The sequence below is a fragment of the Dermacentor andersoni genome, chromosome 1 (assembly GCF_023375885.2).
Source record: "Dermacentor andersoni chromosome 1, qqDerAnde1_hic_scaffold, whole genome shotgun sequence".
Taxonomy (NCBI): domain Eukaryota; kingdom Metazoa; phylum Arthropoda; class Arachnida; order Ixodida; family Ixodidae; genus Dermacentor; species Dermacentor andersoni.
Genome location: NC_092814.1, coordinates 49,929,816 through 50,001,904, shown reverse-complemented (window position 1 = coordinate 50,001,904; position 72,089 = coordinate 49,929,816). Strand labels below are relative to the sequence as shown.

The 72,089-nt window shown below is 44.7% G+C and overlaps 1 protein-coding gene across 1 annotated transcript; it reads right to left on the bottom strand.

Annotated features, from left to right (window-relative positions):
* Positions 1–17,993: 17,993 nt before the first annotated feature.
* LOC126545546 (uncharacterized) lies at positions 17,994–68,241 on the bottom strand. Its single transcript, XM_050193464.3, has 9 exons — positions 68,133–68,241; positions 67,925–68,015; positions 61,631–61,778; positions 58,105–58,188; positions 57,412–57,466; positions 43,114–43,178; positions 29,615–29,674; positions 26,110–26,164; positions 17,994–18,932 (listed from the first exon to the last, which is right to left on the bottom strand). Exons 1-9 carry the CDS (start codon positions 68,173–68,175, stop codon positions 18,865–18,867), a joined length of 669 nt encoding a protein of 222 aa, XP_050049421.1. The 5' UTR covers positions 68,176–68,241; the 3' UTR covers positions 17,994–18,864.
* Between the last annotated feature and the right edge of the window lie 3,848 nt (positions 68,242–72,089).

Here is a 72,089-nt window from a genome sequence, read left to right as displayed (position 1 = left end):
TGGATCGGTGAATCGGAGTATATGATTGACAGATTGCTCCTCGAGGTCCCACCGGATTCTTTCTGTTGGTGACGCGCCGGCAGCCATTCAGCACCGCTGGCGGGGAAATGTGACAGCGTACTATTCCTCGGGTGCCTCTGAGACAGCTTTGCCGCAACAAAACGAAGAAATGCACGTTAAAAAGTTGACAGAAGCAAAACACAAACTAGAACCAGCTTCGACATTGCGTTTCAAATCGAGTAACCCTGTTTCCACGAAGGAATTTGTATCCGCGCGTATAGCGTCAACTGCACTGTATATACAACATGCTGTACGGCCGCAGTGCAAATCACAGACGGTTCAAAAAGCGAGAATGGGCAAGGATAGTGCAGGTTTCGCCGCATTTGCCTAAATCTGAAAACAGCTTCACCTTCAAATGCGGATACCATAAATACCGCAGTCCAAGCTGCACACGCTACATTCTCCACAATTCTAGTCTTAATCGAGAAACCGTGACGTTAACTATAAATAAGGGCGCTTTATATCTCAAGATCCACACTGGATAAGGAGGAACGCCGTAGTGGATGACTCCGGATTAATTTTGACGACCTAGGATTCTTTAAAATGTGAATATGCCATCCTTTCGGTATGCTTTCGCGCGCATTAAATTACGCGCCGCCGCCGCCGTGAATCGAACCCTCAACCACGTGCTCAGCAGCCTGCCACACGCACACACACGCGTGTGTTCGTGCGTGCGTGCGTGTACGTATGTGTGTGTTCGTGCATGTATGTGTGTGTCTGTATGTGTGCGTGTGTTGTTGTTTACACGTCTTTATTCACATTTTTTGCCCTTAAAGGGCTGCAGTGAATTGGCTTGGGAAGTGGCGGGAGTGAGAAGGTAAGGGAAACAGTGGGGGACTTAATTATCTACATCATGGGGTCTGATGCTTTCGCTGGTACGTTCGAGATGAAGAAGCCTGGTCCCAGTGGCTGGAGCCTCAGGATCATCCAGGAATTCGTACAGTGACCGCCAGAGCTCGTTGGCGGTCGCAGCACTGCATGCAGAGTCGCGGTAGCGCCCAGGTCTGTAGGGAGGTTGGTCACCATTCCGTTGGGAGCGAAGCAAGGACCCTTTGCCTGGGGCCAGAATACAGCGGGCAGTCCCAGATTAAGTGTTCGAGGTCCGCCCGAGTGTTGCAAGGGGGGCTGCAGGTACCCGCGCGCGAACGTTCTAGGCGTGCGTGTGTGTGCAGGGGGTACGAACAGCCCCCATGAGTAAGCTTTCAGCCTGTATAATCTCCTCGTTCGCGAACTGCCAACTTTCCCGCAATATTTAAGAACCCTTTTATCTCGACCGAAACTTGGCTTCAATTATTTATCTGCGCGATAAGAACATTGCTTCCTAAGCGTGTTGCGGTGTTCGGCGTCTTAGGCACCGGCGTGGCGTTATGCCCTTTAACACTGCAGTCACATGCGTAGCACATTATGCCAGCACATAAACGAACTGATCCAATGAGAGAGCCTTTTAAAGAAAGCTACGCAATTGTGATCGTTCGTACTGTGGACAGCTGCCGCTGTTCTTCCATCGGTGCCGGTTCCCGCTAAACGTGAAACGTGGCACGATCGCCACACAGATGACTGCACAGTGATTAACAGTGTTTGAATAAAGAGCCAGCTTTTCGATAAAGGGAGTTCTCGAAATATTGGCTACAGCGACATTCCTTTATCAGCCGCTGTAATCCCTTCAAGCCGTCATCCTCCTGTGAACATCTCCCTAGTTTAGAGGACTGTACAGTTTTCTCGATTTTTTTTTTTCACACGATTAACTTTCGAACACTTCAAAAATCTGTCGTAATAGGTGTGCGCTCGAAAACGACCATCATCGAAACGCCCGTGATGGCAACGCAGGACGCTTCTCCGAAATTATCTATACGCCTGTTGACCTTTATTATCGCTGTCTCCTCCATAGTACGCTGCTGAACTGCGGCAAACGTTGTGGCGCTCTGCTGTAAGAAAGCTGCACTGTTCTACAACTCATCGAACACTAAGATGAATATTCGTTGAGCCCTGTTTGATGCATGTTGCTTTGGACTTTCTTCCAGTACGGGACATGCGTCACAAGGACGTAGGTTTCCCGCATTAGCCGTAAATACCTCAACCCCATTGCGAATAGATGCGAAATGTCAACCGCAACGATATAATCGTGGAGTGGAAGTGCCGCATTTTCCTTTCTTTCTTTCCTTTATTTCTGTTTTCTTTTCTTTTCCTTGTCGCGGCATTGAGTTGACGAGCAGGACTGCTTCTGTAAGATCACGGCTTCCTGCCTCAGGGTTACGCGTACACCTCTGCGCCGAGGCAACACGCTCTCGCAGACATTCGCCGTTGTGAACGAAGAACCGGACAAGCAACTTGAAACAAAGTTTAACAAATGCGAAGCGGGTCGATCGATCGCCCGTTTATGCGTTGAACGACCCCCGTTCCGGTACAGGGGCTCGTGTCTTTGCCTCTTCGGCGAATAACGGCACCGCGGAGTCGACCGGTGACTTCACAGGCGGCAAGCTATGCTACGCAGTGAAGGTCGCGAGAGCTTCAGAGCAACGCACTCGAGAGCGCGCTTTCGGCAGCCAGCATCGCCTGCACGTTGCGTAATGCGTCGTATTTAGCACACGCACAATCGGCCGCTCGAAGGACCCGCGGTTTGCCGAGGCCGACGTGCGAACAGGCGCGAGTGTTTAACCGAGCGCTGCGGTATACCGACGCGGGCCAGCGCTCGTGCGGGGTCGATCCAAGTGCGCGCGGAAAACATCTTGTCGCACAGTTGTCTGCGATCTGGCGTGTGTCCCGTTATTCATCTCATCTTTCTTACCTATTTTTTTTTCTCAACGCTTGTTTGCGTCTGCGCGCGTATACGCCTATTTCCTGCTTTTCTCTGCGTGTTCTCGCCAGGAATGCGTTCCGCGTCGCTGAATTGCTCTGACAGATTCGCGGCTTTGCAGAGTGCGCCCTTGACAAACGATTTTGGGCTAACGAGGCGTCCCTTCGCTCTATCAGTGACACAAGTACGTGTCACGCTTGCCTCACAAGAGCGGACAAAGAACAAAGAAGGAAGTCCCGCTCAACATCTTTCAAAAAATGAAAACGCGCCAGAAAAATATTATAACCATCTTAACCACCGCTTCGGCAAAAAGGCATGACTCCGTTCAGTTAACACATCGTACCTTCTCTGAGCTTTAGACGGTTGAAGTCAGATGTATAGTTTTAATGGAAATCGCTAAATAATTTAATCCGCAGACCTTCCTGTTCCCACGCGTTTTTTTTTTTCTTTTCGTTTTTATGTGCCACAGAAGGTTATAACAAAGCACTCCGACTTTGGTTGTCATAAACTTTTCTCAAGAACATGTTCATTCTCACCAACTCGGCGTCTTCCATACAAACAATATTTGTCAAAGTGATGATCGACGAACTTGTGCAATAACTGATTATTTGTCTAAAAATCGTGTACATTTTTGTTTCCATCCTTCGGTTGAGCAGCATTTCCCCCCTTTCCTCGGTGTGTGTGGGCTGTGTTTGTGTTAACGAGATATTGTTGTTGCTTGTTGGACGTGTTACGAGTATAAACGGCGTGAGAAAAGAAGGGTTTTCTTTCACTCGGTATAGCACTCCAACCAACATTAATTGCCTCTGACCTGCACACAGCAAGCACTAATTGCTTTCAGACAAATGGCGCCACAAACGAAACGACAGCTTTCGATTTGCCAAAGCGTATTTACCTTATGCTGAGTATACATGTGCAGTCACGCCTAATCATCGGCACGACGCAAACGTTTGTGAGCGTGCTAACAGAAAGGAGGGCATCGCAACGTTCTATCTTGCTGTTAGCGCGCCCATCGTGGGAACAAATATGACAGCGCAGTACGGTTCGCAGATTCCCTATACATGTGAACGCTACAAAGCCTAAATGCTACAATGATCGAACGTTCCGCTGTATAGTAACGCGGAGACACTGACCGCTAGGCCATTCGACTGTGCAAACAACCAAACAAAAACAATCTTGCAAGTGCGTTGGCGAGCCACATGCAGTCGTCGAAGGTGATGCATAACGTGAGCGAAATACTCCAACCGTTTATTGTTTTTCGTGCGCGCTTAGGTGGCGATATGGCGGGTTTATTTTTGGAAGGGCACCGATCGCTCTTATCTATGGTTTCGAGAACACTTTCAGCCGATAACAGCAGTGCGTCGAAGCTGCAGCAATGACCACTTGCTGTCGCTGCCGCGCGTACGGGTATCTTTGGCGATACAGCTCAAGGCAAAACTAGAAGTCTCTCACGTGTTTGTGACGCTTCCCAGGCGGTCAGTCAGGGAAGCAGAGGGACTCGAGATAGACAAAAAATTTATTGGTATGAATTGTGCACGCTAAACAAAAGTACACATTTCGGGAACGCCGATGCCGACAACTGTTCATCGAATCGAACGACGCGGCTTTACATTCAGTGCACCGTTTATACCCTCCTCAGAGCACATTTTAAATTGCCTGAAGGTTGTCGCGACAGTTCTTTGCCATGCGTCGAAACAGTCTGCTAGTGCAGAATGGCCTAACTAGAAGCACTGATACACTCGCGACGTATGATTCGCTACCGCAAGCGCGTGTAGCGCGAAAACAGAAAAGCAACAGCACCGATAAGATGTATGTATGTATGTATGTATGTATGTATGTATGTATGTATGTATGTATGTATGTATGTATGTATGTATGTATGTATGTATGTATGTATGTATGTATGTATGTATGTATGTACGTACGTACGTACGACTCCCAACAATTTCTCAAAACTGTTGAGAGTCAGCCACGTGCGTCTTCTTAGGTGCGTCCTGTTCACTTTGCGCTGTGCCTACAATCATAACCAGATTGCGGCTTTGGCACAAGTAAAATCATGTAATTTAACATCGGGCTGCGCGTAATTAGCTCACTCGAACCTGAATATCTGATGCCGGTGTGGTGCGGGCCCTCACCAGCCGGCAAGCTTTCACGTACAGCCATTCATATTCTTCGGCAGTTGGATCCGGAGCGCGCCGAGCGTCGCAATGTACAAGGATTCACGCATGCCGCTCCAACGCTTGGGAGAGCGAGAGGCACCGTTCCTCGTCGTCCTCTCGAAAATTGGTGCAGCGAAAGTTCTCCGAGGGCCACGTTCGAAGCCCAACAATAGGTCCAGTGACTTACGGCGGCTTAGAAACTTTTGATAAAGATTGCACGTGTGTATGTGCATATGTATCTCTCTTTACAATTGCCTGCTCTTGTCATCTATTCTGCAATAGTATTTTTTTTCTCCTTTTATGTGTGTTTGAGGGGTGGTGATGGGGGTGAGTTGTACTGATTTCATTCGATCTGAGCCAAACTCGAAAAATTAATTCGGCATGCTTTTGTCGCTGCTTCCACTTACAAGATAGGCTCGCTGATAATTCTATAATGCAGGCTAGTGTAATGATACAGTCAGTGTCCGCTGCTTCTAGCTACCGAAGTCGTGTTAACGAAACTGTAATAATCAGAAAGCTCTTGTTTAAAGAATACCGAAAAACGTACCGACGTTGGCTGAAAACATCGCCGAGAACAGAATGCATCAGTATGACGCACGCCTCATTCGCCCTCCACTTGGGGCAGCAACAGCGACTATCCCGCCGCTGCCCTGGCAACGCTCGTCTCCATTGCGGCTGCGGTTAGAAACTGCAGAGTTTGAAACATGAGGCGCAGTGACATATAAAAGAGATTGGAGCGCCGCGTCTACTTTCTCCCTCTTTGTTGTTCTTGTGGGCTTTGTAAGCAGATTGACGCAGCTAACGGTGTACAACGCAAGGGAGCCGCCGTGGAGCAACCATTCCCTAGCGACATTTAATGTGTGCTTTCTTTCTCAACGATCGCCACTTAGCGAACCGGGTTTGCGCAATAAAAACAAGAAGACAGTAAATCATGCGCGTATACACAGCGCCGCAGGCAAAACCACCAGTATTGAAAAACACAACATTTAACAAGAAAGCTAATAAATCTTAAGGTTTTATCAGCGCTGGTGATTGTAAACTGATGTGCCGTTATGTTACTTATACAGGGAATCCCAGCTAACTTTACACAAAAGTTTAAACATATTCGAATGCCTCGTATCTTGAGAAAAAGTTGTTTGCCGTCGCTTGGAGATACTCAAATAGCTTTTTCATTCTGCTTAATTAGATAATTAGTCTTAATTAATCGCCTTCTCAAACATTATAATTAGATGAAAAGTGTCAATGAGAAAATTGTAGAGCGACATGAAAAACTGCCGACACAGCTTTCTGTTGCTCAATACGCGCTACATAAAAGTGTTTTTCCAAGCGTGAAAGAACCTCGCGAATACACGCACAGTGCCTCGCGCGGCTAGTCGTGCGGCAATTTTGCGTGCATTTGCGGGCTTCTTTCACGCTCGGAAAAACACTTTTACGTAGCATATATTGAGCAACAGAAAGCTGTGTCGGGATTTTTTCATGTCGCTCTACAATTTTCTCATTGACACTTTTCATCTAATTATAATGTTTGAGAAGGTGATTAATTAAGACTAATTATCTAATTAAGCAGAATGAAAAAATAACTTAAGTATCTCTAGGCGACGGCAAACAACATTACCTTGGTTCTATCCAGCTACGTGGCATTCGCATATTATTAAACTCTGGCTAAAGTTAGCTGAAACACCCTGTATAGTAACATTTGGTGACTAACGTATATGTGTACTTTTCTCTTGGACATTGTTCCTAGAAGTTAGGTTAGGTTAGTTAGGTCAGGTTGGGTTAGATAAGGTTAGGATAGCTCGAAAGTGGGCAAGCAGAGTTTCTTCATTTCGGAAACATACACAAAGCACGTGGGCCACCGGAATTTAAATCGCAGCGTTTCTCTTGCTTTAAAATCGAAACTACCCGCCGCCGTAGCTTAGTGGCTATGGCGCTGAGTCGCTGAGTTCGAGGTCGCGGGTTCAATGTCCGCCACCGTCGAGATTGAAAAAAAGAAATAGAAGGAAAGAAAAACACTTGTGTACTTATATTTAGGGTCACGTTAAAGAGCTCCACGTGCTCAAAATTAATCTGGAGTCCCTCACTTTGGCGTGCCTCATAATCAAATCGTGGTTTTGGCATGTAAAACCCCAGAATTTAATTTAACGTAAAACCTCAGGGTCCTTTTTTTAATCGAAACTGATCCGCACGCGGCCCTCAGTGGACTCCGTTTTCCCGCAGTCATCGGCAGCGACGCGCGCTTCTCTTCGAGGGGAAAGCTGCGGCTCAGAGGCCCTCCAAGAAGCAAGGGGCCAAATGATACGGAACGCCTCCCGTGGTGTCACGTGAATGCTGGCACGGTGCCCCGAACAGTGCGAGCGTACATCGCAACCAACGCGCTGAATGTCAGTAGCGACTCGCGACCGAACGACCCCTTCTTCGAAGGAGGACGTACGACTGTTGTTAATTTCGGTCATGTATCATTACTCACCTCAATATGTGGTAGCGAAAAACAGTTTCCCTGCTTGTTTCCTTCTTTTTTTTCCCCGTTGAAGGTGGCTTAGTAGCAGAGCACGTGTGCAAACGGTGAAACTACCTCGCCGTTGCCAGTACGGGCCAAGCTCGCGAGTCTGATAAACGATTTCAACAGCCAGTGCGAAAACACCCTAGTTTGAATGATAAAGAGGATATAGCACACTACTGTTTTTTAATACATAGTGTTACCAATCACCTTTGGTTGCAGGTTTAGCCATAACCCCCACCGGTCATATTTGACTTGCTTGTGCGATAAAGTTACGACTCTCATAAGTTTTATTTTTATTATTCTTTAACACACGTGTGGCTGCTGATGTTTAATATATGTGAACTTTGGAATTGATCTCGTTGTATTTGTTTCTTGTTTGTGACATTTGCGGCTTCTTTAGGCATGGTTGACAGGGCGTCCCAGCTAAAGGTAACCAATGTTTTAAAAACGACGGAGTGTGCTAAGGGTCTGAGACTAACTCAGTGGTGTTGAGAATCACGCGGCCTAATCTGTGGTATATATTCTTTCGCTTTGCAAAGTCAGTCAATTAGTATAACTAATTACCTATACCTTTCCTAACCTTTTAAATATTGGCTTCACCAAGAAAGTGCCAATACGAAAGTTGTAGATCACATTTAAAAATGGCCGTCTGAAGTGTTGCCAACAAATTACCGTTGATGGAGCTTCTTGTACACGCCTTTAAAGAAAGCCCTCGAAATACAGAAACGAGTGCGTGATAGCGCCACTATTTCAGCGCTCCCAAACGACCTATCGTGGAACGAGATCCGCTTGTCTCTGCAGCGCTGTCCGGGACGGGCTTGGCGTTTCCAGTGGCCACAAGGAATGCTACTGCATTCTACGCTTCAGCTACTGCTGACGCATCATGAAAAGCAAGCGGGCGCCGCTTCTGTAGGAAGCAAAGCCTGGCCCACATGGAGCCTTTTTGCGCGCCAAAACGCACCTCGCGTGGCCTGTGCCGCTCCATTGCAGCGTCGTGGGCGCCTATGGTAGATAGCACCACTTGGGCGGCAGTGCCGTGCGCGTTTCTCGCGCAAGAAAAGCTCCACGCGGGCCAGGCTTACATAGTGAGTGCAAAGAATAGAACAACATGATTTTATTTCTCGATTACAAAGGTAGTAGCTAAGACATTGGGCTGCAAAACGTAAGATGAAATAAAACATAAAAATCGACCGACGCGTTGTGGTAATTAGCCGAAAACAATATACGAAGGAGCAACGGCATCTGGTTCTTCAGGTTCGCTGCTGTCTTGGGACAACAAGCTCACCACAGAAGCGGTAGCACGCGTCACGAAGGACATACGCTGTGCGCGTACGCGCTCCTCGAAATGAGTCTTCACGGGCGCCTCACGCGCTTCTTTGCTTTCAGCTTTTCCGCTCCCATCTGAAAAGGTCAGGCGTCGCTCTCGCCACACGTCGTTAAAGAAACAAATACAGGCTTTTGTAAACAAAACAAAACCTTTGTACATGAGCTCGCATAAATGTACAAGTAACACTTTTAAAGCGAAGCTTTCTTTGCCTCTTCCTTCGACTTTCCCACTGCTGCTGCTGCTGTCTGGCACACGCTTGGAAGCGGTCGACCGTCAAATGAATACTGTGCCCGCCGCGGTATATAGCTTTGCGGCTATGGCATTGCTATACTCCGTTCCATACATAACAGCCAACGCTGTGGAGGCTAGAGAGACTCATTGCAGTGGCTTCGCTCGCACTTGTATATAGTTCGATGTCTTTTTTTCTTTTTACCGCACTTGTGCCCAACTATTTATATAGACTCAATATTGAATGAAACAAATTTTAATCCTGAGAAATAAACGCACTGTGGTATACGGCTGCTAATGCCTCGTTTTAGATCATTTTTATTTTTGTTGCTCTGTTCGGTTTTTTTTTCTTTTTTATTATTATTTGCAACACGTCGCGAGAAGCCTCACGTGCATGCTCGCGCGAGCGAAGGCTCTTGGCGCGCAACGAAGCATAGAGGGAACGCGCAGACTGACAGCGTTTCTTCACCGAACTTCTTGCGTAGCTTCCACAGCGTTGACTGCTATGTATGGAACGGAGTATAGAGGTCACGGTTTGATCCCGACCACGGCAGCCGCATTTCGACGGGGGCGAAATAGAAAACGCACGTGCACTTAGATTTTGGGACACGTTAAACAACATCACGGAGTCAAAATTAATCCGGAGTCCGCCACAACGGCGTGCCTCATAATCCGATTGTGGTTTTGGAACGTACAGAACCATAATCGAATTCAAGTTTAATACTAATGCCACGATGCGATGTGCATTGTGAGGCAATGACAATGCTCAAGCAAACACCTCTTCCTGTATGTTCTGTGTAATACGCAAACAGCAGTGGTACGCAAGGTAACGTTCAACATCAACTCGCCACTCTCGTGTTAGAAATTAAGCTTTCACCGTCAACATCACCGCTCATTATCGTCAATCAAAGCAACCAACACAGAAAGCTTCGCTTAAATCGATTCCCACAGTGCGTGAGATTTGCATTTATTTTTCTTCTTTTTTGACAGTAAAGCATGGCAGTATTAACAAACCGTGACTTCGTATTTAGACTGTCCGCGCTGCGCACAGCCCCAGCTCTCACTTACATGCGCCAACATCCGTACTGAATGACACCTGAAGGAGACTGTTTCCCCCTTTTTTGCGTAATGGCCAAGCGCCAAGATGATACGCCAAGACGGCCGATTGTGCGGTGAGATGTGTTTACAGCGCGGAACGCAGGGGTAACGAGACCCGCACTTGGCTATAGAAGCGACTGTTGTAAACACGCCTGATATAACGTGCAATATCTACGCACCAGCACGAATGACGGCCCCGTCGTGGCGGGGCGGACGATTGATGCTCCGGCCCTAAGGCACTTATCATGAAGAGGCAAAAGCGTGCAGTTTGTTGTCAGGACTTCGGATAACTGCCGACATGGGAGTAGAGGGGTAGACGCGTGGGGGGTACACACTCACAGCACAATGACAAGAGATTATCACCTTGCATATCGGATGATCCCTGAAATCTGGCCCAGAGCCCTCGGTGTGGAAAGAGTGAAATGGCGTTTTTGTCTGAGCGGGGCAGGGAGTGAAAGTGCCGACATGACGTTGTCAGATGCTCTGGAATTTTCCGCTGCCACCATCGCAAGGCGAGTGCGCCAAGAGCGATGTTTTGGCGCGGAGCGATAGCATGCAAGAGATAAGAGAGGAAAAAGAAAACATGCCACCGCCAACTTTGATTTCTCGTGCGGTAGGAAAATGACCTACGCTGATCCATCGAACAAATGCCTTTCACGACAATCCTAAAAGCGGACTACCATGGGGTAAACTGTGAGCACGTCAGAGACAGGTCGAATTCACGCAGCTTCTCGTTCGTATAGGAGCCGTTAGCCATCGACCTTCGCTAATAATACGACCAACCAGCATCACGATTGGCTGGCGTACTAACGTGCTTGAAGAACACCAAACAAAAACATAACTGTCGTCAAAAGCAGTATTAACTCATCGCGGATTGTATATCGAATTACTTTTGCAATGTGTTACGTAACGTTCTTCCTCTAATTAATGGCTTGGCGGTTCCTGAAGCTTTGTCACTCAATTTCGACTCGCCTTTCATAATCAAAAAGAAAAAAGAAAGATACGATTGAATAAACAGCCCATGCATAAAACCCGACTCAAGTTGGTAAAACTTGTTCAGAAGGGCACATATTCTCGGTCGATCGCTTTCAAGGATAGTTTCACCTTCGCGAGGTGAAATGCGACAATGCCAATTTATCGAAATGTCGGTGCACCTTAAACAGGAACGCTAAAGAGAAACGTAATTTGAGCTGTATTAGTAAATGATGTCCTTCCATTGCCAATTAAAAGCCCACTGCGAGAGAAGCCTGAAAACACGAGAGAACGAAAGGCGCCGGTGGCGACGCCGCCTTGCAGTTCCCGCACTAGCTCGCCGCGTCGCCCTGGATTTTGACGGTGCCTGCTCGAGCCTAGTTAAATTTTTATCGGTAAATATGGACCACACAGTATGCCAAAAAGCCAATGACTAGGCAAGTTGCAAGCACATTTACTGAGCCGCAACTGTCCGAATACGAAAAAAAAAAAAGATACTCTTAAATAACTTACGTGGCGGACCTGCTCTGGGGTGTCGGCGCGAAATTCTAGAAAGGCAACTTGGACCTTTCTCTTCGAAAAATCAAACCATTAACGTGAAATTAACGAAAATAGTTTTTAAAGAATAAGAGAAACATGAAATCAGTTATTAATCTTAACTGATTTTACGTTTCTCTTTAGCAGCAGTAGTAACAACTTTATTTATCCTTTTTAAAGGAAAGATGTTTCCCTTTAGAGTCGCTTTCAAAGAAGATTTCGCAGTTGAATGTGCGGAGCACTTTAGTGCGGCGTGCTTTATATTCCAGGCGTGGTCCCGACGCCCGGTTAACTGACGGACAACGCGATTCCACAAACCAGTTCCATAGCAAAAATCTCGGTAACATTAAGCAGGAAACCACCACTGGCTCCTTGGTACCTTCTATAGTAGCGCAGAACATTGTTATGTTCAAATACGCGCTGCTTACCGTCCACCGTATCCCCTAGCAACACGAGCAAATCCAGCAAGCAGCGAACCTCGCTCGGCGTTTCTTCTCCCTTGCCGAGCCACGGCATGGGGTTGCCGCCTCTATCGAGAAGGAAGAATGGAAGGAAAGAGGAAACCAAGAAGGAAAGAAAAATGAAGGACAGAAAATAAGAAAGAAATATAAAGAAGAAATAAAAGAATAAGGAAAGACAAAAGGAAAAAACATTTAAAAAGAAAGAACTCCAAGACAGAAATAACGAACAGGCACCGACGTGGGAAGGAGGCGCGCTTTTTGCGACAAGTACTGTATGCAAAAATAGAAGAAAAAAAACACGAAAAATAGATAAATGCGTTGCATAAAATTTCGCACACGTTAATGTGTTCTTAATAGACCAGCGGGAAAAGCTGGCGGCCATAGACTTTACCCGTCGGTCTCTATCGAGCTTGCTGAGCGCCGTTTCCGTAGTATGCGGGGTTCTGTGGCGGCCAGGAGAACGAACAATATGCTTCCGTTTTGCGCACGTGTCTAACGAGACAAGCGCCAACCGCGGGTGGCCGCCGCAAACACACATCGGAGACGAGTGTCTGCTTGGACTAGAAAGAAGCTCCGGAGGAGGAAGCAACTCAATTGGAATAACTATACATAAAAACGAAAAATTTACGGAAATTCTGAAGGCTTAAAAAAAGAGAGTGAACAAAATACTTTTTTCCCGGAAATTTTGGAAAGACTGCAAAAATATCCTAAGCATATTGCATTCTTAGCATACGGAAGTAAAAATACGAGCAGACGAGGGTACACGCAAAGACTTGTTTTGAAAAGTTATGGCCAAGGTGTTGACATTATATAACAAATAACCCAGTTCTTTATTCGCTCGGGGATTATTGGTGTTTCCCGAATTCTCGTCAAGCGACCATGAAAGCTGTGCTCCCTTGCTCTATGAGGGGGGCAGAGGCTGACGTACTGTCTGCCACTTCTAGAAGTTGTTTTTCGGACTGCGGATGCAACGCGGTCAATTACGTGTTGGGAGTTTACCATGAAAAAATGTTTTGTCAAACATGTGGGCGCCTTTAGACGCATATCATATTGACCGCAAATAAAGACAGTGTTTATGTGTTCTCTCCCGCTGTCCCCATCTTTATTTGCGGTCAATATGATATGCAGTAAACACCAACTAAGCCAAACCGAAGTTCTTCTGAAGCCTTTAGACGTACGGAAGGGTGGTAAAGGAGCAGCCATAAGCATATGCTCTTCTGCGACCCGCTTGAAACGTGTCAACAATTGTAAAAGTATTCAACCACTTCTTTTTTAAACCTCGGAACCGTCCCGTAAACAAGCCGTCACGAATTTCAAGTTTTCTGATCGTATTTGGACCGTTTTTGACGGCAGGCGAGTTCTCAAAACTCGTTAGGTTGAGCCTTATTCAATATGCACAGTAAATTATAGTCCTTCCTTAATGAAAAACTTAACTATAGGTGCATGTAAACGCTGTATAAAAATCCGTGACGTCTTGATGAGCTAGCATGAGGAACTTCAAAGAAGCGCCGCAACTCGAGTTCCATTCTTGGGTTTTTTTTCTTTTATTTTGCCTTGCTTCTCCTCACGGTAAAAGGTTCCTTCTTGCAATTTGTGAAGTGTAATGTACTAACATTGCCAAACAATTTGCGTTAGTGCACCTTTAATAAGGGTTAAAATCGCCAGCCTGACGTAAAATCTATAGTGAATTAACCTATTTGTCCTAAGCAGCCCCTCCAAATTCTTGCTCCAGAAGTGCATCATTTCCAGTTGGGCAGTCAGACAGCCTACAACTTTAGAATATGGCAGCATAAAGGCTTGCATCGAAATTGAGAGCCAAGGAAAAGAATGAACTTCTGTGGAGGCTTTCCTTATTCGAATGAGGCAGAAAGTCAGGTCAAGCTGCTCCATTGCAGAGAAGAGCTACTGGTGGAATAAGTTATAAAAATACAACGGTGATAGGGAGGGTGTGCACTTCTGTGTCACTATAGGGTAAAAAACCAGATGGGACTACTACAGAATGGTGCGCCTTGCTTTGACATAAAGAAACACAAACACAGAATAGCTACTCAGAAATGCTGCACTGAATTGCCAACCTCTTGGCTCACATGCTCAGTAGCACGGGTCAAAGCAACAGCAAATGGTGTTCTGCGTATAGACTCGAATATCCATCGACAGGCCAGACAAGGCATCCAATGTGGCTTTCAAAACAGATTTTTTCTCGATCATTACAAGAAAGAGTATTACTAGGACTGTCCTTCCTGTAGTTTCTAATCCGCAACAGTTCAGATCCTATGTCCTGCAACATGCGACACATGTCGAGGTTGCCTTTCAGAGTAACAAACAATGGAGATGCAGCACATCAACGCCATCAAAAATGTTACACAAACTGTATGAATCAACATGTCACCTGAATGATTATGCTCCCCAAGTGACATCAACCTAACTTCGCATGATTCACATCAATGCACTTCATTTTATTCGGTACATCTGGATTGTTATTCTCGCGCTTTTAATGCGCAGCGGAAAAATGAGAAAAAGAAAAGGTTTTTCTCCCCAAAAGAAAGTTTTTTTTTTTTTTTCCGAGGCCTTACATCTCTAGGAATAACAAAACACTTTCACGAACGTGAGCGGTTTCAGGAACTATGAATCAGCTTGCGGCAATTTATTCGTTTGCAGTGTTAAACGCCCTCTACTAACAAACGCTTGTAATGCAAGTTATAATGTGCCGATTTAGGGTGAATCTGAAAACCAGCAAATGGCATGCCGATGCATGGGTCGAACCTGCTGCTGGCTCCTGTGCAGGAAAAATTGGTTGCAACGGTGGAAAAACCGATCAGGTCGCAACACTAGGTCACGGACACCCGTTTGCTTCTGGCAAGTGCATCACAGAACCATTTCCGAGTCAAGCGCAAAAAAGGTGAAGAGGAAAACAAGTCCGACATATATTTCTGCAGTGGAGACAGAATTCCATGCAGACCTCAAAAGAAATTGAAGCCGGAGATGTCATCTTACCACAGGCGTCAGAGCAATGGCATCCAGCGAGTCTCAGGTATCGTCCGCTGCAGCGCTTCCTTATCTACTGAACATGCTTGGAACGTGCCTCCGTGTCAAGAATACAAATTTCTTTGTCGACAATGAAGTCCACATGTCAGGCGAAAGAGCGGTTCTCCTGCCCACAGTAAGCTTTTATGTTCTACTTACCCTATTTAAATTTTGGATGTGCAAACAGTGAAAATGCATTTAAATTCTGCACAGGCTGCTGTTCGCCTTTCGATAAAGCAAGATTGGCTACGGATTTACCCGGCCTTCGTTAGGCGGATATGGGAGCTGTCGCTTGGGAACTTTTGGAACCTCCTGGGTGGTGTAAAGCTGTAGTCATTCACTAACTTACAGAGGGTGTCTTTTTTTTTTTTTTTCAGACCATACAGAATTTTAAAAAATCGCTTGTGGCAGATAGGAAAATTCCAGAGATTGAGCTGGATTCATTTGAGATGTACATCACTTGCACGAGAAATTGATATGCATAATCGAGTAATTAACAAAAATCACTAATTACTTTATGGCACATAGTGCAATTTACGCATTGCAAGCGGCGAGTTCGCTAGATGTATCCGCTTGGAACAAATTTTCAGGATGTGCAGGGTCTCACACGTGCTCTTGGGACAAACCTGGGGTTTCTTAATGTGCACCCAATGCATGGCACACCAGCGTTTTATAGCGTCAGCATTCTTAGGGTTCTCAGTAACGCATTATTAATGCCTTCTTAATAATATATTAGTACGATATGCCAAGAGGTGTGTGCCGCTCTTCAATGACAAAAAAAAAAATCCTCTTTTCTCCGACACTGAGTGCAATCGAACCCACGTTACAAGGGTTCCTAGCAGGCTGTATCACAAATGCACTGGGCGTGTGCCGCTTTTCAATGAACGCCTTTCATGCCAGAACTTTGGCGAGCAGCTCTATGAATGGACTGGGTATGTGAAGCTCTTCAATGAACCGTTTGCCAGCTCGGGTCATTGAGTATGGGTCACCGAGTGTGCAGCAAGCGAGGGAACATCCTTCAGCCTTTCCAAGCATTGGCGCGCCATGATTCACGTTTGGATGACGCGTGGACTTCTCGCCATTGTCACTAGGTGGCGCAGCACGTCCAGAGAGAAGCACGAGCCTGGCTGCCACATGATGCGTTTCTCAGTGTTCGCACGCACAGGCACGCCGTGCATATCGCAGACCACGCACAGGCTTCGCGGTGGCGGCACTAGACAGCGCCCAGTCTTCTTAGGCAAGCGCGAAAGAGGAATTCTGCTACAGTCGGCCCACATCAGAATGAGGTTGCTACAGCCGGGGTTGAACTAGCGACCTCGTGCCCAGCAGCCACTAAGCCACTAAGCTACCGTAGCGGGTTGATCGATTTTCGACAACTTCAAAAATATGTGCTGGACTCCGTTAAAAAACCGCTGACACAACATTTTCTTTTTACCTCAAAATAGCCACAGACTTCGGAATCACGATACAAACGCCCCAATTTCTCAAACATGCAATAAATCATGAATTAGTCGACTCCCATTAATGGATCCATTGCAAAATTTGGCTGAATTAACAAATGGCAGCAAAATTAACAAATTCAAGTAGTTTGCAATGCATTTTTCTTATGGCTTACGAAGCACAACTTAACGAGCATGAGGCGAGCAGCAACGACATGGTTAAATGGCTCAGCGTGACATAACACAAAACAAGTGCCAACGGATTGCTACATGGGTGGAAGAAGAGTCGGCCACCACAAGGCAAAACTAAATAGATATAAAAGAGCTTCGTGCATACGGAAGCACACGTGTGACGAAGGGTGGGCAGCCACACGAAACGCGCACAGAGTTCACATGCTATCACTAATGCGTGGGCCACTGCAGTAGGTCGAAGCTGCATTGTGATCACCATGTCGAAAGCTTTAGACAACGGGATAATAGGGGAAAGAAGCTGGCTACGAAGGGTGCTGCGCATTCTGACAGAAGCTTAGAATAAAAAGAGCGTAAGAAAAAGGTCAACGATGAGACAAAAACACTACCATCCTTGTCCCGTTTCTTGCACTGTTTTTTGTTCTTAGCATCATATGGAATGTGGAGAAGCGCAGAGCGAAAGCATGGTTTATCAGAGTGCATGTCAATGTGCGGTTTGGCTGACCAGGCTGACCGGCACAACTTGTCAACACAGCCTATGATGATGACAATTAATTGGCATCCCCTTCGAAATGGGGTGGCGACAGTAACCTAGCCTGCTTGATTTAATCAGGTGAGCTCTAGCGTCAGCCTGCTGCCTGTGGGTAGCAGGACCCTCTTAATGCGCCGGTAGGCTTAGGCTATAGATGTTTTTTATTCTAGCATTTTTGCATACATCTCCTTAAACTTCCTTCCTCATAACTCGCTCTATCTACTGCACCACTACCTGCAACAAGAAGCCGCACTAGCTGTCGGGCGTTTTGAAACGGCCACCTTAAAGGAATACTGTCACAAAACTGTAGTTAGAGGGTCAATGGCTACCTGATTAAGCTAAAGAATGCGAGATACAACACTTTTGTGTCCGCAGTCTTTTAAGTGGCAGCAAGTTTGTCATGTGCAAAAGCTGTTCGTAGAGGCAGTGAACTTGTCGGTGCAAGCGATAAACCACCAGCCTTAATTTCAGGCTCTGTGCACAGGCTGCAAGAAAATAAGTCACATTGCAAAACTTCTGTGGGCAAGTGTAGACATTTTGTCTGTTGGGCTTCATGTCAGCCCCCAGCAATAGGCATTCTAGGTGTATGCCTCAGCTTCTCATCCTTTACACAAAATTAACTCCACTTGTAACCTGCAAGGTTAGTCCCTTTTGTTGGACAAATGAGCAAGAGCACTGGGAAAAACAGCGCCATTTGTAAGGCGCATTTTATTATGCTCCAAAAATGGTACATAGACCTCTGTTCTCCGAGAACAGTTGATAGTAACAGCATTTTGTCCAGATGCTAAAGGGCCATAAAAAATTTCTGGGAAACAATACATTTGTCTTCTTTACAAAGCAACTGTGTTGCATGACCAACATTGGAGCTCTGTTTCTCTCTCTCTCTCAAAAAGAAAAGAAAAAAGGAAGAAACCTATAATAATAAACACTCGAACAAAGCATGATACTTTTGAACACTTGCACACAAAATCCCAGCACAAACACGCAGACGTAGCACTACCATTAGAGCATTATTTAGCCAGCCATAACTTCAATCCATTACACTGGCTGTGCAATATGTTCCTGCTCTACTGTTTTTCAAGCAGCAATGATTGCATGTTGAGGAAAGGGCAGGAGCAAAATGAATAAAAAATTAAAAAAATGCATTACCCATGAAAGAAAATTACGTCGTTCAAGAATTTTCAATGCTGCTGCCAGTGTGTGCAACAATGTTATAACTTGAAGTGATTATGGGAGGTGAATAATATTAACAAGACTGCAATGATGACTTCGAAGATGCGTGCTGTACGTCTGTACGTCAGACTGGCGTACTTGAAGAAAATGTGCCCATTCTTTGTGGCAACTCTCAAGACCACAACAAGAACACAGAGTTGGTGAGCATGTTGTTTTTGCTCCGGCACTTGATAAACACTCAAAATGTCACACTGAGAGTGACAACAACAACAAAAATGGAAGATGGGCCAGATGGGACGAGGCAGGGGGAAGAGGGAAGCAAAAGCGTGTACTCCGCCAAGGCACATCGCCGCGCTTCCCCGATGGCCCATTTACTTGATGTCCTTGATGTGGTTCTTCAAGTACTTCATCATCCCGAACATGCGCACACGCTTCTGACCTGTGGTGCATGTACAAATGCAGGAATGAGCATGTTGGAAAAAGAGGTTGAAGGGAAGAATGTACAAAGAACAAAACAAATAATATACACACTGTTACCGACAAGTTAGCCACCGAAGTCACATCAGTTAATAACAAAACTATATTGTTCTAGACCAATGAACATCTAAGTGCAATGACGCAACATGACTTGGACAAATGTGTATATACTGTTTGAAGCTAATAAACTTGCTGTAGTTCTGTAAATTTATGTACCAAGTCCCACCGATATTCGTTGTTTTGGTGTGTAGACGCAATTACATTAATGACATTATGAGTAGCATGCCATAAGAGTATACTCATATTAAACATTGCACCTTGAGGATTTACAGCGTTAATGCCGTTCCCCATTTGTCATCACAGAAAGAATGAAACATAATATATTGAAGAGAAGGCGCCTTAGCCAGAGTTAAATTTGGTGCTTTTACTTCAGAAAACTGATCTTCCAAATGAGCTGCTGTGTCAATCATTATAACTGCCAAGCTGGTTGCAATTGGCATAATCACCTCCTTATAGACCAGCGAGCTCATAACGTATCTTACAAGAAAAACTCCCGAAAGCCTTCAAAAATAGGGCAGCCATTGCTGTCATTGTTTAGGTTGCTGAAAGTTGCCAAAACAGTTACATCTTGCAACATATTTTCACACTATGGCACACAACTAAAATTACAATAATGAATGCATCATTCACTGAGTCGATTGTTGAAGGCATGAAAAGCCTGCTCTTGTATTGCCTGGACTGTTAAAGGTGCCCTGAACCATTTTTTATTGAAGTGGAGAAAGGCATTTGAAGTGAAAATAGGCTACTTCAGAAATACTTTGCTACAAAAAGTACTTCGATGCATTCAGCAGAAGCACAGTTATTGGCAATCAAACACTGGCTCTGCTGTGCTCCCGTTCCTCATTCAATTCCTTGAACTGTAAATGTCCCCGTGGCACCCTGTTCAAATTTCGCTTTGGATGTTAACATAGATGCCATGACTTCCGCCTTTGGTGCCTACGGCACGCTAAACATCAGCCAAACGCGGTTGCCTTCAGAGAGCCGCAGTGTGCTCAGCCAGTGGACTCGTGGTGGTACCTACGCCATGTAGCCGACCACAGCTTGATGTCAGCTATCAGCCAATAGCAGCAGTCTAAGGGAATGACAAAATAGTGCGGTCTAGAAAAGAGTGAGGACAGGGCCTTCTGTTGAAAATAGAGCATTTGAAAGAAAGGTGGCTTCGCGATCTGTTTGCGAGCTCCACGCACTCTGTACGATGGCAAACCTTGGCTGAGATATTCACAGCAGCGTACGCCACCCACGGACTATTCTTTTCACCAAGCCTGAGTTGTGGTTCAGGGCCCCTTTAAAGCATGGAACAGAAATTGCACTGCAACATGTGCCAATGAAAAAAGATCACACGAACGGTCACTCCATGTGGTGGTGACTAAATGAAGTTATGGGGTTTTACATGCCAAAACCACGATATGATTATGAGACATGCCATAGTGGGAGACTCCAGAAATTTAGACCACCTGGGGTGGTCTAAATTGAAATGAAGTTTAGTGAAGTGAAGCATGTTTTTATCAGCTCCTTAACGTGCACCTAAAGCTAAGTACATGGCTGTTTTCGCACTTCGCCCCTATCGAAATACGGCCGCCGTGGCCGCATGTAGCAGTGACTGTGGTTACAGGCTTGCAATCTATACAAAAGCAACACTTGCTATTGAAGAGCTAGAACATGTACCAGCAGAGGCATACTTAGTTAATGAAGGCACAACTGAGTGCCCTTTAACTTATTTCTCGCCTAATTTTTAACTCCTCTCAGTGACTTCATGACATATGTTTCCATGGATACCTTTGTTTTTCCTGCAATATTATGAAACATACGAAAGTTCTATGGTATTTAGCTTGTTCCAGCAGTAGAAAACTGGTAGCACTGCTATGGAGATGGAATACCAAGAGCACAGCACTGCAGAGCAGAGCTGTAAACAAGGCACCTGCTTTCAAGACACTGAAATTATTGGTTTTGCCTGATGATTGTAAAAGAATGCAGAAAGTGAAGCAATCAAGAACTGGGCTACCTTTGTACCTCATCTGCCCCTTCCAATTTCTCTTTTATTCAATGCTAACTGAGCCACTATCTTCCATCCAAATGTAAAATTAGTAACATTCATTACATTTCAAAATGCCTGTTTCACAAACCATCAGCACTTGAGTCTACATACAAGATCCAGTATGGCTATGGGACCCCGTCCTGTAGATAACCATCTGTATTAGCAGCTTAGAACTGATGATTTGGATCACAATTGAAGGTCCCAGTCGGCATCCATAGATTACTATGGGTCTAAACTTTTGTTATTTCGACCCTGAAATTGCCCTTCACAAGATAATTAGAACTTGGCTGGTCAGCATGCACGCACCCGACCCCAGTAGCAGCAGCATCTGTCTTGGTGGTGCTTAACACTTCAAGGGTCAATATCATAAACATACAGCGCCGCGAACAAGACCGAAATGATTTACGCCATACATTTGCAGCAGCATGTTTGAAAAAATGCCAATTTTTCAACTCTTTTTAGTCCAGCAAGTGCTGCCACCCTGTGTGGATACAAGGATTCTTTTTTTTTCCCTCTGCAGTCTCTTGGTTTGCAATCCAAGACTTCTTTATGGTGGCGTTTCAGTGACTGCTCGCAGTGGTCCGTTTTGGCTTCATTTTGCAGGCTGTTTCCGTTCGTTGCACAGACGCTCGCTCGTCTGCTGCTCACAGGGGTGTGATTACATCTGTTCACAAGTGGGCGCTGGTATATACAAACAATGCTGCCATGCCTGAGCTTCTTTTCTTGGGACTCTGCTCACAAAAACTGATCGATTTTGTTGGCAATGGAACGAAAAAGAGTACTGCAAGTTTCTGACTCATTAGATTTTTCTGATGGGTGCACAACCATAGAGTTTTCTTGCATGCGCTCACATAGGTGGTTCGATTACACTATGGGCATGCACGCTGGTTGCTCTGCTGTAAGTGAGTTGTGTGGCGATTCCTCCAATGCAGACTACTACCCAAGGGCTGAAATCGAATACAGTCAACGACTGAATTTTCGGACATGCCTGATATTTCGGACGTCATTGCGGCACCGCCACAAGCCCCACAGAATCAATGTATAAGGACAGCTGAAGTTTCGGACGCTCGAACCCCCTGCCGTCCAATTTTCCTGACTTTTTGATGCGACGGAAAGTCCTTTGGCTCCTCGCGCAGCGCCCTTGCGAAGGAAATCAACTTGCAGCCGAAGCATATCACCGCTTTGAACCACAACTAGCCGAATCTAGCCGTCACACACCGATTTGGTCTGGCCACGCTGGCTATGTTCATCGCCACACTTCCGCCTCCGGCGGAGTTTCCGGAGCGGCGCCATTTCGTTTGTTTGCGCAGGCCCCGTTTTGGATAGCATGGTGTGTGGTTGTGCTGTTGTGTCAAGTGTGCTCTGCAACGCAAGGCCTAGGTGCTTCAACGCTCGTCAGCGAACTCCACTGTTCGCAACTTGAGGATTTCGCTTGCCTTTGATGGCCCCCACTCCGTCTTCGTCATCCTCGCCGATGGCATCGAAGCGCGGAAAGCAGTACCGTCGGTTAACGATGGAGAAGAAAGCCGCCATTATTAAGCAAGTCGTGAGCGGCCGATGGCAGGCTGACGTGAGTAAGGAGTTCGGCATTTCTAAGCAAGCAGTTTCGGATTTCCTCAAGAACAAGGGCAAGATCTTGGAAGCGGCCGAAAAACCATCTAGTGCCCAAAAAAAGAATGCAAGCCAAGGTGTTCATCCAGCGCTTGAGGAAGCTCTCGTCGTGTGGCTTAATTCGATGATATCAAAGCGGTTACCGGTCTCTGGCTGCATCTTGAAAGAAAAAGCGAAACTCCCGCGGTTCAAATGGACATTGAGGATTTTAAATTTAGTGGTGGATGGTTGAGGAACTTTAAATATCAGAACGACCTCAAGTTCAAGAAGATGTGCAGTGAGAGCGGCGCCGTCGACAGTGCAGTTATTGAGCAGTACCGCAACGGAAAACTTCAGTCTTTGTTGCAGCAGTGCTCTGCTGACAACGTTTTCAACTGCGACGAAACTGGTTTGTTTTTTAAGATGTTGCCGGAAAGAACGCTCGCTTTTGCTGGTGACCTATGTCATGGTGGCAAGCACAGTAAAGAACAGCTGATCGTTCTTGTCGGCAGCAACATGTCTGGCAGCGAGAAGCTTCCCTTGTTAGCAATCGGGAAGTCGAAGAACACGAGGTGCTTTAAAGGGGCAACACTGCCAGTGCTGTACAAAGCCAACAGAAAGGCATGGGTGACTCAGCAGTCGTTTGAAAGTTATGTCCAGGTTGGACAGGAAGTTTGAGCTTCAGAACAGACGTGTCGTGCCCTTCATTGACAACTGCGCCGCTCATGGTCACATCAAGAATTTGAAGGCTGTCCAGCTGGAATTCATGCCACCCAACACGACTGCAGTCCTCTAACCAATGGGCCAAGGCGTCGTCCGCAATCTGAAACTTTTGTACCGTTCGCGGGTACTAAACCGCATAGTGCTGTGTGCGGAAAACGGCAAAGGCTACAACGTTGATCTTCGGTCTGCTGTTGGAATGCTTGCGGACGCATGGAAGGCAGTGAGGCAAGACACGATTCGCAACTGTTTTCACCATGCGGGCTTCGTACTCACCACAGAGGAACCAGACTCGCCTGAAAGCAACAACACGATTGACGTGTGCCCACCCATGGACGACGTGATCAACGACCTCTGCTCTGCTGGGGTTTCCATACCCACGGAAATAACCTTTGAACAGTTTGTTGACGGCTGACAACGAGCTCAACTTCTGTGCAGAACGGACTGACGAGGAAATAGTCCGTCAGGTTGCGGGGGATTCAGAAGACTCCGATGTTGAAAATGAGGAGCCAATGCTTGTGCCGCCCACAAGCACAGAGTTGACGCGAGCACTGTTGACTCTTTCATCGGTGTACAGTGCTGACATGACCCTTGCTCAGATCAAGGCGAATATGATCGCATGCAACCGGTACGCCGTCCAAACAACAATCAACAAGTTGTTCAAGCCACTGCAGCAATAACACCGGCAGTCAGCTGCATACAGGGTTTTTGAACGCCTCTTTTTATAGCCACTTCACTGATGCTTTGGCAGGGTTTCGGAAGCCTGGTACTTCGCCCTTTACCTCTAGATCCGAGAAAAAAAGAAAAAAGGTGAGTTTTTTTGCATGCATTCATTTTTTCGGACTGCCTGAATTTTCGGATGTTTTTACATTCCCTAGAGGGTCCGAAAAATCAGTCATTGACTGTATATATATTTCAGTGTATCTACTTTTTTTTTTATTCTTATTATATGTATCTGCGGAAGCCCACCTGTATTCATGAATAAACAATGCATGTTTACGAAAAAGATTCATTTCACGATCACTAAAAAAATTTCAGTAAATATTTTTCTAAATAGGTCAGTCTGAAGATTTAAATCTGAAGTAAAAAAGTCACTATGTCGAGTGCCAACTGCTCCACCACAAACTTCCCCAGGAACTTCACGACAAAGGTATGGCGATGTTCGCGTGAGATCCAATGATGAATGCGGCTAGAGACAGTGCCAAGAAGCGAAAATTTCTACATCTGTTTTCTACTTTGAACCCATAAAAAGTGTGTGTGCCTTTGATTTTAGGGCGTGTTAGAATAAGCCAAGTCCTACCAAATGGACTGGAAGTTGTGTCAGCATTTTTCTGCTTCTTGTTAATTTCAACTCTCCAAATAATTAAACCAATTTCCTCGTTCTCTTCAGGTCGAATTAAAGGAAGCCGACTATGTTAACAAAGCAAAGTCCAGTAATAAACCACCTTAGTTGTTAGGACCACAACCAAAATCAGACACTCCTTGAATTCAGGCCATTGGTCTTTAAATATCTAATTAAAGTGATCAAACAACATCCAATATACATTCAGTAAGTTGTGAACAGCAACCCCATGTATGGGTGCCTTTGCTCACAAATGCATGATGCCTCGTGTACAAAATAAGAAAAAGATGTGCAGCATTCACACGACAAAAGGAGGGTGCTAAGAGCAACCAATTCAAGCGTCATCCACCAACAGTTCTTGCACACCTGCTAAATGCATTCCACTTATTATGGCAGGGCTGCCAAGCCAATTTAGCCGGAATGAAGAGGGCACTGCAGTGCAGCACCAGGGCTATCAAACACATGATGCAAAATGTGCGCAGAGCTTTGCAAGTGACTAGGGCTTGTATGAGCGTAGGCAGCATTTCTAGGCCTCACGAGTGTGCATAGAGCAGTTTCAAAACTTTGTTTGGTTACTGGAACAAAAAGAAGTGCTAGCCAAGTGCACCTAGAGGGCCTGACCATACGGTCAACTGCACAGGGTTACCTCTTGCCCGACTTTTCATTTTCAATCTCCTATTTGACTAGCCTTGAGTTCTTTCCATTTTTATTTTTCTTCCAAGCGTTTGGAGCTAGTATAGGTTCAACACAATGGCAATGGCAGCACTTCAGATATTCACAGAAAGATTGACCATGTCCATGGTAACCCAAATTAATTGAAACCAAAGCTTCATTGTAGGGTAGTGGACTTTATGTAGCAATTGACGACAAGCTCAAAGCTTAAGAAGCCAACAGAAGAAGGTCACTGCATGTTGAACACACCTGACTATATGCAGTGGGCATTTAAATTTGCCTGGTGAACCTTGCAAATCATCACTATTGAAGTAGTCTGCAAATGTGCATTATCTTCAAGGATTCTTTTTTTACGCATCGATTTACAAGCTCAAAGCTCAGGCAGTACATTACGTCACTGCATATTCACCAAACTAGACTACATACAGCAGGCATTTAGATGGCCTGGCAAACCTCACAAATCATCACTACTGAAGTTGTCTGTAAATGTGCATTATTTTAAAGGATCAAACAACAATAATATAGCTTGCAGGCTCTTTTGTACATCCTTTAATAAGCAAGTCCAATCATAACTAGCTCTGCTTCTAGCAAGCAAACACATTTAGCCATTACAGAAGACCTTTAAATAGGTTTGACTGCAGTGGAATCCTAAATGCAAGAAAAAAAAAATTCACACAAGGTAATACTAGTGCCAAGAAACATGTGAAAAGCAATGCTCACCGAAGACTTTCATCAGTTGGGGATCACAGAGTGCAAACTGCTTGTTGGATGGGTCCTAAAAGACAAATGTGCTTTCAGAATACAAGATTAAAAAAAACTTCTTTTGTTTTAGTTTACAAACAGCGAGAAAAATTGCATGAGTGGGGCAGCTGAGAAACAGCTCTTGGAGCAATTTTTGGAGCAGAAAATGTTTGCTTCTGGAACAGAATATCTTAAATTTGGAGCATATTAATGCGAAGAAAAATTACTTTTAAGGAGCTGCAAATTTCAAATATAGAGCAATTTTCACACGTCTTTCTTTTTTTGGATTAACTGCCCCCAAAAAATTTTTTCAAAAAGTGCCTTCATCATCATCATCAGCAGCAGCAGCAGCCTCTTTTTTATGTGCACTGCAGGATGAAAGCCTCTCCCATCTCCAGTTACCCCTGTCTTAGGCTAACTGATTCTACAAAGATTCTACAATCTACAAAGATTCCATCACGACCATATTTCTCCACAAGTAGAAAATTACCTATCAATAAAAGGGTCAGGCAAGGAGACACAATCTCTCCATTGCTATTCACTGCGTGCTTAGAAGTATTCAAGCTATTAGACTGGGAAGGCATAGGAGTGAGGATCAACGGTGAACATCTCGCAACCTTTGGTTTGCTGATGACATTCTCTTGTTCAGCAACCCTGGGGTTGAATTCTAACCAATGATTGAGGACCTCAACCGAGAAAGTGTTAGAGTAGGGTTGAAGATTAATATGCAGAAGACAAAGGTAATGTCCCCTGACAAGGAAACGAATTCATGATGTCCAGTCAGCTTCTAGAGACTGTGCAGGAGTTTGTCGATCTAGGTCAATCACTCACAGTGGACCCAGATTGGAAGAAAATTTACAGAAGAATCGAAATTGATTGGAGTGCATATGGCAGGCATTATCAAATCGTGTCTGGGAGCTTAACACTGTCGAAGATAAAACAGTACAATCATTGCATTACACTGGTGCTAACATATGGGGCAGAAACTTCGAGGTTAACAAAGAAGCTCGAGAACAAGTTAAAGGGACATTAAAGCAAAACAATAAACAATTTATACTGATAAAGTATTCTTTGAAAACTTTTGTCATTATTTTGCAATAATAGGTTGATTATTAGAAGAGAAACTGCAGCTCAAAGTTTAATTTTTTCAATTTCGTGCCAAAACCCCAACGCCAGTACGTCAGAGTAACGCAATGGATTTCAAAGGATTTTTGCACGTTTGGGCTGTGTTGGCTCCATAGCCATTGATCCCCACCAAGAGATATCCAAGCAGCGTGTGTTGGGAGAATTCTAACGCAGTGCCGAGCGTGTCCAGTATTCCAGTAAACACAGGTGACCTGGGCATATTGACATATGGGCGGAGGCGTAAACTAAAGCCCCTCCATACTGTTACTGCTGTGATGAAGGGGCTTTAGCAAAAACGTGAGCGGCCTGCGCGGTGTGGCCACCTGGTGGTACAGTACTTAACCAGCCTAACACAGAGCTAATATTGCTGTAACCAAGTCTAAAACATTTTAAACATTTAAAAAGACAACATGCTCATGATTACACTGCTGCCAAAAATCTACACCAGCAGCCAAGTAGAATACACTTGGTTACAGCTATATCAGCTATGTGTTTGTCTGGTTGAGCTCTATGCCAACAGGTGGCTGCACCCTGCAGGCCAATCACACTTGCGCCTCGGCCCATCTGGCAAAACACCTAGTCCACCTGCGTTTACCAGAATATTGGACACGCTAAAACTTTCTATTGTAGTAATCCTCCAGCACGAAGTGACGGCTGCAAATGCATACATCCTGACGCTGATCAGATATGGACAGCTTGATTCACTACAGCCCCTCCGCTTGTCTGTTGCCTTGCAGTGGGACATGTCGCAGCTAGACATGTCGCCAATCGCTAGGTACACAGCCCAAAACGCAACAAGAGTGATTTCTGGTACTTGCAGAAAGGGACCTTGAGACCAACAATGACTGCGCAGCTCACATAAACACGGAGCATGTTGGAACACAAGCAGATGACACTCACTCTGAGCCGGAAGTGCTCGAGTGTAGTGATAAATTGTCATTGCGCATTCTCTTTTTTGTTACTTGTTGAACAAATTAAGCAACATTCTAACTATTACTGACAACCTTTTTCCCCATAAAGTTGGAAAAGATATAGATGGCACTATCTGGGTAACCAATTGGATAGCCTGCCTAATTGACGTCACGTGTGCCCACTACATAGATGGCAACAGTGGGGCTGAAAACTCAGGGGAGCATTGCTGCTGCAACTGGTAGCGATGCACGTTTTTAAAAGTGTATGATAGATTACATTCTTTATGTGGAGTGCTTAAATATGTCACTTAATGATCAAAAGAACCTACCCTACCCACTCGGTAGGTTTGTACAATATTGTCAAAATCATTTCAGGGTCCCTGCGTCCCTGTAATTTACTTGTGGTGAGCTAAAACTCAGATTGCAGAGCACCTTTTCATGAAAGATATTCCCGTTAGCTAAACCTATATGCTTTATTTCAACCACTGTGGTCCCTTAGATGCCTACTTACAGCATCCCTTAGAACCACAACTAAAGGGAACACAAAGCTTAATACAGCTGGATGTATCCCGCCATTTCATTTCACTCCCCGAGCCCTGCCCTATCTTTTCCTCCATACATTTGGTTCCTCTACTTCCGTGGTTTAAACACAGCATGCTTCACCACTAAACAAGAAAAAAAGTCTGTGTTTCCCAAAAGCGATAACATTCTTTCCGCACAGGTGCTTCAAATAACTTTGAATGTCCTTAACACTCAAACATGACATGAGCACTGCTACAATGTTCATTGCAGACGACACAGAGCCCATTCGAAGCGTTCACAATTAAATTTCACAATGCATACTCATGCCGCTGTAAGCGGAACAACGCACGCATGTACAAAGATAAACAGATTGAATGCTTTAAATGTGCATTAGCAGTTTTACCACATGAAAAGTCATTTAATAGAACTATGGTGTTTCCCAACGCCGGGTGACCAAGCAAGGAAAGCTTGTTTGGTCTACCGGCAATGCTGGCAAGAATGATCATGCACCTACTGTTCTACACGTATTGACCTCTCATGGGATAAGCGAGAAAATATGCAACTCATAGGTTCTCAACAAAACAGAAACACACTAATGCAGGCGCACTAATATGATCGCGCAGCATCGCATGTGAATGTACCGGAACGTATGCCTGCTGTAACGGTGCGAGACTAGAGTGCTGTGGCAACTCCAGATACCCAAGGACAATGACAAACGCTTGGATATCGTACCTAGCTGTCATTTTCCTCTAAAACTGACCTAAACACGAACCGTTGGTGGTGATACCAAGTGCTTTGGAGCAGCTTGGGTGCAATTTGAGGCATTTTTACGATTTTGGTGCAGCAAGTCGCAAATGTAGCACTTTGGCACAATTGGCACAGCTGTATCACCCCTGAAACTGGCAAAGCAGAAAAGAAAAACTTACAAAGAGGTTCCTCTCACGAACAATAGACCACATTTTCTTCACGACTGCACTTCGGGCCATCTGCAGAAAGAAGAGCTTACGTTTAGGTCATGTGTGCTTTACAAATCTACTAAACAGCATAGTCTCTCCAGATGCTCATACAGTAGACTTACGTTAATTCTATCATGACCGAAGGTGCAGGCTGGCATCCATATATTTTTTGGGGGACTAAACTTTTGTTATTTCACTGCTAAAATGAGCCTTCACTATATAATTCACACTTGGGTAATCATCACGCATGCACCCAACCCCAATGGGTACCACAGTGGTGACTCCTATTGCAGTAGCGTCCGCGTTGGCGGCCTTTAGGGTACAGCGAATGCATTGAACACACATCATCTCCCATCATAAATGCCTACTCTGGGCCTGCCCTAGGAATATTAGGTTGCTCACAAATAAATTATTATAATATTCACCCAATTTTCACGCTTTTCCTAAGAAAATATGCGCAAAAATTGCTTGGTAGGTGCCATCTGATACGAAACCAAAACCGCGTTCGCAACAGCCTACTATCTGAGCCAGCCTAGCCAGCGTCATTGAGACCAGAGAAGCTGACAAAATTAGTTCTTGCATAGCATAGAGATGATGACTGATTACAAAAGCACATTCAAACGATAAGTTATTTCACATTTTAGGCTAGCAGCAACAAGTCGCACCGAGCGTTCTTCGCACTCCAGAGAATTTCATGCGTTGCAGGACAAACTAATGAAGTGGTTAGTTTAGGCAAGGGACACCAGACCATTTGCGTGTTGTGAAGCTGTTTGATAAATGTAGAATATCAAACAAGCTATGGACTGTACGGAGGATGACATGTTGCAATTCTTCATAGACAGAAAAAGTGCCGAGAGTGATGAGATGACGATGGATATGAAGTAAATTTTCAATCGGTGAAGGTAAAGTTCAGTGCAGAATAACTTGCTGCAGCTTTTAGACATAAATATGACGTGTTTAAAAGAACATGTCCGTTGGTGCTATTCAACAACATGCTAAAAAGTGCTGTTACCATACGATTCTGCCGGCTTGAAAATTATTAAATGAGAGATTGCGACAACCTGCTTGATGTCTGTGCTCAGAAAATCGTGTGTTCACAAGATCAAGACGAGTTTTGATAATCAGATTGAGCGGCTTGAGCCAGCTACCCATGCTTGGGGCTGATGTCAGTGGGGGAAACATTGCTTCAAAAGCTGAAAGGAAACAAAAAACCCCAAGGTGGGCAATGAAGACAATGATGTGTACTTATTTGTTGAATATATTAACCCACCCCTTATGTAATACCCCCCGGGGGTATTTAAGGTGAATAAAGTGAAGTGAAGAAGTAAAGTCGAGCATACCGCTAGAAAAAAGACACAAGTGGTGCCGTACCTTCACAAGGTTAGTCACAACCTTAAGAAGGTAGTGAACAGGTGTGTGGTACCTGTGGTTTTCTTCACCCCGAAAAACTGGCTCGCGTCTGCCACCAAATCACGGTTGCCACTACGCACGAGTGCACAGTAAAGCACATTAGCGTTACGTGCACTGCTCCACTGGACTGGTATATCCGATTCCACTCAGCTGTGCAAAACGCTACATTTGGCAAACTAGGTGTAGCATCAATGACCGAATGAGAGAGCACGCAAATGTTTTAAAGGGCCCCTCCTCAGGTCTGGCCATTTTGAGCTGACAAGCGCAAAACATACAATGCGTGATAATGACCGTGTCTGCAAAGTATTACATCGCTATATGCCGCGGAAAGATCTGAAATTTCAAACTGAACGCCATTTTACCTTCTCACGGCCGCAGTGTTCCAAGCCGGAGGATGACGTACACGTGCTAGTGCGCCAATGTACATGTGTTCATGCTATGATGTTGCTCGTGGTGACACGTGACTTTGAATGTTTGTTGGGTTCTTACGATTAATAAAAATCGGGCCCCTCAGTTAAACCCTTTTCTTCTAGTAGATAATCATGTATGATTAACTCCCTTTTACCCTTCCTTGTTTTCTTTTTCCCTATTTTTTCTCTGGCATTGTTTTGTTGACCACATTCGTGCTTTCTGTACATTTTGTATCATATATTGCTTTTTAAGTGACCAATACGAAGGCTCTCTAGCTGTTCCTGGGCACTATAATAAACACTTGATCGATTGATTATTATTGTAGAATAAAATTGTGCTTTTTAAGTATGTACTAGTATATTATTTCAGCGCAGTAGCTCTTGTGCAATTAAAAAAAAAAGTGCAATAAAGTGCTATATGCCTGATCATATGCATTGTGCTATTATTTTCTTCTGAGTTTTAATAACGCTTAGTTACTGAATTCAGTGTTGTGCAGTAAAATAATATGCCACAGCAATTATTGCGTGCCTCACACAACAAATTGAATGTCTTTCTCAGTCAAAACATCATAGTAGGCTGAAAACAATAAACTGTTCTTTTTTTTTTGTGGTGACTTGAAATGTATAAATTGTGAAAATAACTTGTTTGTATATTTCTTATATTATGCAAACGAGCTGCCCCCATACATTCAAATAAGTGCTTCTATAGTATGACTTGACACAGGGCAACGAAAGACCCCTATTAAAACCCTCCGATTCTCAAGCTTGTATTTGACGGTATGTCATTTCATTAAAGGGGGACCCAGGTCACCGAAAATCGGCCAAAAATTCAAATTTTCAATTTTTATCTTCCATGTTCCTGACGCGTTTCCGCGCCTATCTCCGAAATTTGGTTACAAAATACCGCGTAGTTCTTTCATTATCATGATTTAAAAATGCAAATCCACAAGCGTTGCTTTCTAAATTGGGGACAAATTGCGCCCGAGTTTCGTAGTGCATAACTCGATAACTACGCCCTCTGCCAGCGCAATTTTGGTATCATTCGCAAGCTCATGTTTCAGGCTTTCTTTATTCGTCGGTCAGCAACATTGCAAAAAAAAAAAAAAAATTGCGGCACAGGCTATTATTGGCCAGTTTGAGCATGTGACCAAGATGTAGAGTCATGATTGGCTCCAAGGACCACGAGTGCTCAAACGACGAAAACAGACGCCATTTTGTCTTAGTCTCGCGACTGCGACACTGGATATGCTGGAGGTCCAACAAAGTTTCGTTCCGTGAATCGTTACGGGCGGAAACGTACGAGACGCAATAAACTTCCAAAAGCGATTCCGTCGTTGCAGTCGGCACAACATACTCAGCAGCTCGCCGCTGAAGTCGTATTGCCGCCAAACGTCGACGCCTGAACTGCTTTGCTGGATCACGCATATCCACACGCTGGTTACACTCGCGTAAGAATTGAACAGAGCTGTCATAACTGAAGAGGAAGTGGATAAGATAAGAGCATATGGGAAAGCTACGCTCAACAAGATTGCATCTACAACGGCCATGGAGCAAAAGATTCGGCCTTTTGTTGATCTGACTGCCGATAGTGACACAGCCTCGGTCGTGAAGCCCGCTACTCCGTGCGTTGTCGTCGGACTTGCAGCAGTGAACAATCTTCTCGGCGTTTTCTCGCGTAACACTTGCGGTGGTTCTGCATAGCTGGTGTGGAGCGATCAGGATTACGGTCTCGCTACTAAGTTGACTGGTTTGCGAGATCTGTGGTGAAGTTGTGTCGGGACGGAGCTCGCAGGGAATTGAGAGCCCGAAAACATGTAATCCTTTTGAAGTGAACGTACTTGCAGTGCATGCTAAGCCGTCGACTGGCAACGGCCTAACAGCCATGAATTATACCTAATGCCTACTGATGGCTTTTGGTGCCGTTTTTTCAAACTTTCTTTCAATATGTCAGTTGTGAAATGTATTTTGTTGCTTTCTCAAAACCACAATTTTGATCATCATGCCGTACTGGAGGTGCATTATCTCTGCTTGTACTTTTGCTATCACTGTGATTCTATTTTTTCCAGAAAGGCAAAGCATGTAGAGTGCAAATACCGTATCTACTCGCATAATGATCGCACTTTTTTGTCAATAAAATTGCCGCAAATTCACGGGTGCGATCACGCGGGTTAAATTACCCACAAAAAGAAAAAAAAAATTTTTTCATCCGGCATTTGCTGCGGGATGACAACAGGTCAACAAACAGGCGGCTGCCGTTGAAACAGTGCGGGACACCAACACAAAAATGGCGGCCAGCAGAGCAAGCCGAAAGTGCCGAACACGATTTTTTTTCTTCTTTTCGTGAGTACATTACGTGCATCGTAGTTTCTTCCATATCAGTATGAATAATATCGTTAATATCGGCAAGTAATAACGTAGCCATGTCCACTTTGAGGGGACAGAAACAGAGATGGGCGTGCTTAGCTGCCAGTGACACACACATGGCGGGTATGCTGCGGGAACTGCGGCATTTGTCTTCACTACTATCCTAATACGGCATGTTTCCACTAAGGGTGGGCAAACATCTCAGCTGTGTTACGAGCGTAGGTGTATGAACAGGGTACATTTGTAATGTATCAGTGTAAACGTGGCTACTATCGTACTGCCGCTCACGATTTGTTGCGTGCCCACGGGTGCAGACGAGAAGCATCGAAAGACGCCTTTTTCGTTGTTGTTAACCACAACCATTATAAAGTCTACAAATAATAAAGCCAAGGCAAGTTTGGTTGTAGCTTTTTTTTCATGGAAGTGTGGAAAGTGTTGAAAGGAATAAAATGGGGCATCTGCTTAAGAATGTTTGGTGCGTGCAGACTGCTTGGTATGTCTTGAAGAGTCGTTCGTGTAGCATTCGACAGATGGTAAGCACGATCATCATTAGCTAGACTTGGCCCACAACATATCACTGCGGCAAGTTCGGGTGTGATTATTACACAGAAAGGAAAAAAATTTTCAGGGGCGCGATCATTACGCGAGTGCGATAATTATGCAAGTAAATACGGTAAACGAATTAGCGTTGCATTTATTAGAAAATTGTACAAAAATGATTATTTAGCAGTTACAGTCGAACTCGACTATATCGAACCCATTTACATTTAAACATTCTATATACAGTCGAACCCGGCTATATCGAACTCGCAAAAGAACGCCTATCAGTTCAATATAGAGCATAATTCGATATAAGCCTGCTAAATAATTGGATGTCATAAAAGCACATACCATATATAAGATCACTTTATTGATGAAACTAGCTTAGTTTCGCATAAATTAGTCCTGCATTTTCTTCTGCTTGGGCAATTTCGCTGCCTGCGATGCACGCACTTCTCCACATTATCTAAGGAGTCAGAGCAACAGAGGCCGCAACCTTCCGCATTCGCACAGAAGCATCGGAGTAGTGCGAGTGCACCAATCACTTCTGAAGATATGGGTAAAGGACCATCGTTGCTTTCCTCATTGTGCCCACTTTAATTTGTGCTCGGTACGCTGTCAGCGATGTAGTCTTTGTTTTCGGGCTCTCCCATGGTCGCAACACCGTCATCTGCACTCACAAACTCGTCCACCGTTGATTCGAATGTCTCGGAAATTCGGACAGCTCGCTCCAAACTTTGGCAACACCCACAACGGCTTCGTCGCATTCATCAGAATTTAGTCATCACGGAGCACGCGGAAACCGGCACCGGGTCTTAAGTCTGGCAGCTTTAGCCCTGATCGTGCCGAGAGTGCTCCTCGGAATCTTGCACGCTGCGGGGACATCCGACTTCTCATCGCGTTCGACCCGATTTATAATTTCAAGTTTCACGTCGAAAGGCGAATTCTGCCGCTTCATCAAGGCAACACTGCGGGAGAAGGCCCACAAGGCACAAACACAATGAACCAGAAAAGCAGCGAGACAACTCGCACTTTCGCCATCTTGCACGACTAGAGCACAAGAGCCTCTGATTGGCTGTCTGAGCAAGCGCTGTAGGCGGGCCAGGATCATTTTTTGCTGGGGGGTGTCGACAGCTCACCCGAGCAGCCCGAGGCAGCGCGGTCACGGTAGGGAGAGCGGTTGGATGGAGCCTCGCTGCCGGCTTTCGCCTCTACCGCAAGGGAAAGCCAACTTCTGGGGGTACTTTCCGCCGCTTGACGTTCAACATATCGGGAGTCGCTGCTATATTTGTTCGATGTAAGTGTAATTTTTGTGATATATATACTCATTGTAACTATACCGTGACCAGAAATTGTTCTATATATAGAATAATTCGATGTAAACGGGTTCGATATAGTCGGGTTCAACTGTATCGAACAATTTCTGAACACGGTATAGATACAATGAGTACACATAGCAAAAATTACGCTTACATCGAACAAAAACAGCAGTGACTCCTGATATATTCAACGTCAAGCGGCAAAAAAGTGTCCCCAGAAGTTGGCTTTCCCTCACGGTGGTAGAAAATCCCGGCGGCGCAGCTCCACCTAACCGCTCTCCCCACAGTGACCGCGCTGCCTCGGGCAAGCCGTCGACACCCCCCTGAAAAAATGATCCTGGCCCGCACGCAGCGCTTGCTCAGACTGCCAATCAAAGGCTCTTGTGCCCTCGTCATGCAGAATGGCACAAGTGCGAGTTGTCTCGCTGCTTTTCTGGTTCATTGTGTTTGCGCCTTGTGGGCCTTCTCCCACAGTGTTGCCGTGATGAAGCGGCAGAATTCGCCTTTCGTCGTGAAGCTTGAAATCATAAATCGGGTAGAACGCAATGAGAAATCGGACGTCCCCGCAGCGTGCAAGATTCCGAGGAGCACCCTCGGAACGATTAGGGCTAAACGGCCAGGCTCGCGACCCGGTGCCGGTTTCCACATGCTCCGTGATGACTGTAAATTTGGTGAATGCGACGAAGCAGTTGTCAGTGTTGCCGAAGTTTGGAGCGGGCTGTCCGAATTTCCGTGACATTCGAATCAACGGTGGACGAGTTTGTGAGTGCAGATGATGGTGTCGCGACCACGGGAGAGCCCGAAAACGAAGACTACATCGCTGACATTGTACAGAGCACAAATTAAAGGGTCACTAAAGGGAAAAATGATTTCTTCTGCATCAGTAAATTACCTTTCTACTACACTAAAAACACCACTCTTACCACGATAAGACGCTTAGTGAGCCAGAAAAAGGGCAAGAACCAAAGACGGGTGGCGACGCCTCCTTGAAGCTCCCACACCTGGTCGCTGTGACGTCATGGGTTTTGATGGCATCTTCTAGGGCCTACTTACGTATATAGTGGTACAGATTGACTACATTGTGTTCTAAAGGAACCAAATACTAAACATGGCAAGTTTCGGGAACCTATACTCGGCCAACATGGCCCAAATGCAAAAACATACTTTGGAATCCTTGACGTCGCAGTGATGTCCCGGTGTCGGGTTTTCGGCCCGAAATTCAAATACTGATACTTCGACCTTCATTTTCTCATCTAATAATCAAACTATTATTTTGAAATGACTGCCTACAGAGTTCTTAAACAATCCTTTAGTAGACTTAAGTGATTTAGTGTTTAGCTTTAGGGTCCCTTTAAAGTAGGCACAATGAGGAAAGCAACGACGGTCCTTTGCTCACATCCTCCGAAGTGATTGGTGCACTCGCACTAGTCCGGTGCTTCTGCGCATATGCGGAAGGTTGCGTCCTCAGCTGCTCAGACTCAGACAATGTGGAGAAGTGCGTGCGTCACAGGCAGCGAAATTGCCCAAGCAGAAGAAAATACAGGACTATTTCATGGGAAACTAAGCTAGTTTCATCAATAAAGTGATTTTATAAATGGTATGTGCTTTTATGACATCCAATTATTTAGCAGGCTTATATCGAATTATGCTCTATACGCGTAGTGCACGCCGATGGACGCGCCACTGGTGGTGGCCTTGCGCAGAACACACGGGAGAGGAGCCAGGCACGCGCCGTAGTTTGTTGTGTCGTTGACGGTGCTTCTCCGTTTTATTCACGTTTTCAGAGCAAAATAGGCAACACTTTTCGCATGTGTGGGGTGGCCAAAGCTTCAAGGAATGTCGAAGAATTGTAGCACAGTGGGGTGCTCAAATACAGACGAAAAACGTGCCGGCGATACGGTTCTAATCATTCCCCGCAAAGCCTCATCAGCGGGAGCAACAGTAGCAAGAATGGATCGTCGCTTCGGCGGGAAATTTCTTGTTCTCATCCTTTCCTTTGTCTCGTCGGTGTTTTTTTTTTTTTTTTCACACGATCATAGTTAGACGCGTAAGCGACGAAGTTAGTCTGCAGTGCAGACGGCATTTCGCTCAAGTTCCGAATGCCGTTTACCGCTTATATTGTTTTCCGCTTCTTTACCGCGTTGCGCTAGCTAGGCAGCACGACTGCACGAGCACATTGTGTTGTGTGTTAAAGCTACTGAAGTTTGCAAGAACTGAAATTGTTGGTTTTATGTGGCCTGGTAAATCCTCGCACCAGCTGTCGCACACTTCATGCCTTTACATCTATTTTATGCATGGCTTCTCACACGTTTAAACTGTTGCTAGCTGCTCCATGCATAACTCTTGTTGATTCTTTTGAGCTGCGAGGTTTTCACCCTACCTCTTTGTAAAGGGTATAAATCACACTGTCTTATCGGAATGATACCAAGGAAGTGCTTCTTTAACAGCTTTATTATTTTCGCCCGAGGGCATCTTAGACATCATGTTTTCTTTTTAAATGTGTTTATAAGATAGGTAGTTCAGGGCGAGAATTGCTAATAGTTGCTGCATATGGTACTTTTGTTCCATTTTTCGCTGAAAAGTTCGCGTCACGTTTGAGAAGTCATCACACCTCCATGCTGCCTAAGCAGACTTAACACGCCGAGCGATTTGTTTCACAATGTAGTCCCTCTTGCATGTGAATTTTGTACTCAACTAAATTCTTTCTTATTATGCTTACGCTGCAGAGGACTAGACCCGGCCTTGCCGCCAGCGCTCATCTACTTTGACTGGCGCTGCTCTGCCTTTAAATATAGAGTGCAGTCCACTTATAACGATATTGAGAAAGACGAAAAATGTGATTGTTATAACCGATGATCGCTATATCTGGACTGCAGTTATTAAAGAAGTAAAGTAAAAAATAAAAAACGCGGAACATATTTTTGCAGCTTCGAATTTGCTACTTGCTCTAAAGAATAGATGATGTAGAAAGTAGACCATGAAAAACAAACTTTATTTCTAGCGCCAATGACCGTGTCTAGGGTTAGGCGCGCCGAAATAGTCCAAAATCTGCACTTGCTTTTGCGGCAGCTTCAGCTTCACTACCGCGGCGTGCATGGATTCCAGCTGCTGCGCAAACACTGGCGGCAATCCTTTAGCATGCATAAAATCAATCAAGGAGTCGATCGACGACAGTGCACTTTGCGTGGACATTGAAGTCGGGGTCAAGGAGCCACTGTCAATCTCGTTGTCACTGTCGCTGCTGCCGTCGCCACCGTCGCACAACTTTGCCGTCTGTCGAGACAGCACATCTTTGGCGATCACCTCATCGGTGACCTCATCGCAGAATGAGGCAGCACTGTCTGCAGTCAAAAACTCCTCCTTCGACGCACCACCTGTGTCACCAGTAGGAACGAGCTCCCAGAGCTCGGTTATGTCAGCGGCTTCCACCGTGTTGGTCTCAGTGGGTTGGGGAAGTTCGTCCTTACGCAAAAAGCCCGCCTTTTTGAAGCAATTGGTGATGAACCACTGGTAAAGCGCCTCTTCAACATCGGCGTACAAAGGGTCTCTAACCCTTTTCCGCTGATCGGCATGGCCACTGATAGCTCCTGCCTTCACAATCGCGGTGCTCCCGGTTTTCAAGATGGTTGATATCGTTAACTGGGCGAGCTCATACTTCTTCACAAGGGCGCTCACCTTGAAGTCACATCGAGAGTCCTGCAAAATATCCATCTTCGTGTCAAGCGACACAGCTTTGCGCTTTGTCGGCGCCATCTTCGAACTGGGTTGAACTGTTGGTTGCATGCTGCTTCGGTGGCGTCAGCCTGCTATCGCGAGAGAGAGAGACGCGGGACGGGCGCCACTGTGCCGCTTTGCTTGTCGCTTTTTTTTTCTTTCTCTCTCTTTCGGAGCGACTGTGGCCGACGCGCATGAAGCAGCTAGCGCCATCTTGCGGCGCGCTGCGCCTACTCAGCTATTCTCCGGTGCGCGGGCGGGGCGCGATGCGCTGCACGGTAATGGCGGCAGATACGAACTTACGGAGGTAAACATCGCCTCGTCTCGACATCGTTCGTTTCAGGGAACTAAGCAACGCAAATGTTATGATTATTTGGCACGGAAAACGCCGTCCAGACGGCAGGATTTTGATCGTTATAAATGGTTTTTTTCCCCATAGACCTAATACATAAAATGACACTCTCATGTCGACCCATCGTTATAACCGATATATTGTTATATGTGGTATCGTTATAAGTGGACTGCACTGTATCATGTAGCACCTCTCTCTAGTAATATAAAAAAAAGTACTGAAAGGTTAGCCAGACTTTAGCTTTGTACGTTTCTAAGCAGCTCCCTTGGAGACTTTAAAATTGCAAACACTGCAGCGGGAACGGCAGTTCATTGGCGTATTTGGCGTATGCAACAGAATTGCATCGGCGGTACAGCACTTACACGCACTTACCCATGCGTTTAGTGACTTCGTTGACTAGTGTACGCGTTTCCATCAATAAATTTGCAATTAACTCTTCTTGAGGCGACTTCGACTGCACTTATTCAGCGATGTCACATGTATTCATCGGCAGAAAAATCACAACGGCATATGTAGACATCGCAGCGTCCGGATTTGTTTGATGTAAGTCTGCACTAACGACGGGTGCTAATTATTGAGGTACAGAAGCAGCATTACGGCAACGGTAGAACTAAAAACAACGATCGAGAGATTGCATTACTCAACAAAATTTATCGGCTAGTTAACATGAGCTCCACTTCATGTAAATGGGGTTCATGGCGTTTGGCTGCGGGACGCACCTGACACGTATGTGGACCATGTTGTCCCAAACACCGGTAACATCGTGTTCATACCCGCTCCCACAGAGGTCAGCGTCTTCCCTATAACTGTCACCGCAGAAGCAGCAGCCTGGCAGCCGAACAAAGGAGAAATCGCAGCCGCGAACTTCAGCCGTCCTTGCTGCAAAGGGTTGTCGTCTGCTACTGCTCCCACGCGTACTGTTGGAAGCGCCCGCTAGGTGGCTATCAGTGGCGCCTCTATAGGCAGTGCACGAGGCATATATCGAACTGATAGGCGTTTTCTTGAGAGTTCGATATAACTGGGTTTGACTGTAGATGGATTTCTCTCACTAAAGTTTGCAATGTTCCCATTTGATATAAAATTGGGTTACAACACCATACTTGCTTATTTGCACTCTTTGTTAGTTCCACATCATTTTTGTATGTCAGTATTTCTTATGCCATGTATACTTTGGTAGATAGCTCACCTCCATGCAAATTATGTAATAAAGCTGAACTTCTTCAATTTCTGGAAAGTTTTTTACTATGCTAGATAACTGGATGTATATTTAAAACTAGCACATTGAAATACATAAACTTGGCAAGTTTATCAAAATCAACAAAGAATTAAAAAGTTTTCAGGTGGAGGGTCCCCCCTCAATGTCGAGAAAGACAGACTTGACATGTTGAAACCTGTTACAATAGAACATGGCCTTTACACAGTGAAAATTTTTCTAGCAGTGCACCCAATGTGAAGGCCTCCCGATACAGTGTTGATGCTTCAAAACAACCTAGAATAATAGAGTGTTTTATTGTTTGGCATTTTTACGCTCCGCTCAGCAGCTGAGCAGTGCGGAATCACGAATGCGCATGCGCCCTCCGCTTAGCCGCAAGCAGGCTAGCAGAGCGACAGACATGGTCCGCTTAAAAGCTGCCCGAGCGGAGCGCGCTGGCTACCGTTGGCATCAGAAAGGATTGGATTGAATGCAAAAGCAAACTTGCTGGCTATCACATCCCGTTCCCCAAGATGGCAATTTATTTTCCATTGGATAAAATGGACCGGTAACGCATTACAAGCATACGTCTAGATATTTCATGAACAAATAAGTTATATATATTCGTTTTACTTTATAAAAGTGATCAATGGGTATTTTTATTTCCTTTCATTACCCTGAATTTGGCCAGTGGGCGCTGCAACTATGAAAGGTCCACTCCGCTATGCGAAACGTATAATTAAAATGTAAAAATCGCCCCTCCGCTGTGGCTATGCGGGGCAACTTGAAGCGGAGCGTACTGTAAGGTCGCTCAACTAAAACACTCTAATAAATGAAGTGCTCCATGGGCAAGATTTGACAGAATCAAGAATCGAGAGGACACAAGCTACAAATTATGTAAATTTTAGCTATTGCAGATGTGTTTTTTTTGGGAGTGCTGTAGGTGTTTCAATACTTTTTTTGCCGATTTTGTCAGAACCCACTTTTTCGCGTTTCTTTCTTGCACCAACAAGCATAATTATATTGACACGGATACTTTATCTGTATCCGGTGACCGTATTTCAGCGGCTAAATGTTAAACGTTACGACTCTGCACAGGACGCACCTGCACATATAGGAAGTTTCGCGAATGTTATCAATGTTTCTGTCGGTTGTCTGTTGCCGATGAACCCTATACAATCCGATTGCATACGTGACATGAATTGTGTAGTAGTTTCTGGAAAGATTGCGGGCACCAGCGAATAGGCTGGAACTTTCAAGACTGATATATTGCCAACTTTGCTCGCCGCCATCGTTGCGAATGAGTGTTGCTTTTGCTGAGCACAAGTTCGCCTAATAAAGAATTATTGCAACTCCCAGTTTTGACCACGTTTTGACTCTGCATCATTTTTCACCGTCACTACTATGTGACCCATATTTTTCAGTGATACTTTGCACGCCTAATTCTTACATAGTTGGCTACGCAATGAGTTACCAAAAATGAACTTGTACAACAGCTTTGATACAATATGGCATGGTTGTGCAGGTGTTTGCAAAGCTTATCTTGTAGACAGACGATGCACAAGCTCGAGCGGCCATGTCGATATTTTGTGCACTATTGTTACTTCAAAGGTAAAAAGAAACTGTTGTGGCAGGACCACATTCATTAATCAAACGTGCTTTTCATATCTAGAAGAGCATACAGATCACTAACTTATTGTTTCCAGCTCATTTTACAGCAGGCTGTTTTAGGTTAGACTTGGACGGTTGAAGACAAAACAATCCAGCAACAGTGCGCTGCAGCCGAAGAGCGATCATCGGCACGCGTCAGAGCTTCTATCCAGTGGTTGCGTGCCCTTTTCCTCTAACCGACACGATGCGTGCCGGCGTATGCCAGTGGTTGGACCTTTAGGCGTCCTGTGGCTAAGCGTGTTTTACAGGCGAAATTTTGCCAGCAGCATAAAATTATTGCAAAATTCAGCACAAAATCAAACACACTTTCTTAGATTAGATAGACATAAATGCTAAAAACCATGTTTGCTCCCGCACAGCCAGCAATATATTCAATTTTCTAGTTTAATTGAATACAAATATTATAGTATAATATTCTATAACATTTGAAATTTTAGAATATTCACACACCCCTACAGAAAACCCATAAAATGACCAAGACCACAAGACAGTCTTACCTCCTCAGCACCAACAACAGCAGCCAGCTCTGGAGAAAGGGCACACTTGCGGGAATAGGCACTTTCTGGAAGTGGAAAGTGCAGTGTCAGAAACAATAGGTAGAACTTATGTATAAGACATGTTCACATTTAATGGCAAAATATCAAGTTATTAAGGTGAGCCTACAATTTAAAACTATGCAGACAGAAAAGCACAACCAATGGGCAAAAACCACTGAAACTTCAAATGCCAACAACAGTGCCATAACAGATCCTAGTGAGCGAAGGAGAATGTTGTCAGCAGCACATCTGTGCGATATCATCTCCGCAAATTCACCACTCATATTGAAGCAAACGTATCCAGCTTCTGACAAGACTCAGTATCAGCATGCTAGAACATGCATGTGCTCCCTGTGATGCCTCGTAGCCACAGTAGAGCATGGCCACGCTGGAAGCGTCAGGAAAAAAAAGAATGTTGATACAGGTGTCAGTGATGTGATTGGCTGAAGCAATTTTGGAGCAGCTTTTTGGAGCAGCCAGAAGGGCATTTTGGAGCAGGGAAACATGCTTTTGGAGCAGCTCAAGGCTCATTGCCAAGTGGAAAAACTGACTTTACGAGAAGTAAAACAGTAAATAAGAAGCCTTTGGGAACAAAAAGGTGTTGTGCCATAAAGAGGGTGTTAGCGCCATTTCGATGCGGCCAGAAAGCGAAAACACCCGTAACTTAGATTTAGGTACACATTAAAGAACCCCAGGTAGTCCAAATTATTCCGGAGTTCCCCACTACGGCGTGCCTCCTAATCAGATCGTGGTTTTGGCACGCAAGACCCTACAAGTTAGTTAATTTCGGGTTACCTGTGCAACGTCATATGTTGGCCCAAATAACTAATTTTAGAACTTCAGCATCATTTTATTTATTTGTTATGTGACCAAGTATAGATCAGCGCTGTGTTATAGCCACCAAGCCCCTATAGGACAGCAAGTTATAAATGGACAACGAGCAAGTCAATGGAACTTTTATTTAAAAAAGACTAGAACGCAAATGAGAAGCTTACAGAAAAATAAATAAAAAGACTAGAATGCAGATCACAAGCCTATAGAAAAACAATGAACAAACACTATCAACGGTTCTAAACATATATGAACTGAATAATAATTATGTACATGTAACAACAGCACAACTTCTCGGCTTCTTGGCCTATCAAAAAGCAGTGGACTTGTTCTGTGCCTTTTTCTGTAAGCAACATCATTCACTCTAACTGCAAAATACTGCCTAGTTGGCTGCCTTAGGCGACATTTTGTCAAGCGCAGCCGAAAGCCTTGTTTTCCCTTCAGCAAGCAAGGCCTGCCCACTTTCAATATCGCCAAAATTCTTCGTCTTGATGCCGTTATTAATGAGCAGCTCTGCATTCACCAACATTTTCTTTGCCGTTTCTACTTCCAGCTGGAGGTTTTTGTCAGCTTCACTTGGCATCATCTCGGGACCATTGGCACGCTGCCGTTTCGCAGCCTGCTCTTCTTCAGCTGCCAAACGTTCTCTATATCTTTTGCTTGCCCCTCGCACTGCTCTGACAACATCAGGCGTAACATCGAAACTAGACGGGTCACTACCAAAGCGTTTGGCATATGAAACAATGTTCCTTATGCCATTTACGGTTTGAATAGTCAATCTAGACCTTTCATTAAGTTGTCGACGGTTCGCACTAAACTTCCTTTCTACGTCTGCATTTCCGTGCGGAATGCAAAGCAACGCTTTGACAATCTTGCTCAACAGAGGGTACTTGGCTCCATTGTCAGGCTTCTTCTTATCAAAAATGTTCTGCCAGTACTTTTCGACAGAAGTGGATGCATTTGATTCAATGTGCTGCAGCCGGAGGAGGTTGTACTCGTCCATCAAGGCAGAGATGTCGCGCGGCTGTATAACCTGTGGAAGCCCTGAAGCTAGTTGCCTGAGGTCACTGGATGAGGATTCCTTTTCCACGGACTCTGGCTTAAGGAAGCGTAGACTCTTCAGCAATAAATTGCCGAATGGCAGTCGTGACACAAGGTACTCTGTGCACTTGATATAAAACTTTCTGGCACCCAGCCTAAATGCTCTTTTGTCCGCTGCTTCCCAAGATGACATTTCCTGCTCTGTGTCCTCTCCAATCTCCACTTTTGCTTTCCAGTTCGCAGGAGAGTCGGCCTGCAGTAGTGGCAGCTCTGTGCCCTTCTTAGAGCTGTAGGACTCTTTATTCATAAAACGTCCACACAGCTTATAAACTAAAGCCACCATTTCACTATAAAGCAGATGAGCCAAAGGTTCGCTCTTTTGAAACAGAGACAAAAAATCGGTAAATATACCTGCAGCATTCTTCATGAACAGGAGCTTTGCATAAAACATTCTGTCTGAAAACGCTTTCCTCAGGCGTTGACGCAGCTGTCCTCCCACACGACAAGCTGAATCAGACATGACAACACTTCTGATCGCTGGAAACTGCTCAATGAGGCGATCAACTGCAGGCCCTAATGTAAGCCACCTGGAGCTCACATGACGTAAGAAAACATTGCTTGGCAGTTGAAGCACTTCTTGCTGGGCCTTAATCGAAGCACTTTGTACAGCACTTTTGAAAAAGTAATATACATCCACGACTGCTGCCTCAACATCCGAACCAAAAGCATCTATGCCATGGCTGAATGCATTATGAACTTTGTGGAGGCAGCATTCGCCTACATCTACGAGGTTTGGGTGCGATTCCTTCAGTTTCTTTTTCACAGCTTTCATTACATTAGGCCCATCACTAAAGAAACAAATGAAGTTGTTTTGTGGAAGATCCTGTGTTGCCTTTCTTGTTTCGCTGAGAAGGATATCAGCCGTAGCTGAGCCTAACCTGAAAGACTGAAGATGTTCCACAACCACATGTTTTGTAATGCATGAAAAGTACCTCACCATTACATCGAGTTGCTGGCAACGTTGCTCCGGCAATGGCGTTTCATAAATTGCGATTGAGTAGAAAACATTTGGTCTGTTTAGTTCATCAATTACAAGTTTCCTAAAGTAGGGCCCAAGACCATCAGACACCATGTAGGATGCTTTGGTTCGTTTGCAGGAAAACTGTTTAGCAATTTCAGAATCGGGGAACATCCTCGGAAAAAGAGACGTGGCTGTATCCGCCCAGGAGAAGGGAACTTCTTTGAGAGTAATCCCCAGAACGAAGAGAGTCTCTGCACGAACCACGCGGTCGCCTGAGAGTGTCGCTGAACTCTGCGAGAAGTCCAAATGCGTCTGACAGGCCTTCGGCGTTTTCAGTACACCTGCAGAATCACGATGGTTCTTCGTGGCCTCGATGTGCCGCTTGCTTGTAGCGTGTCGCTTTATCGCTGCAACACCATGCTGTGTGCATTTAATGGTGTGATTGCAGACAATGCAGTATCCACTGCCATCAATGCCTTGGCGACACCAAGATGATATGGTGTCACCATTTTCGTCCTTCTTGCCGAGGATGTCGATGTTGAACTTGGTGGAACGACCTGAGGAACAACAAATTTTTTAGTTTAGTATCACGGCACATACATGCGTTTGGCATGCTTGAAGAATCGCTTTAAGAGACACCAGGCAAGACAACTCCCCAAAAATGCTTTAAAAGCGATTGTACCACCACATTTTTCACTGCAACTCAAATGTGTAGTGAACAGACCAACACAACGAAGCGTCGAAGCAAACGGACCGAACAAGTGACACTATCGGGAAGCAGCCCGGTCGTATACCGGAGTCCCATGGGCACATTTGATCGCGATCAACAGTGGTCGCTGCTACACGGTCCAAACTAATCCGGAGGTCATATGGCGCACACGTCAACCAAATCGCGATCTCGGAGCCAGATCGCGGTTATCGTGATCCCGATCGGGCCTGATTGCGATCGAGAGTGACCGTGCAGCTACACCTGATCCGGATCGAGCCTAATCCGGGTTGGCCCTGATCGCGATCAAAGGTGCCCGTTTGACACCGGTATTAGTGTACCGCACGAGAACATAGGCTTGTAAAAGACACCTGCTACTATCACCGCGCTGAAAACACGAATCGAAAGTTAGCAAAGGGTCCAGAGTACTGACTTCTAACGTTAGATCATGGCAAATGATAAGCGCGACCAAGCAGATAGCGCCGCGTGCCAGCAAACTACCATGTGATGCGATGCCGCCAGCCTACGTGAAAATGCAATACAAAAGGCACAGACACTGAGCTTCCGCAATCGGTCGACGAAAAATAACGCCAAAGAGATATTTGCGGCGCGAATGTAGTTGGTTTAGTCCTTATCAAGGACGAAAACCAAAGATTAAAGAACAATTGAACCGACTTGACAGGACAGCTAACATCTACTGAATGCGACAATGGCAAACTTGCATTGCCCTAAGGCATCACTATACCAGTGCAGAACTTTTTCATAACGCTTTATTAAGAAAGTTCCGTGAACTCACCTTTAAGCTTCGAATGCGCCATTTCAATGATGAGTTGTGCTGCAGCATTCCAAGCACGTCATTATCCGGTAGCTCGACTTGCCCTGCACACGCGCTCACGTTTCCTTTGCTTCACGCGCGAAGTGTGCAATGGCGACGAAGATCGATGTCGACGTGAGGATTGATGTCGCTCGCAATTGTGGGGCGCATGGACGTTTCGGCCTCGAGATATTAGTTTCGCTTTCGGAGTGTGAAAATACGCGTTCGGCGCAGAATAGCAAAAATGTAGCAGGATGTAGCAGGATTTGCCTTTTGGCGCACTTTGGCGCAATTGGCGCAGCTATCTCATCACTGAGGTGTACATTTGTCTGAAAATGTCGTGCAATTTTCATGGCCTCCAAACCAGATGGCTTCAGCATATTTTAATTGCACAGTGAAAACAGCTGTAGCACCTCCTAGCCAGCACTAATTTCCCATACCACGTTAGCTTGTTTTTGTTTTAAAGCATTGGATGTAGTCTGAACCTTGTAACCTTGTAGCAGGCGAACTTTATCCCCAGAATATATGCCCTTGCAGGATATTTATCTATATATATATTGATAGATAATATTTTATAGGATATATATATATATATATATATATATATATATATATATATATATATATATATATATCCTTTTAATATGACTAGTTCAGAACATACACCGAATATACCACAGCCTCATGGCTTAGGGTTCGTTTTCAAAGGCTCCTCTACCCACCAAGAAAACCTGAAGCAGTGCAGTATGCAGTATCACAAACTCCTTGGCAGTCATTGCAAGCCACACAATGATTGTGCATCTGAAACCTGGACACACACTGCCTAAGTCTCACGCTCCTTCAATCTGCATTTCCCTCAGAGCTTGCAGCACCCTTCACTCTTTTCACCTTCCCTACCATATTATCCTATTGTCTCAAGCAATCGACAGGACACTCACAATGTGGCTTCGAAGAGAGCACTGACCCACACTTCAATTCTCGCGCCCTTCTTAAAGGGGCCCTGAACCACTTTGTATCGAAGTGGAGAGACATTTGAAGTGAAGATAGGCTATTTCAGAACCACTTTGCCGCAAAAAGTACTTCAACGCGTTCAGCAGAAGCGGAGTTATCGGTAATCAAACACGGCCTCAGCTGTGCTCCCCTTCCTCCTCAAATGCCTTGCACTGCGAAGGCTACGGTGGAGACGTCACCGTGGCGCGCAGCTCAAATTTCCGATTTGGTGCCTATGCCACGCTAAACATAAGCCAAACGCGGCTGTCCTCAGAGAGCCGCAGTGCACTTAGCCACTGGACTTGTGGCGGCACCTCGCGGCGGCCGCGGTGTAGCCGAGCGCAACGACCAATTGCAGCCGTGTATTGGAGTGTGATTTATGACGAAATAAAGCACACAGAAGTGAGCGAGGATCATGGGGTTTTTGAAATGAGAGCGTTTGAGAAAAAAGTGACTTCGTGTTCCGCTTGCGAGCTCCACGGACTGCGTACGACAGCAGAACTTGGCCGAGATGCTCACAGCAGCAGCTGCTACCCGCAGACTATGTTATTTCACCAAGCCCGAGGGGTGGTTCAGGGCCCCTTTAACAAACTACTTAAATATAGAACAACTAATGATTAGTTGTACATTTGGGGAGTCGAGGCCTCATACTGTGATTACAAAATCAGGCAGCCACCTAATAGCATCATCGGATGGTCGTTTTCACCACTCTAGAGCGTTCCCAAAAGACCAATCTTGTTTGGATGGTTCTTTCCAATCACCCGACTGCACATCAAAGCACCAAGTGGCACTCCCAGGATTGTCGTCGGACCCCCCACTCGGACGAGCTCTCACATTACAGTTTTGATTTAACTAAACAACTGCACGGCACATATGCACTTCGAAGAAAGACCATCAAAATATCGGCACGCAAGATTCATTGCTGTGCGATTTACAGACCCACAGTACACGCTGAGTGCGTTTCATTCGTGCTCACAATGTTACAAGTGAGTGGAAATGGACTCGGTTATTTTATGCAAGCTGAAAGCCACTTTCTAATCTAACAGCATCTGTGTATTGTTGGTAGTCACTGATGCAGCAGCTAGAGGGGAAGAACCGACAATGAAAGGAGCACCGGAGCACCAAGAGGCATGCAACTAGACACGGGAGGATGAGAAGCGATAATGGCTGGTTCCAAAAGGAAGGGAAAGTTGGGGTGAGCACAGAGTCAGTTCCGAACCTGAAACCTGACAATTCCTGACAAACCTGGTCGATTCATAGCAAACATGACAATTGGTTTATACATTGTGTTGTAATGAGCACACGGCCAGGCACGTTCATGCTCAAATCCATACAGGCTGGCTTGCTTTTGCGCTGCGCCCATTTCTGCCTTATCCTGAATAGCAACATGCAAGAAGCATTTCCACGCGTGTGAGGTGCATCACTGTCTTGCAGCCAGGCTACGCAGGCTTTTAAGGTTAGCATTGCATCATTACAGTCCACTTACATTAATTTGATCCTGTCAGGACTGGAGACACTGGTTGACTTAAACAAAAGGCAAAAAAAAAAAAAACATGCTGTTGATTCACTTGGCAGCATTTGTCTCTAAAGTTCGCTTCACCACAATAGGTACCGGGCGTGGGACGAGTCTAGCCCAGCGCCGCGAATTTAATGGCATGTGACGGCCGGGCCATGGGCAGCAGGCGCAGCAGTCAGCTACGTTGGTTATGTTCCATCATTTCTTGTTTCACGTTGTCGAAATATGATGTGGAACCAAATGTGAACAAACATGTTGGCCGTTTTGGGTGAACAGTTACCGTATCTACTCGCACAATGATCGCACTTTATTGTAAAAAAAAAGTGATGCAAATTCAGGGGTGCGATCATTACACAGGTTAAATTTCTCGCGATAAGAAAACATGCTTTTTTTTCATCCCGCATTGGCTGCGGGATGACAACAGGTCAACGAATAGGTGGCTGCCGCTGTACAGTGCAGGACACCAAAACAAGAATGGCAGCCGGCGGAGCAAGCCGAACGCAATTGTTTTTTTCTCGTGAGTACATTACGCGCATTGGAACAGTTGCTTCCGTATCAGTAATGAATAATATCGTTACTATCAGCAAGTTTGCAGCAATAGCGTAGCCATGACCACTTTGAGGGGACAGAAATGGAGATGGGTGCACTTAGCCGCCAGTGACAGAAACCCATGGCGGGCACATTTCGGAAACCGCGGCCATTTGTCTTCGCTACAACCTTAATACGGCACGCTTCCGCTATGGGTGGGTGAATATCTTAGCTGTGTTACAAGCATCGGCATATGAATGGGGTACACTTCTAACGTATCAGTGAAAACGTGGCTACTATCATTGCCGCTCGAGATTTGTTGCTTGCCCACGAGTACAGACGAGAAGAATCGGAAAAGTGTCTTTCTTGTTGTTGACCCCACCATTAAAAGGCCTACAAATAAGCCAAGGAGAGTTTGGTTGTAGCTTTTTTTTTTTTTTTTTCATGACAGTGCCGAAAGTGATGAAAGGAATGAAATGGGGCATCTGCTTAAGAATGTTCGGTGCGTGCAGACCATTTGGTATGTCTTGAAGAGTAGCTTGCATAGCATTCGACAGCATTTGACAGACGGTAAGTGCGATCATCATTAGCTAGACTTGGCACACGACATATCGCTGTGGCAAGTTCGGGGTGCGATAATTACACGGGAAAGGAAAAAAAAATCAAATTTTGACGACAAAATTCAGGGGTGTGATCATTATGCAAGTAAATACGGTATTCATACACGACTGAAACGGTTAAGGCCATTCTACGTCAACCTCACCAGATAAAACGGCAGAAGGCTTGGATATGCGAAGTTCATAGGCAGAAGTACGTACATTTCAGATGCACCTTTGCTTTTGTCCAGTTGTTCTAACATCAATAAAGGAGCCATTCATTTGCAAGAGTTTCATGTTCCGTGTAAATTGTGTGATGGCTCCGGAGCTTGGGCACATAGGCAAACACGCGGATTTGTAGTCATTATTTTGCAATCCTCTCAGCTGCTCAGTCCGTTTCTTTTGAGGCATATGTTCCTAAGCTGCGTCTGGTACATGACAAGGCCTTACTCGTGCACCAGCCACCACCGCCAGTTTTCATCACGCCAAGTTGCATGAAATAGACCATGACTGAAGATTTAACTAGTTTCAAAAAATTTAGATCGGCAAAGCATGATAAAGTAAATGAAGGAAACTGGACAAAGAATGCGAACATACCAAAACATGCATGATCGGCAAAGCAGCACAAAAAAAAGGATATGTGCATCTTGTCTGACTTTTTTTCTACTTCGCGAATTTACACGAATAAATGCACGACCACGTTAACATGCACAGCAAAATAATATCTCCAAAATATCTACTGAACTTGCACCTCCGAGTTTCTACAGTGAGCTTTGTTGGGTGCCTTTGCATCGCAACTTGCACTTGCACTTCGAACAAGCTGCGACCATTCTCAAGAGCAGACGAACAAAAATACATTTTGCGGTTCGCCAGGCCTTAAAGAAAGCACTGTGTGCGCCCTTTGCACCGTCGTCTGCATCACATGCCAGAGCTCTTACTGTTGTCCGCTGGCACATTACAACGGCCACCCGGTGCCAACATCGCCGTGCTATGTGGTGAAGCATGCAAAGCGGTGAAAGGTGTCACTGTTATGGGACATAGCAGGTGTTATTTAATTTACGAATGTGCTGTCTCCGATAACAGTACAAGCACCAAGACGCACAAGTTTGCTGACAGGCCTTCAAAGTATTAGATAGACCCCTGCTCTTTTGTTGGCTTTAAACGTTACCCCAACTGTGTAGCACACACACACTTTTCCTGCACTTCTGGGTGCACAGTGCACGTGCATGTGAATAATTAAGGAACGCATACTAGGCCCCATTTAATGTTCTCGTATACGAGACATTAACGAAAGGCGAAATGAGCGCTCAAAACGCCACAGCAACGTCAAAAACAGGACTCTTGCCATTCTGAATATGCTTCACAGCATAACACGGCTGTATTACGGCAAAGCTGACAAGTCAAGCTTGAATTATTGGGCGAAAGCCAGTTTCTCACTTTTTTTTTAGATTGAAATAACATCCTTAAAAATGCATGTGTGCCAGCCGGGACATTCGGTAGGGGTCGAATTAACTGTAGTCGAATTAAAGAATGCCTATTATATCAAAGACCATTCCAAAGTGTGAGCAACTAGTCTGACAAAAAGCAGAAGCCATGGCACTTCGCTGCTTGCCAGGAAATGCAAGCAAGCCAAAATTTGATGTAATGAATCTTTTCTGTGCCAGTAAATCACATGTTTCGTGGCAGATTTCTATCCGTAATCGGTGGTGGGGGAAATGGCTCCCACTGCTCTGGTTTACCACCCAGTTGACCACGTGCTCCTTATGGGGTGACTCAACAATTATCAAAGCCAATTTGTCAAAAAAAAAAAAAAAAAAAAAGCTTTCCCCACTAGCTTCAGATGTTCTCTTATCACATGGAGAAACATGGCAAAGAAATGTTAAGTAGACGCTGAGAAAATTGCACTTTTTTTGTGTGCTGTCAAAAAAAAAAACACAGGTTGAAAATTGGGCTTAGGGAGGTGCCACTGCATTGTGCCTATTTCCGTTGATGCAATGCCACCATCTTGGCACTGTCGTAAAGGGGAGAGATTAGAGCTTCAGATGACTACAGTGCCTCATTTCACCATGCAAAAGAAAAGCAAAAGTGAGCGAAAGAGGAAAATCTAGCATCGCAATTTATTACTGCTGCCATTACCCACAGGACGCATTCCTATTGGCTGACGCAGACTTAAATTGTGGTGCACATTGGTGGCATGCATATTGAAGGCGGCAAGCTGTAGATTTCTTGGTTCTGGAGGCATGTGGCAATCGTGATAGGCTACATCAGTGGCTAACACTTCTTTCATTAATGCATCAGAGATGCAGAATTGTAATGCACTATATAAAATAGTTAAATGGTATCAAAAAAAAAGAAAGCATATTTGCGTGTTAACCACCCTCAGTTGCAAAATGTGCACCCCTGAAATTTCTGGGGAGAACTGTTGTATGAAATTTTTTACAAGCCTTATCAATGTTGTTGTGTCAGGATTTAGCTGTGCCCATACAATTCCTCCAAACCATGCTGCCGTCTTTTTATCTCTTATGTTAAACCTACCATTTTTAGTTCCATAGCGAATTGTACTGTCATAAGGTTCTTCTACAGTTTCCCTGTTATCGTCCAAGTTTTGGACCTACAGGCAAGTACTGGCAAATTGCACCAATTATACACTTTTCTTATTAAGGCTATTAATAAACTGCCTTTGCTTTATTCGAGAATGCATGCGTTTGGATTAGTTAAATATGCCAGTATTTTCTCAAATTGTCATATCAAGAAGAATATGGATGAATATAACGGGAACTTAACTTAAAGGGACCCTGAAACGCTTTTGACGATTTTCTACAAACGTACTGAGTCGTTAGAGTAGGTCCTTCTGATCATTAATTGACACATCTAAGTGCCCCGCGTAAAGCGTGTAATTTATTATAAGGTTTTAAAAATGCACATCGCTGCCAATTGCAGCGCACTGCTCGGCGGAATTTTAAGCCGCCCCTACCCATATGACCGAAATCACCCATACGACGTCAATGGGGCGAGCTATCCGATTGGCTGACAAGGGCACGTGATTGATAATTTTTTCCAACTTTATGGTAAACAAATGATCTTCGCAATAGTTGGAATGTTAGTTAATTTGTTTTTATGAAAAGAAAGTAACATAAAGAGAATGCACAAGAACAATTTTTCAGCACACTTAAGCACTTCCGGCACACAGCAAGTGTCGTCTGCTTGTGTTACAACGTACTCCATTTTGACGAGAGCTCCGCGGTCAGAGTCGGCCTCACTCTTTTCGCGAGCACTATGATTCGGCTTTGTTGCCTTGTGGACTGCAAACGCAGCGACTCGCAATATGTCAAGCTACGACATCGTGTCTCTCTGCAAGGCAGCGTACGAGCGAACTGGCTGCTGCGCATCGGACTGCCGCTATCCGATCGGCGTCAGGATTGGCGCGTTTGTGGCCGTCACTTTACACCGGAAGATTACTAACACAATAGCGTTTCGCGAGTCCGGTATTAGGGCAAACGCAAGCGCAAGGGAACAGAGTCTGGCCGCTTGACTGTGCCGTAACAGGATGAGCCATGAGATGAGCAGGGCAAATGTGAATGGTCTGCACGGTGCAGCCACCTGGTGGCACAGAGCTCAACCATACACAGTAGCAGCAACGAAGTGTATTCTTCTTTGCTGCTGGTGTGTATTTTTCGCAAGAGTGTAATCATCAACACGTTTTTATATATGTTTAAGGGGAGACGCGGGTCGAAAAACGGCGATTTTCATCAGAAAAGTCAGTTTCATGTTTTTGACTGTTTCAACAAGATTGATCCCTCCTCTTTCACATATAAAGAAATCAGAGCCGTAAATGATTGGGAAATTATAAATAAACTCGGTGAAAGCACCCGAGGTGGCGAGAAAAGGTGCAAATCTGGCCCATTTTCCAGCGCTTGATGCGTCAAATCGCAGCGTCGCAAGCTATTGGGCTTGTACAAGGCAGTAGGCCTACGCTTTTTCTCTCCGAGGTCGGCTTTTCCGCGTCACAATCTCCCCGGGAAGTAATAATAAAAACAACATTTCACCGCCAAAACCGAGCGCTCTCGCTGGATTTCTAAATCACGTGGTGCGATTCCGGCCACGCCATTGGCTAGGTTGTCTGCTCTTTCTGCGACGCGCCGCTCTCTCGACGTGATCCCAGCTTTCAGGCATTTTTCTGCTCCTTGTTTCGATGGATCCCGTGAAGAAACGCGATTTTCGATCTCGAAAGTATCGATCGAAGCACAAGTTCAAGGGGACTCGCCGCAAAGTCAAGCGGCGTGCAATGGAGACGTCCGCGGCAGCTAAGCCTAACCTAGGTGACGGCGACGCTTTCGACGGTTCAGAGCCGGCCGGCAGCTCAAGTTTCGTTGACAGCGCAGACGAATTCGTCAGCGCATCGGAGAAAAAGTAGATAATCTTCGACAATCAAGATAGGAGCAACGAGGAGACGGCGCGACCTTTATCTGCGAGATCGGCGTCGCGAACGTGAGCGCCGCGGCATGTCCGGCGTGCGGACGGCGCGACCTTTTTATCCGTGAGTTGGCCAAAAAACGGAAATGACTCGCGTCGTTTTTGGGATTGTGTTGCAACAATGCAGCGTGTACCACGTCCGTTATCTCGTCGACGTATTCGTCGCGGCGTGCATCTCCGGTAGACGACGCTAACGGTGGAGCGCGCCCTTCGGCCAGCCCAAGAGAGAGTTTCGCCGTGAATATCAAGGCAGTGGTTGCGGCGCGCGCATTTAGAGCTGTACACAATCAACTCGTCCGATTTTGTGCAGTTCTTGATTTACCAAAACCGATGCACCATAAATCGTTCACCGCCATAACAAAGAAAGTGCACCTCGCTGCTACAAGAGCAGTGGCTGAACTTGGAGTTGGCTCAGAAAGTAACAGCGCAGGAAGCGGGTCATCATGGTGCTCACGAAGACTCTATGAGAGAACGACATATGGCGCAGGTGAATTCTGAAGTAGTGCACTGGATCTAGATACCCTGGCCTGCATTATGTGCAATTTTTATATAGATTTCAGCGCTACAACACAAATAAAGAACTTTTATAACTTTCAATCGTGTTTTTCTCAGCTTCGTATTTTTGGCCAAACATTGCTTTTGTGCACGACATTTGATGTACTTATTGTGGTCCAATCAAGACCAAATTTGGTGTGCATCATCTTTAAGATGTGTAGAATGCACTGATATAGATTTTAGTGCAACCAGTTTATTTTTAAGAATGGGAATGTTCAATACCCTTGGGTACCAGTCACTGAAAACGAAGCATCAGATATGAAATTCTCTCAAAATGTTGCCTGTCAAGCGAATTGCATTATCTTGGTTATTAGCACTCAGCGGAGTGTTAGGGACAAGAAAAGCCATTTTGCACTGCTATATCATGCCAACTGCTAGGTCCAGTAGCTGCACAAACATGCACTGTTTTTCACTTATGCATGGCACTTAGGACATGAAAGCATCAAGCTATCCTAAAACTAAAAACAGATTTGGAATGAGGATATCAAGCTATATAAGTGGTACAATTTTCATTTGTCTAGCATTAATATTAAAAAAAAAAGGTTTCTGAGGAGCGTCTCCCCTTAAAATGTTTTACACTTGGTTAGAGCAATACTAGCGCTTTGTTTGGATGGTTAAGCGCTGCGCCAACAAGTGTGTGGACGTGCAGACCGATCAGGCCGCTCACGTATGTCTACGCTAAAGTTCCTTCATCAGCTTGAGTTTATGCCTCCAATCATTTGCTGAAATGACCAACTTGCCTGTGGTTACCGGAATACAAGACACGTTCGGTGCTACGACAGAATGCTCGCAACGCACGCTGCTTCGATAGCTCTCGCTTGGGGTCGACGGCCAAGCGGCTAGCGGAGAGGTCTCGCGCGGGCGGGGGCGGGCTCCAAAACAACCGGAAGTGGACGATGTGATGTCGCATCGTGACGCAGAACCAGTGAAGGCGGAGCTTAGCCCCGCTCGCTCGGCGAACGAGTTGAGGAGGAAAAGCGTGGCTAGGGAGGAGGGTAACTTCTAATCGCTTGTAGCTCCATTAATACGTAATGCCTCACTTAAATTGTGGTGCGAATGTTCTACTTAAGCTGTACCCTACGCGTCTACAAAATATGTCCGAACCGTTTCAGGGGCCCTTTAATAGGGTTTGAACTGCTGAAGAAACCTATGTGCAATGCAAAGCGAAGGTTTAGAAAGGTCACTTACCTCGCTTAGTGCCCGGTGCCTTTGCAGCTTTCTTAGCTGGCTCTTTCTTGGCAGTCTGGATGAATATAAAGTTATGTTAGCACAAGCTGTATAGTCACCCTGAATGGTATAAATGTCCCAACACAATAATTCACTTTTAAGCTCATTTAAGTCTGCAAGAGGACCATAAGGATTGGCTTTTATTTCATACTAAGTGCTCGTGCTGAAACCTCACATAAAGGTAATATTTTCCTGTCTCCTTTCTGTACTACTACGTCCAACAACAGTGATACCCACAGTAGTTTCATGACAGGCCTCCTTTTTTATGCCAAACCTTGTCTTATTCAGCGCCTATTTTTTGTATTCCTACAAGATAAAAGCAATTACGAGTGCCTCCAGGCATTCTACTATTCTGGAGGATTGCTATGTGCGTATTATGCCACCAGAATGATGCACATCTACAGCATCAGCAATGTTTAGCATGCAAGTTTGCCATTCGGTCTCTTTTCTTTAGTTGGTGCACTTTGCCAAACCTTTGGTCATATCAAAGTTAGCTTTAGCAGCTTTCATCTTTGGTGATGCAGCTTGCGATGCAAATTCATAGAGCAGCACAGTAACTAGTGCAGAGAATGATACAGAAAGCAACGAGATAAACATTCACTGTTTTGGCTCACTCTCCAATATTCCAGCCCTTACAGCAGAAAACATGCTCACCCTCGATTTCTTCACAGCACGACTGCGACTTTTAAATTCCTCATCCTGAAGCTTGCGGGCCAGTTCCTCATCATCATCTTGTTCCTGTAATGTAACAGCAATGTCTCAGAACAGAGAAAGACTTCACGTGCATATGTATACGAGGAAGAACACTAAATTAAAGGCTGTAGAATCAGCACCAGCCACAGGACATCATCATTCTCCCCCACTACTAAGAATCGGCTAGGCACAGTGCATCCTTTCATACAGTCAGACACAATTTTGTTTATTTACACCTCTGTCCACAGCGATTGTCGCGGCACCATTCTTTGGTCAACTGCCAAGTAGCATTTTTTACTGGCAACAACATGAGGGGGGGGGGGGGGTGAATTGGACGTTCTAACAACACTCTTCCCAATGCCCTATTCCTGCCTGCAGCCAAGCAAAACTTCGACCATGCTTTCGAACTAAGGCCAACAAAGGCAGCAAGAGCAGAGCTTCATCTCACAGGCTTCCTGTATGCACCAGCAAGCGCACTTCATCAAGCTAAAACTTCTGCAGCAACCTCTGCCTGCCTATCAACAAATATCAATGGCTAGCACCACTGCTGCCACGATGCCAGCAATGGCAACATTACACTGAGCCAGAGAGCTGCCTTAGCAATGCCGACATGTTTTCACTTATTTGTCCTTAATAGCCCGAAGGCATTCATTACATAAGGCTAGGCTCGAGTACGAATAACTTTATTCAGCTAATCACAATAACAAAATTTTTGGAAACCACCTAGCAAAGTTTTGATCTCTGCAATGAATGAAAACTAGCAAGATCTGAAGAATCCTGAGTGCAGTGATGAAAACCAAGAAACATGTGGTCTTCTAATAGACATGCTTTGTTATAAGATGGAGTCATATAAAGTATCCACACGATTTTATTTACTGCAGTTCACTGCACACCTAACTATGCGATGAAGAAGCGTGTACAGTTTAATTTTAAAATATTTATTGGAAAATAATTATGGTAGTTAGCATATTAAGAAATTGCAAGAATATAGGTACTGGGAAAATAACAAAAAAGATATAGAACACATACGGCAGGTAGTCTCCTTCAGACTTTGTTTGAGCTTGCCTGTCTGGCACTTCCACCCTTATTCTAGCTCGTTTTTCAGTATCAGTACTGTGAAAGGAGGCCTTAGCAATGAGCGGCCAGTGATTTGCGAGACACTGTTTCATTGCGTAATGGCAAAGTTCTTTTCCAAGTTGTTTCAGCATATCAAGTGTGCCTCTGTTGTCATTGCTGAAATGGCTAAGAGTCATATTGAGCAAATTTGAGTCAGAAAGCTCGTGTGTCTCTAGTTATCGATTACAAAATACCGATACCATTGAAATTCTCACTCGAGGCAAGGCAATGCTTGACAAAATGCAAAGAACTACAATTGTTTCACTCCAGTGCTGAGCTTGACTTCTAAAATATGCAGCCACCTTCCACATTGAACCACTGCCATCGCCAGATGTGTCACACACTATGGCTTTGGTGTTTTTATTACCAGCTAACTTTCGTTTCCCTCCCCTTTATACTCTGAACTCCATTCTGTAGCTACTAGTATAAATGAGAAAACTGTAGTATAAACACAACCAAGAAAGACAATTCGCTGTTACTTCCAACAGGTAAAATGCCTGCAGGGTGTAAACAATGTGTTCCAATTTTGTTTTTATTGTGATAGCGATAACACGGACACTCAAGGGGAGTTAACACCGCCATCATGCTGCACTGGTATCGACACTGCAAATGCAGCTCACACGTGGAGGGCATAGGTTGGCAGACTAAAACTACCTTACTCATGCTGACTCTCCAATATTTTTGCAGGCTATGTACTCCCTCACGTTCACTAGCATTCATAGTCACTTCCATTCACATTTACCAGCACCCACCCATGCTCATTCACCAGCACTCACATACACACTGATGTACACTGGCGCTCGCCAACAGTCACACATTCATTGTCCACTCAAATTGACCATTACTGTCTTTCGTTTATCCTCATATTAACCGGCACTAACTCCTGCTTCTATTCATGTAACGTCAAACTTTCCGGCACTCACTCACACCCTTTGTCACTCACTGAAGCTTTATCTCCCAGCTTTGAAATGAGTGTGAAGCGAGTATGAGTCGGTGTACTCGTGGGTGAGTATGCCGAAGTATGGTGGAGCATTAGAAGGTGTCCACAGACACAAGAAACACACAATTAATTTGGATTCAAAAACAACAAAGCCAAGTGGATGCACCCTCATGCTTTGCTTAAATGGCTCTCAGTGGAGCCAAGAAATCCTGCCTTCTGCTGCTAACATGAGCACTGTGCATGCAAACACTAGCATCCTGCTGTACAAATGTGCAGGTACCACACCATGGTGCATACAGTGGTGCGATTGGAATGAACAGTACATTTCGAGCTACAAATGCTGACAGTTCTCCGTCTGGCTCATCTCTTAGACCATTGCGGTGTGATGCCTGCAATGCTGGTGGTGGCGCTCCTCAACACACCAGCGTTGCGAGCCACCTAATAGCTGCCAGGGTGATGTTTCTGCTGTGCAGCAGTAGTCGCCTCGCAACCTGTCTCACAATGATATGTCACCCAAGCGCATTCTTAGAACACAGTTTGACGAGCTTCAGCGCAACTAAGATGCCTCACTACAGCTTTCAATGCTCCCCTTCAGGCAAAACTGCCCAAGATATTTTAGACATGAAAGCATGCTCAAAATGCCCTCAAACTCTTATTACTTCTTGAAACTTAAATTAACGTTCGATGGTCTCCTCGCACCCACAGGAATGCACATCGAGCTCTTGGCCATTCCCAAATGATAGTTATAGTGTCCCTGTGCATAGTGTCCCGCCCACACGCACTCAGTGATTACTCTCTCCCTTTTTTCCTCTTTCTATTCCCCTTTCCCCCACCCCCAGTGTAGTGTAGCAAACCGGGTGCTCTTCTGGTTGACCTCCCTGCCTTTCCTGTCCTTGCTCTCTCTCTCTCTCTTAAATTAATGTTAAAAAACGAAAAGAATGCTATAGGGTTCAGATAGAGAATTAAGTCTGAAACCAATACTTTCAGTTTCAATTTCACAGGTGCCGGCCTGGGTTACCAACAAACACACAGTATCATTTCAACACAACAGCACAGGAACATCATTTTTTCTGCAATGTGATCTCCAATGAAACATACATCTTACTACGAAAAAAAAATAATGCAAATAAATAAAAAGCTGCTTTATTAAATTGCCAACTTGGTATCATATGTTAAAATACCCTGCAATTCTCCAAAAATATGATGCAGTAATACCACAAACTCTGATGCTTTCATACTACGTCTATATCTTTGCCACACAAAAACGCTTGTGAGAGAGAGAAAAAAAGTGCAACTAGTGAATATAAATAGCACAGTGTTTAATTGATCCGTAGTGATGCTTAGTGTTTTATTGTGCAAGGGCCAGATATGGTTTAATAACGCCATGAATATAAATAGTATTAATATCGGTAAACCTTAATAAATACTCACTTCTTCGTCATCATCACTTGATGAGCTTTCAGCAGTTGATGTGGAGCTCACAGCTCCATTCTGCTGAGCACTTGTCTTGGGCTTTTCGGCTTCTTTACCTTTAGGCTCAGAGATCAGCTCCATGACCAGGCCGTCAATTTCCTTTTTCCTATCAAAACCAATATCTCATATCACAACAGGCAACAACATAAATGCAGCAGCCACAGAAGGTAACTTCAATGTGCCAGGCTTTGCAAAGAAATTTTGTTTCAACTGTGCACTATCAGCAGCAGTACACATCGGGATGTGTGCAATATGAGCAGATAAACTAGCTAACAATTATTGCTTTAGCTAATAATTTTAGGGTCCATGTTGTAATTCTGGAATTACAACACCTGTCCATAGCGTCATATGACCATACCGGAAGCCATAGTTTCATAATATTCATTCCCAAATGACGTGATAAAATAAGTCCCATTCAATGCAGTATGTTTCAGAGTAGATAGGAATGTCCTGAAGCACAAATCTGTGGACACATCCATAAATCAGAGCTAGGCTGAGGATTCGTAGACCCTTTTGTCCTAGTGTCCTCAAATGAGAACAAACCAAAGAAGCAGTTTTCAGAGTCCAAAATGAGCAAGAAAAATCGTAAGCCTAAACTAGAACAACTCGCACTGCATCTCTATCAGCATGGAAACCTGTACTCATGCTTTCATGTTCCACAGAATCGCTGATAGAGGGGACAAAGATGGCAGATGTGTAGATGGTATGCTCTGACCGGAATCAAAATAAGTGAACGTTTTGTAGCTTTTCTCCCCCTAACTGCATTTAATAGCGAAATGAGACTTTCAGATATTTCGACAAACATTAAAACTTGTTGGAACAGTCTGCCCCAACTAAAGTTGGCTGCCGCACATGGCAAAAGTGTACTCAAGTACATTAGGGTTAAGCAGTCGCCACATTTTGCAAGTCATCTCCTCACTCACTACAGCAGCTTCCCTTGCTATTCTTTCTCTAATTCTGCATTATGGCTTGTACATGTTAGTAAATAGGGCGCATGTCAACCTTTCTGCTTCAAAAAATGCAGACAATATGCTTGCTTATACATAAGTGACAACAAAGACAAGGGAGGGCAAGGACTTTCCTTCCTATTGAAGAAGCAGAAATATACACCATTTCTATGTAGGTTCAAAAGAACACCGATAACAGCCTCTTCCAAGGGGCATCGGAATTGGAATCATTTGATGAACTCACTCAGAAAACCCTACTTAAGATGCTATAGTATTGGAAAAGGTTTGGGAACGCACCGCAGTGGCTTAGCAGCTATGGTGTTGTGCTGCTAAGCACAAGGTCACGGAATTAAACCCCGGCCGCATTTCGATGGGGGCAAAATTCAAAAACGTTTGTGTCCCGTGCATTGGGGGCACGTCAAAGATGCCCTGATGGTCAAAACTAATCCTGAGTCCCCCACTACGTCATGCCTCAATCAAATCATGGTTTTGGCATATAAAACCCCAGAATTCAATTCAAAAGGTTTGGGAAGCCCCCTGCTGAACGTAGCCAATCAAAAGCCAACCTATTCCAAACAAAGACCAGTGGATGTGTGCCTCAAGCACGAAAGGAGCAACCAAGAATCAACTGCGAGAAATCCAAAGTTCCCCTTGTGCGCCTCAAGCACGAAAGGAGCAACCAAGAATCAACTGCGAGAAATCCAAAGTTCCCCTTGTGCAAAAAGGTAAACTGCAAGAAAAAGGAGTTCAACACACCCTAGTGACAGCGTTTAATAACTTCATTCTCAAAATAAGCCTCACGTGTAAACTTTCCCATGTAAAAATAGTATCCGAGCTGCAAAATACATGACCACACTGCACGTCTTCACAAGCTTTTAGCTAGGGGGCTGCTGTATAAATTCATGAGAACGGAAAAATTGTTCTCTGCAACCACTGCAAAGAATTTGACGAGGCATGATGCATTTTCAAGAAAATTACAATCTAGTAACTGTAAGAAGTGGATTTTGATTTAGGCCATCAATTATTTTACAGAAATTGATTAAATTTGAGAAAGAAAGGCTCAAGTATGTATTAAGTTCACAACTCTATCTGCACAATAAAAACTATATCACAATTCTGCTTGCTGCACCTAATATTACATCCAAAGAGGACAAAATTGGTGTATACACTGCTTTGATAAAAAGTGCAAATTTGCAAGTAAGACTTGTGCAAAATCCTTGTAAATATTGTAACAATTACAAGTAGGCTATAAATTCATATATCCAATTTTTTTGCTTCACATAGATGCAGTTTACAGAACTGAGATGTGCTTTCAGTGCAGGGTTATGTACTTAACTTCCTTATTTCAATTCTTTATTCTAACTTACCATTAAGGGGAATTTGTGTAATGAATTCCAGGCCCTAAATCAAAATTCTGCTTTTCTGTCTTTCTTAAGTGCAACAATTTTCATTTAAATGGGTCTAGCAATTGTTCCATAAAGGTATTTCTGAATTTTACATGTATTTGAATGCAGAAATCGGAGTTGGACCCAAGCTAAAGTTTCCTTAGAAAGGGTCACTGATGATAAATAAATCAGTTTAGACGTAACTATCCTTCAAGAACTACATTTCTGTTAATTTCATGATAATCAGTATAAGTGAAAAAGAATGTCAAAGCTCCATTTTCTTAATTTCACACCAAGACCCCCCATGAGACCCCTATGCCAGGACACATCAGTGTGATGCCACAAATTCGTTTTTTCTTTTTTTTTTGTATTGGGGCTGCATTGGCTCAGCAATGCTCCCAAAATTTGCCACGATGAATCTTTAGCTTCTTTATAACATAATTTAGCTCTTTTTACCATTAAAGAATTAACTAGGCCTAAACAGATGGCATCAAGACTCATGACATCACAGCGAGTTGGTTCAATATGGCAGCGCCACCCCTAATTTCTGCCAGCTCAAATAATGTCTCTCTTTACAAGTCCTTTTGTATCAGTACATTACCTTTCCACAATACCAAAACAGCCACTCTTACTGCGAGAAGATGCTTAGTAAGTGAGAAAAGGTGCAAAAAGAAATGACGGGAGGCGACGTCACCTTGAAGTTACCGCACCAGCTCACTGTGATGTCATAAGATTTCAATGCTGTCTCCTCTGGCCTTGTTAGGTTTTTACTGAAGAAAATAAATCACATTGTATTTAAAAAGCCACAGACTTAACTTGCATTTCAAGAACTTTTAATGAACCACAAGAGCTTATTTGTGAAAAAATACTTTATCATCCATGACATCACATACCAGAGTTGGGGTTGTGGCTCGAATTCCAAAAATGAAATCAACAAAACTAGAGTTCTTCAATTATACTTTATCAATATAAACTGACTCAGTGTTTCTCTTTAGTGTCCTTTTAAGGACACACCAATATCCAACAGCAACCAGTCGCATGGCTGAAAGTGCTGGTAAATAGACATACTTTCAGGTACTGGTTGCTTTAAATTTAAGGCACTTGCCTTACAATAAGGCATTTCATAGTTAATTACTTAGTTAATTACTGTAACTAGTGTTCCTCAACTAAATACTGTAGGCATTGTTCTTCTGAATTAACGGCACACATCAACTGCATAAGTAATCGCACTTGCACTAGTTGCAGTTCACTGAATGACCTATTTTGCTCCCATAAAGTTCCTTAACTTCCATGCTAAAGAGGAAACCTCAGCACAAATACCAAACTTGTACAAAGTACCAACCTCTTGATTATGTTCATGACTACTGACCTGTTAACTCATGCAACAAGCAATGCACTATAAAATAAGGGTAATGCATTCATACAAAGACAAATTAATGATAAAAAAGTAGATACTCAAACAATTTTAAATAGTGCACTGCCTATTGACATCCCCACCTTCATAGTAAACATTAGCAGCTCCATTAAATAATCGGGCAAAAATTTATGGTGTGCTCTCAAATCAATGTATGCCATTTTACTATGATTCTAATTAGCATTCTTGCAAGATATACCAACACCAAATTCATGCAGTGAAGATAGCTTTCATGAAATGGAAAGCAATAAGAACTGTAACACATTACACAAGTGCTTCCAAGACTGGCAAAATGCGGAGAAGTGTTACTTGGCCTACTCAGAAAAACTAAGAAAAAATTATACTACAAATCTTTACCCCTCAAAAAAAGCCCCACATTACATAACACTTCGCTTGAAAAAGAAAAAGGCAGACAAAAAAGACCTACAACCCAAGAGCTTGCTTTTGGCAAACATTCAAGACCAAAGTTGGCTCATGACACAGACAGTGTGGAGCTTAAGCGGGCAGAAAATAACATTCGTTGCAAAACTGTCCTCATACCATACATCCCATTCCAACAGGGCAGCTAAAGTGAACAAAAACTACAAAAGAGAAGTGAAGTGTATTCAACTACAAATACAAATGTTAACTCCTAGGTCCATACTAAAATGATTGATACCTACACAAGGAACACTGGTTGGTTTGAAATGTAATTTTTCCTTGGACCAAGGTTAATAAAACATCGCTACAATTCAAGATCATTACGGCACTACCAATAACATGTTTTGTGTTTTTCTGTGTAAACATGAAAGGGCAAATGCTAAAACTAAAACAAAACACGTCTATGTTGCCGGGCACTAATTCATGTCAGGAACACAAAAACTTGTTAAAAGCAATCTATTCATTCATTTATAAAAAGTAAACCGGACAAAGTTGTTTGAGTCTTAAGCCACTGGCACAAACTGACGATTAGTGAAGCTTATAAATCCCACGCGAGATTCCGATCAGTTTTGCTCTCCACCTCAACTTCAGTTATGGACGCGAGCTGCGCTGAACACACAAATACCATAGAACTTTGGACCGCTCTGTCGCTTTATAAAATAAATATATATATATATATATATATATATATATATATATATATATATATATATATATATATATATATATATATATATATATAAACGTCGGTAACAAGACGCAGCACTATTGAGGGTTCCGATGCTCACTAACACACCACACGGATCGCCCATCTGACTAGACTCGAAATATAATGCCACATATTCGTAAAGCACATCGTATTTTCATGGTGAACCAGATGAAAGAGCAGCGTAACAACACAGTTTAGTTTGCGCAAGAAGTTAAAATATTCATGAATGCAACCACGACGTGTTCGAACCACGTTCGAACAGCCGACGCGCGGCGACGCTACATGCTCGACGACGCTTTCCTACAGCTGGCATCTGCAGTGAGGATTATAAGGACTGGCTTTTATTTCACACTAAGCGCGCGCGCTGAAACCTCACACAAGGGTAATATTTTCGGTCTCCTTTCTTTACTACTACATCCAACGACATCATACCCATTGCTTTTCCGTGAATGATTAATCCGACACTGCCGACACCAGACGCGCCAGGTGCTAGGCGACACAGCGTATGTATACCATCTCGCAGATTACCACAGAAATATTGCTTATAACCAGCGAACACGCCGTAGGTCGTGGTGATCGGTAAGAAGGCATTGCGCAATGGCACAGCGTGGTGTGCGCAAAAAGTTAAAACATTCCTCATGACCACACCACGATGTGTTCGAATTCGCAGTCAACGCGCGCCATCGCATAGATCAAAGACGTTCGCGATCACTTTCCAGTTGGCATTGGGCGGATGAAATTCTTGAAAACACTGAGCATTAAATATCTGAAAAGTAAAAAATGTCATCGATACGCACAAAAACTATGCCGAACGCGCCCGATACTGGCAAATAGATTGTAGCGTCCGCCGTCTCTGCTGCCGATCCCACGGCATTCAAGCAATCGGGGGCCCCCGAGAGGCGCTCGGGAGCTAACAATTTCATTTCACCCGACTTTTATTCGCTGTTATACGAGGCGCTGCGATTCCGATGTTGTGCGGCCGCTCACTTGTCAAACGCGCACGGTACCAAATGACAAGTGAGGTTACCCGCGAGATGTCTGATGTCACCTGCGTCGCAGCGTCTCATGTAACCAGCGAACTGCATACTAGCGGTCTTTTTCTGCGTATATACGCCAATACCTGATATGATTACCACCGTAGTGTTAAACAGTTAATGCTACATGTAATCGCTGCATTAAACCCCATAATACACGGACGAGCAATTAAGAGCGATGAGAACTGGGACGCGTCTCAGCACCATGGAACACTGTACGGTGGAAAGCTAAGCCTCGCTTTTTGGAACCACGCGATCTCTCAAACTACATGCGTTCCACTTCCCAATGACACGAGGTACTACCAAGCTCACGAAAGTATAACATCACAAACACATGGCTTACCTGTCAGTGAAATCGATACCGTACTTTTCTTCCAACTGCTGCCGGATCTTCTTTGATGAAAGTAAGTCGAGATCGGCACCATCCAACATCTCTGAAAGCACATCAGACAATTCGCGAAATTACCACCACATATGGCAGAGAACCGCTTCCAGTCACTTATCACATACGATTAAATGTGCGCGAAAATCAATTTAAATAAATTTCTTACCTGAGATAGCCTTCCGCAACTCGCTAACCGGCACCTCAGCCATCTTAACGTTCGGAACACACGTGCTTCTTTGACGCCGACACTCGAACTACTGGCCGACGCTGTTTACCCACAGAGTTGACTGAGCCGCAGAAACGTACCCGTACGCATCTCTGTTTACTAACAAAAGAGAGAGTGATAGCAAAAAATATGAAATATTCAAGAAGCCTGACCTTGCAGCTGAAGTTTCTGTTTATTTGTTTCTTTTCTAATTTTATTTTATATAAAAGAGTACAAAACTTTCACCGTGATTGCTGAACATATATTTCGGTTTCATTTCTGCCGCTGATGCCGTTGCAAGGCGCAAACAGGCGCAAAGCTTTCTTCTCCTCTTGCCATTTTGTTCACGCTGTTTCGCTGATTTCCGGCACGCGAAAGATATTGCTGAAATTATAAAGGCGAGCTCCATTGATCGTTCCAGATCCGATTCTATAGCGATTCTTGTCCTTTCTGGATGTCTTTTTTTTTTTCCTTAGTCATTCGCCGCATGAAGCCACAGCCTCGCTATCGCCGACGTCAGTGGGTCATATAACTGAACAAAATCAGCAAAATAAAGAACACTTGAAAAATATAACTCCTTGATTGTTTATTCTTTTTTCCTCAGCATTTTTTTTTCTTTTCTGTCTTTATTTTTTTTTTTTTAAGCAGCCAGGGGTCGGCAGAGAGCGGGTTCGCGTTGCTGCAAAGTACGAGTAGTTTTTCAACTGAAAGGCTGGATATGCCAAAATGTCAGCTTACAGAAAATAAAGAGAAGGGAAAGGCACAACTAAAAATTAAGAAGGAAGTGAATGAGAAAATGCTATAATTATTACCCCTGAAACAAGGGCAAACTAAAGTCATTGGAAGTAAACCCCGACTGGCACCTATTCGAATATGGGCTGGTCTCGATTCGGAAGGTCAGGAATAAAAAGGAAACGGAAAGAAAACTTTATTCGAATTTAAGCCGAATTAAAAAAAAGGCATTTCGTTGCGAAAGAACGTACAACGTAGTTGATGTTCCACTTTCACAAACCTTCCCTTATCACATCGGTCGCAATTTCATCCCGCTTGTGTCGTGACATGTCGTGACCCAGTATTCCTAAGCAAATATGTCGAAGGCGCGCGAAAATAGACAGGCATCTGAAGTTATTCCGTGCGACACTTCGAACTTTTGCGACCTCATTAGCCTTCGCTTATAGTAGTAGTAGTAGTAGTAGTAGTAGTAGTAGTAGTAGTAGTAGTAGTAGTAGTAGTAGTAGTAGTAGTAGTAATAGTAGTAGTAGTAGTAGTAGCAGCAGCAGCAGTAGTAGTAGTAGTAGCAGTAGTAGTAGTAGTAGTAGTAATTATTTATTCAAAGCGATTGAAGTGCGTCTTGTTCCAGACCCTCCTTTGGCATTGGCCGCCGAGCGGGCCCGGTAAGTCGTCCAGTCTGGAGCTCAGCAGCGTGGCCTCCTATATGACAGGGTGGGGTCGGGAATAACTGGAAACGCCGGATTATATACTGACACCCCCAGGCAGTGTACGCGGTATAGGTTAGCATATTTGCCGCAAAAAGGCCATACTTTTTTTATTATGTGGGGGACTATTTGTCTATAGTAGGCGTTGTCTGTATAGTTGCTACCAGACGACAGCCTCCTCTTTGGCTAGCTATACCTTCTTGTGGGGGGGAAGATGTGGGGTGTAGCCGTCTTCTCCCTAATCTGTATTGCGTGAGCTCTGCCTATCTGGTCAGCGGATGGCCAGTATCCGTCCCCGGTTCTAGCGTTCCATTTCCTGGTGCTGCAGAGGGTACTCGCTCGAGCTACAGCGCGGGGGTTCACTGATTGCACCGGACGCCACCGGGCACGGATTCATGGCCAGGAGTCCGTACTAGCTTGGCTGTGTAGAGCTTGTCCGCGTTACGGACATTCTTGTTTCTCTTTGTTCGCTGGGTTTTCCGTCGACGTGACGGATGCTAAAAAATGCCGGGATCCTTCGCTGTAAAAGTCGCCAGGCAGCGCGGTCGCGTTGGCGGGTCGCGTAATCCGCACTGCCGAGATTGTGTCTCCCGGGCATTTGTTGGCACAAGCCTGCCGTTCAGTGGCACGATAGCCTCAAAAACATGAAGGGCCGACACCCGCCCACAATGTTCTACATATTTCCGCGCAGGTAGCGCAAAAAAGAGAGAAGACAGGGGTGTACCACTGCCGTTGGCACAGTCAAGTATATGGTACAGGCACGTACCCAGGGGGGTGCCCGGGCCCCCCCCCCCCCCGAAATTAAGCGGCATACACCCCCCCCCCCCCCCCTATCCGTCCAAGGCACCACTTCCTCACACATATTCCTAAAGCGTCGACAAATCAATCTACTCGGTGGTCAACATTTTGCTGCCTTTTACAGCGAAAGCAGTGTGTGACTAACTTCCGTAGTATTTTTCGGCGTCTGTTGACAGAAAAAATCATCAGGTGGGCCGATCTTGCTGATAGTGCAAAAATGGTCCAAGATCAATGGCACATACCCCTGTGAACTCGGGAACCTATAACGCGCGCCCTTCGGAATATTCGGGATCGGCCTACGTATAGGGAGTGCTTAACGCCTGCTTCACCTTTGCCGCGGGTAGGCCCGGCGTTGCACTACTTTCGGGGTTCGTCCACTTATGCGGGGTGCTTAACGCCTGCTTCACCTCCGCCGAGGATCGGCCCGGTATAGCTGTCTCTTAGGCATCGGCCTACGTATGGGAAGTTCTTAATGCCTGCTTCACCTCCGCCGCGGGTGGGCCCGGCATTGCAATATCTTCGGGATCGGCCTACGTATGGCGAATCCTTAATGCCTGCTTCACCTCCACTGCAGGTAGGCCCGGTATTGTAATATCTTCGGGATCGGCGTACGTACGGGGAGTTCTTAATGCCTGCTTCACCTTCGCCGCGGGTGGGCCCGGTATTGCAATATCTTCGGGATCGGCCTACGTATGGGGAGTTCTTAATGCCTGCTTCACCTCCGCCGCCCAGTATTGCACTATCTTCAGGCTGACCCGCTGCGGAGGTCAAACATTTTGCTTTTCGTTTGAGAGCTTTGACTGTAGTCAGCTTTCGCTGCAATTCCACCTTCACAGAGTGGAATGGTTGTCAAATGTTTCACTCCTTTCGGATGGCTGTAGTTATCGGTATCTCCTGGGGTGTGGAGGCCAGTTTTCTAATCGATTCCGTGCCTGCGCGATTAACTCAAGATGAATTCATTTGTCACCATCTATTGCATCAGGCAGGGCGTACTTTATAGTTTTAATTATCATATCTTATTTTATTTATAATGCCCAACACAATATTTATGTCACCAAGTATATTCAACAATCACGCGCATCTCTGTTGCATCGTTAGTTCAACCTTCTTTGTTTTGACTGATCCAGGGCCCAGGAAAGGAATTCGGTTCAGTCGGCTTGTCTGTATGCTCGTGGGACGAGTTGTGGCCGGAGAAAACGCCAGTTGCGTTTAATTTTTCCGTTTGCTTCATTATTTCCTCGAGTGACGGCTCGCCGCGACGCTGGCAGATCCTCGGAACCATATATCCGCGATATGTGTTAGATAAGGTGGAAAATAAAATATTGCTAAACAGCGTCCATCACAAACGCTGCAATAACTGTTCAATATATAAGCAATGACTGTCACCCGTTACCGCGTCTGCTGTTTCCCTTATTGTACATCACTTTTCGTGCAAAATTGGCAACTGGAGACAGAGTCGCAAGGAGATGAGAAATTAAGCGATATACTAAGGGACAAAGCCAAGGCAACAGCCAAACAGGGAGGAAAAGCGAAAATTGTTTGTGAAAATATTTATGGCTCGACATACTTTTATTTAAAAAGGAAGTACAGAAAACGCCGCCGGAAGTGGAAAATAATTCCGTGTGTTTTGAATGACTCTTCTACAGTCATCAATCGAGCCGCCTGACGTAGCTACTTCCCTGCT

Coding starts and splice junctions, on each gene's coding strand:
- LOC126545546 (XM_050193464.3), bottom strand. CDS start 68,175: ATGGCTGAGGTGCCGGTTAGCGAGTTGCGGAAGGCTATCTCAG. Junction 68,016..68,132: donor GTTGCGGAAGGCTATCTCAG/GTAAGAAATTTA, acceptor ATGTGCTTTCAG/AGATGTTGGATGGTGCCGAT. Junction 43,179..57,411: donor GGCACCGGGCACTAAGCGAG/GTAAGTGACCTT, acceptor TTCCACTTCCAG/AAAGTGCCTATTCCCGCAAG.